This window comes from Tamandua tetradactyla, chromosome 23, assembly GCF_023851605.1.
Source record: "Tamandua tetradactyla isolate mTamTet1 chromosome 23, mTamTet1.pri, whole genome shotgun sequence".
NCBI lineage: Eukaryota > Metazoa > Chordata > Mammalia > Pilosa > Myrmecophagidae > Tamandua > Tamandua tetradactyla.
In genome coordinates, this window is record NC_135349.1 from 55587466 (window position 1) to 55657186 (window position 69721).

Sequence of the window (69721 nt, forward strand, 5' to 3'; positions counted from 1 at the left end):
TTCTGTTATGTGCCTCTAAAATATTCCAAGGCAGTTCCATGGTTAAGTACAAACCAGTTTCACGAAATTGTTACCAAAATGGAGGAAATGAGTTCTTTATGTCACAAATGAGTCCTGGTTTCATTACGACCAAAAACAATTCCACTCTTTGGGGCTTCTCTAATGTGTCTCAAAAGCTCAAGTCTTATGAAAAGCCTGCTGTGTTCCAATGAGGCTTGTCTAGTCTTTTGTAGCTTTCAGCAAAAATTAACTCATTAAAATGTGAAACGTCCATTACAATTCAAAATATTCCCCCACTGACGCTTAACCGAAAGAAAACGAAAATTATTTTTAAACCACTTTCCCCCCGCTTTAAAATAGACTTACAAGCCAGTTTATTCTGTTGGAAAGATAAAGATATGTTCTTTTAAAGACAAAGACTGGAAAGGAATACGGAAATATGGAAAAATATGGAAAATTTTTAATACTTCCATTCAATTTTAAATGGCAGGAAGGTGGGTCTTTTATTTCCACTTTCTTTTGGGGAATAAAAAATTACAAGTGAGGGGAAAAAAGACTCCGTTTTGCTATAATAAAATTCGTCTCTGATAAAGGTTTCCTTCTTTTCTTTCTAAGGGTGAGGCTGCAAAATCCAACGTGCCGCACGGGCCGTACTCCAGCCGCTGGCCCGGATCTACCCTGATTAGTGCCTGAGGAAGGAAGGCGATGGCGAAGCATCGAGGCTAAAACCATCTCCAACAGCCACGCCGCGGGCGTCCCGCTTCCTCCGGTGCACTTTTCTTTGTTAAAGGGGGGTCACTCGGTGGAAAGAAGTAATGCACGGAGACCCCACGCTCCGCCGACGTTCCCGGACCCGGGCCCTCCACGCTGGGCTGGGAGACCCGGCAGGTTTCGGGTCTGGGCCTGGGATGGGGCGTGGCGGGGCCGGGGCCGGAGGGCGGGGCCGGGGCCGGAGGGCGGGGCCGGGATGGTGCTTTGTGGGGGAGGGGTCGAGAGCGGCGGGGGCTGGGCCGGAGGGGGCGGGGCATGGGTTGGGGCGTGGCATGAGAGGAGTCGAGCGCGACGGGGGCGGGGCCAGAAGGGCGGGCCTGGGTTGGAGCGCGGCGGGGGCGGGGCCTGGGCTGGCCCTAACGGCCGGCGCGTCGTGTGTGAGGAGCGTGCTGAGGCGGTGGCGTCGCGGGCGCGAGGCGCGGTCCGGGCTGCCTGCGCTGAGGTGAGGCCGGCCTCGCGCTGTGCCGGGGCGCCCCTCGGCCCCGGCTGACGGGGAGTGTGTTCGCACCGTGTGGTGACCGGCTGTAAGCCGGCGGAAGGGGTTGCCTTTCAGAGGCGCCCGTTAGGAGGCAGACCCGGAGCGGAGGGGGCGCGTCTCCTCCGGTTTAAGGCGCGGGACCGGGGGTCGAGGAGGGCCGGCGGGCGGGCCTTTGGTCCGGGCCTCGCGGGGCGGGCCTGCGCCTTTCCCTCCTCCGCCGGCCGCGGGCCCGCCAGGCAGCGGGAGTCGCCCCCCGCGCCGAGCTGGGTTTACGAGGATGACGAAGCTCACCCGACCCTGAGAGAAAACGACCCAGTTTGCAGTTTGTCCCCCAAGTGGGAGGCTCGCCGCGGCCTTGGTGGCCCACCTGCGCGGGAGGGCTAGTCCCACGTGGGAGGGCTGGTCCCGCGCGGGGTGGTCTGGTCCCGTGTGGGGTGGGTGGTCCCGCGTGGGAGGCCTGGTCCCGCGTGTGGAGGGTGGTCCCGCGTGTGGAGGGTGGTCCCGCACAGGGAGGGCTGGTCCCGCGTGTGGAGGGTGGTCCCGCGTGTGGAGGGTGGTCCCGCGCGGGGAGGGCTGGTCCCGCGTGTGGAGGGTGGTCCTGCGTGTGGAGGGTGGTCCCGTGTGGGGTGGGCTGGTCCCGCGTGGGGAGGCCTGGTCCCGCGTGTGGAGGGTGGTCCCGCGTGTGGAGGGCTGGTCCCGCGTGTGGAGAGTGGTCCCGCGCGGGGAGGGCTGGTCCCGCGCGGGGAGGGCTGGTCCCGCGTGTGGAGGGCTGGTCCCGCGTGTGGAAGGTGGTCCCGCGTGGGGAGGCCTGGTCCCTCGCGGGGAGGGCTGGTTCCGCGTGTGGAGGGTGGTCCCGGGAAGCCGGGCTCCGGGCCAGGGCGGGAAGTCCCGGGAGGGCCGGGTGCACCTCGGAGGCACTGAGGCTCAGGTACGCTGAGCTAAAAACCACACTTGTTCCTATGACTAGGTGCTTGATAAAAGTGTAGCATTAGATGTTAACTAAAATTCTGTTTATCCGGCAAGCTAATGGTAGCTAGACTCAGCCTTAGTCAACAGGCCACGTGGCAGCCACTCCCTGGGGAGGAGGCTCTCCAAGGCCCTGGGGGACACTAAGGGCCACTCAAGGCATGTCCCTGAAGGAGACAGAGGGCACAGGACAGGGTGGTAGGGAGGACCTGGAGAACACAGCAGAGCCCGGAAGGTGGCAGGGTGGGCTGGGGAGGGTGCTGGTGGATGAGGGAACCACACCTGCAAAGTGAGGAAACAGGAGCCCGGCTTGCTTAGAATGGTGTGAAATGAGGAAGAGAGGGCAGAGAGCGCCTCCCTGGCCGTTAGGGGCTGTGGTGTGAAGTTTGTTTTTTTCCTTGAGTGCAATAGAAGGGAGTAATAACTTCAGTTTTTTAAAGGTTACCCTGGCACATGGATGAGATGGAGGGAAAAAGATGGGATTAATGGTCATGGAGCTGGGAAAAGCAATCAGATTCAAGATATAATTTAGGAGGTATAATTTAGCAGGACTCCTTGGATTGCTTTGGGCTGGGGCAGTGAAGGAGAAGAGTGTCAGGCAGGACGATGGTAATGGGACTTTCCGAGATGGGAACATGGGAAAATCGCAGGGAGCTCTGGGGCACCAGCATAGCACCTGGCACCTGGGTCTTGCACTGATGAGTAATTGTGCTGACAAGAATGGACAGCATGCGTGGAGGCACAAGCCCATACCCCTAGACCTGGCCCTGGGAGGTACAGAGAAGCAACAAAGTTTGTGGCTCTGGTCACCATTCCTCTATTCCAGGCCCAGGCCCCAACAGGCCAACTGGGCTGCTCAGAATTTGAGGCAATGACCTCTATTATAGAAAGTCAGTGGGGGGTGCCTTAAGGGTCCTACTGACCCCCTTAGCTGACCTTCTCAGAGCCAGAGCCCAGCAGTGTTCCTTCCTAATCTCAGTCTGCAGGCATACCTATTGTGACAGAGCCCCAGGGTGAGTAAGGGCCAGGCAATGCCGTTTTCTCCTTGGAGGAGAGCTCCAGCAAGAGCAGCACACGTGGCTCTGGCACTGCCACCCCCTCATGAAACTGAAAGCAACGGACCAGGAAGGTCTTGGGAATTCCTGGAGCCCTGAAATGGGAAGCTGTCAGAGGATTTTGGGGTGTATCCAGTGTCTGTAATGGAGGGCCTGTATGGTAGCAGGTGCTCTATAGCTGTGACCTGTGAGGTCACTACTAGGGCTACCTTAGCCTGCACTATTTCCACCACCACCACCTCTTTTCCTCCCACCCTCATTTAGGATCTAACCAGTGGTCTCCAGGCCCTATGTGCCTTGTCACAAGTCTCTTCTTCTGTTTTCATTGCTCCTCTCTGAGGCTCCTGAGTGGGTGCAGTGAAAGGTACTAGAGGTCAGCCCCCAATTCTACTCCCCGTTCTGCCCCAGGGCATGACACATATCAGACATTAATCTATGCATAATGAATAAATGAAGTAGGGATGACCTAGGGTATTGTAGTTCTCCAGGAGAGGAACGACTGAAACATGGGCTGAGGAGGTGGCATTGAGGATGGAGAAAGGAGCCATATTTGAAATATATTTTGAAAGTAAAAGAGACAATGATAGCTGGTGAATGATGTAATTTTTGTGCTACCATATTGAGCTCTTTAATTTATGTTAATTTGTATTTCTCACAAGGTCCAGGGAGAGAAGTGCATCGTTTTTTTGTGTGGGCGGATGCTAGAGAATGTCTCTGTCCACACTGACTAATAGTAGCAACTGAGGGAATTTCATAGAGATAGATATCATGTAAGTGAATGCACAAACCACCAAGAGATGTTAAGGAGTAAAAATTTGGAGAACTCACGTAATATGTAGTTGGCTTGTGTTTTTACACAAAATCCAGCTTCTGATTAATTCAGCCTCACCTATCACAAGTAGGTGGTAAGCGCTCAATAAATATTTGTCGAATGGAGATCAATAGGTGAATCAGTCACAGTTTGACAAGTATTTCAGAGAGTGGAATTGCATACAGAATGAGCCAAAACACACCAGGCCAAAAGAATGAGTAGGAAACTTAACATGCTTACTTCCCAAGTGTTTCTTCTGGCACCAACAGGTCTTTGGGAAAAAAAGAAAACTACATTGAATAATAATAAAAGCTGCACTATCAATTATTAAAAGCCTGTCAATATCTAGGCACTTTGTGTACATAATTTCTAATTCTCAGAACAGTGCTGCAAGGTAGGAGTATCCATATTTTGCGGATAAGGAAATTGTGGCTTAGTAGTGTCAAAGTGCTCAATTACAAGCTACGGTCTTGATATTCAAAACAATGTTTGACTGATTCTACAGACCCCTCTGAAACTCTGAAGACCTGGTTCATATCCTGAAACCAGAGCCTCTTGGTGAGGCATTCACAGAGCTTTAGAAAAGGAAATTGCTAGTTTGGTGTAGCTTACAATTTCTACTACAGTAAAATCTTTTATAATGATGATATTGAGGGACAAGCTGCTGCTTTATTCATCTGATATCTGTTGAATGCTTTCTGTGTGCAAGGTAGCATTGGAATACATTAAAATTTGGAAGATGCCACCTCTGCCCAGTGTGGTGTGTACCATCTGGAGGTGTGGTTAAAGTCAGTAATTGAAGCATTACTCTACACGCAGTGTAACCAAAAGCAGGATCTGAGGGGTTAAATAGAATTTTCTTAAGTCTTTTTAAAGTAGACTTTATGCTAATATTTAAGTTTTCAAATGTCCCACTGAATCATCTCTTATCTAAAACTCTAAATTCATATGAGACTCAAAAATTGCTAAATTATACATGTTTTTAGAAAGTGAGAGTTAAAGTTGAAAACTATTATTTAAAGTATAAATGGACATTTTTAAAAGTAGGTTTAGAGAAAAATCTTGCAGAAAATAGAATTCCCATATATCCACTCCCATTATTAAGACCTTGCATTAGTGTAGTACTTTTGTTACTATTGATAAAAGAATATTATTATAGTGGTATTATTAGCCATAGTCCATAGTTTACATATAAAAGGACAGGTACATGTTTTCTATGGGTTAAATCTGCATTAATTTACATTTCGTTGTTACAATGATACAATAAGTAAAATAACTAGAATGCTTTCCTAAAGAAATTACTTTTTTTAATCCTGGAATTCTTCATGGATTATTTCAGTTATTTAATTTATACACCTAAATTGTGTTTTCTAAAATGCAGATTAAAGAATGGCAAACTCCGTTGCATCGAAGACCTTCACTGCACTTTCAGATCTGCGTCCAAATATGGCTTATCTGGTAGATTTCAATAATTTTGTGGTTTGGTTGTTCACTGGTGAAGCTTTGTGTGTAATACTACCTATGTCAGCATTATTGATTCATTCGACATCTGCTTGTATAGCTGACATCTGCTTGTATAGCTGCTTGTATACAGAGACTCATTGCATTTATACAGTTGTTAGATATTAAGTACCCCTAAGGTTCTTTGTATTTATGCCAGCAAGATGAAAATTAATCTTTCTTTTGTCTGTAGGGTAAGATATATGATTGTAGATCTGATTAGCAGTTGTTCAAGATTATTAAAAATTTATGTTTCATTTTAATTATATTGAATATCTGCTCAAATTAATCAAGTTATGGACTTAAATGCTTGCCATTGCTGCTGCTTTTATGACACAAAGGTAATGGAAAGTTTATTTCTGAAATGATAATGTGAAAATTTGGGGGGAGGGATTATGAGAGAATTCAGTGATTTCAAATATTCCAAGACTTTATTTATTTAAAAGAAATCTGGGTAGAATTGTGTTATAAGGTGAAGGACCTAGTTAGTGTAAAGCAATTCCTGTACCACCCTTCCTTCCCTGCGCCTAAGCGGTGTACTAGGTACCCTGGCTTTTATTGCAACCCTGATTTCTTTAAAATATAAATTTATATGTACCTTTAGTAATTTGCAACTCAGAGTCTATTAAAAAAGAAGTTATTGTTGGGGGGTGCACGGGTAGTTCAGTGGTAGAATTCTCGCTTGCCATGCCGGAGACCCAGGTTCGATTCCGGGCCCATGTACTTCCCAAACAAGCAAAGAAACAGGAAAAACCAACCAAACAACAATTCAACAAATGGTGTTGCAATAAGGGGATACTTACATGGAAAAAGGACGAAGTGTGACCCCCACCATACAGCATACCAAAAAAAATAAAGTAGTTATTGTTGTTATAGTTTTCCTTGAAAAGTAAAACCATTTCTTTAACTGCCTCTTTAATTGGAAAATTTATTCGATATTTCATTAGCTTTGTTTTTCCAACAACATTCGGTGAGATCTGCATGTTATGGAATTAAATAAATCATCTCAGTGTGTCTAAATGCAGTAAAAAGCTAAAGGTTCAGCTAGGATGTGGTAGTCAGTTGTCAAAGCTCAACTGTATTTGATGTGTAACAGATGATTGCAAGATTGAAATTGGTTGCTATAGAATAAGTATTATAAGTTTAGAGTTATCCTTTCAGAAAAGGCTATTTTATTTTTTAACACACTTAAAAAATTTATTTATTAATTAAAAAAATTAAGAACAAACAAAAACATTAACGTATAATTCTGTTTAACACACTTTTTAATATTTAATTTTTCTTGAGTAGGCACTAAGAGAATATTCACATTTGGAGTTGATGTTACTATCTCTGAGGTTTCAGATCTAGGACCTTAGAACTGATTATATAACAATTTATCAGCTGCAGTATGTAAGTTGTGTTGCAATCTAATTTATATTACTATCCAGCATGTTTGGGTCAAGAAGCTAAGCAATTTTATATGGATTATTCCAAAACCCCATGTAAAAGAAAGCTTTGAAGACCATGACAAACTGAATTGCATTATACACGTGCTTTGAATGGACTCAGTAAGGATTGAAAGTTTAGTGCGGTTACTGTGCTCCACCTAGTGGTTGAAAGTAAAGTAGGAGCACACTGGAGTAAAGGAGTATATTTGAGATTGCAGGTAGCTGTCCTGTTATTTTGTACTATTCCTTATGGAATTGATCATTTATGAAGTTCTTTTAGATGTTCTGGAATAAATATATTTAAATGGTTCCCAGTAAAAAATGTTTGGTAGAGCCAGTAAAATATAACAGGTCCATGAAATTAAATTTACCATCTACATCTGTGTCTAATGTTGGTCTTCTGTAACCTTGTTTGTTTTGCAGAAAATAATCGGGATAGTTATTGGGAAAACAGATGTCAAAGGTTTTCCAGACAGAAAAAGCTGAGTTCTATTTAACTTTTTGCTTCATTTTTTTCATAAACTGTGACTTATGAGTAGAACAAAGTATATTTTAGTGATTAAATTTTGAATGCTTGTTTAACTCTTTAAAAACAATGGCTGGGTTCTCCAGGATGAGGTAAAGTACTCAATTCAAGGCCATGTATATGAGGACATTAAAATAATGCCTAATGATTTTATTTGATGTTTCCAAACGTAATTTTAATGTCTTGGTCTGAACAATGCCAAAATAACTAGTTGAATTGGTCTAGTCATTGACTTGTCTCAGTGTGAAGGCCTGTGGATTGGAGGGTAAACAAGAGAGAAACTGGTCTTATCTTCAGCTCTCACAGTGCCTGAGGTGGAGACTCTGGAGCTCCACTGGGCTCACTTCTTCACTGAGAGATCTAAACTCAGCCTCTCCAGACCTGGCTTGTTTCCATCTGTGAAAGGTGGATAAATAGAACTGACGTGAAAGTTACATGAACTCATATGTGTAAGGTGAGCCTCACACGTGGCCCGGAGAAAGAACCCCGAGCTGACTCCTGCTTACAGCCTGGAAGGAGACAGTACACATATCAGTCCCAAATAAGAAAGTGAGAAGGGAAAGGCTTTTGAACAGGAAGGTGTCATGGTGGAATAGTTTGAGGGAAATAATAGTGGGACAGTAGTGTCTGTGTATTTACTCAAATAACCAGATAATCCAGTGAAAAAAATCGCCCTTCAGTTGGGGAAAATACAAAGCCAGTACTTTGGCTTTAGTGCTTCTTACTGCATTGCTTGAACCATGCAAGAGTTTGAGAGACTATGGAAACATAATCCAAGGCTGAAATTGGATTTTTAAAATCAACTCACCTTAAAAATAAATAAATAATAGGGGGAACAAATGTTAAAATTAAAAAATATATATATTGGGTAGATGGAAATACTAGTGATCAATGAGAGGGAGGGATAAGGGGTATGGTATGCATGAGTTTTTTTTCTTTTTATTTCTTTTTCTGGAGTGATGCAAGTGTTCTAAAAAATTATCATGGTGATGAATATACAACTATGTGATGATATCGTGAGCCACTTATTGTACACCATGTATGGAATGTTTGTTAAGAATGTATGTACTTGTATGTTGTGTTATCAATAAAAATTTTTTTTAATAAATTTTTTTTTAAAAAATCAACTCACCTTTAAAATTTTGTAGCCTGCATGCAAAGATGCAATATCGAACGCCAAAACTGGCAGTTCACTACTACTAACTTTAAAAGTGTTAATGCCTTTTTATTAAAGGTTACAGTGTGTTTCCATATAGCATAAGTAAATCAGAGCCAGCCAATAATTGTAGTAGAAGGAAACGTGAATTTTGCTTGAATCACTGAGTAATTAATCATTACATAGGAGTCACAGGTAAGGGATAGATATCTCCATTTTAATTTTATTTCATATTCAGTTTTAATTTTTGAGATGGATACAAGGGTGTCATCTCCCGCAACATACTCTGTGTCTGTGCTTTACTTCAACATCATTAATTAGATCAGAATTACCATTTTAGTCATTTGAGGAAGTCTGTAGACCTTCCCGTTTTCTAATCTCTAAAAGCTACAATGTAAATTAGGATAATTTTGAATTTTGAATTGAATTAGGAAAAGGTAATAATTAAAATATTTGCTAAAACAATGAAATACAATTTTTACCCGTCAGATTATGTGGGAAGAGAAACATTTTTCTTTCCTTTTGACTTCTTTTTAAGATAATGTGCACAGTGTACCTTTTTGTGAGAAGATATGCTTACTGACTTAAAATATATTACACATTATAACATATTAGTATGTTTTCCATTAAAAATTCAGAACGGTACAGAAGGTCATAGAGTTGAAAAGTGAAATTCCCTTTTCCATCTCCCATGTTTCCATCCTGCTACCTAACCCAAAGGTAAACATTAATTCCTATAATTTCATATGTGTGCTATATGGTATAACTTTTTTAATTAGCAAAGAACAATAAAGAAATTTCCATTTTGAAAAAAAACACATAGTGGTGTTCATTTAATAGCAAACAGTTTGACTTGAAATAATTTAGATCTGAATTATGTCTGAAATTAAAACAATAATAGAAAGAAATGGAGACTCAAAGCTAGTGTCTGCATGGTTCAAACTTACATATAATTTTCCCCCAAATATACAGATAGGCAGGCAACAGTGGGGTCAATAGCAATGTGTTATCTATATGGGTAGCTGTTACTGCTTCAGTTTGAAATTCATAGAAGCATAACATTATAGGGTTTCTATCTGAAATCATGTTTTATAGCCTGTGTTTGAGTATTTTTATATCATCATAATAATTATGTTTGTTAAAAGTTGGAATAAGACTTTTTCATTTGAAAAATAAAATTTTGTTTTTTTCCCTTAGATATTGGATCAGAAAGATACACTTTCAGTTTTACCATTCGAGATTCACCAACCCATTTTGTAAATGCAGCATCCTGGGGAAATGAGAATTATATCAAATCGCTTTCTAACAGCTTTAGGGTTGGCGAGTGTGGTAAGTTGGCATTGATTCTTAAAGTGTTTGTATTATATGTTGAGGGAATCAAAATGGAGTAAGACACAGTTCATAACTCTTAAGAACCTTATCAGAAAAACAGTCAAGTGTAATTGTGTAATGCAAGGACTTCGGTATCATTACTTGAAACATACACAAAATGATAGGCATATATTTTTACTGGGTTTTATGATCTTTGACTTATTTCATATTTCAATTTGCATCAACCCCTATTTTTACCAAAATAATTTATCTAGTTATGGGTGTTTTCTCTCTTTTGTTACAAGCAAGAAAGTTAATTTGCAGTTGTGAAATTATTATGGGACTAAAATTGTACAGAGTTTCTCTGGAGTAATGAAGAAGTTTTGGTAGTGGATGGTGGTGATGATTGCACAACAATGTGAGTGCAACTAATGGTACCAAATTGTTTATCTGAATGTGGTTAAAAGGGGAAATTTTAGCTTGTATGTTTGTGACTAGAATAAATTTAAAAAAAGTCATGTCTATGTAGCACAAACAGTGAATCCTAATGTAAACCTTGGACTATAGGAAATAGTACAATTATAATAATATCTTTCATCAATTATAACAAATGTATCACACTAATAATGCAAGGTGTTAAAAATGGGGGTGGGGTATTAATATGGCAACTCTGTATTTTCTGCATGATTTTTCTGTAGACATAAACTTCTCCAAATAAAGAAAAAAAAAGGGGTAATGCAGATAATTAAACCATGCCTCTCTGGTTCTGGAGTATCAAGCAACCAGTTACCCGTACTGGTTATTTAGTACCTAATCATATATTGCCTGTATTATTAATTGTTAATTGTTTGTTCAGGGTTATGTGCAGTGTCTCTCTGAATAATAATGTCATTGGACATGGGGTCTATAAATGCAGCGAACCTTGCAAACTTCACAGAGCCAGTATAGGTAAAAAACATTCCTAGAATGAATCTCAGAATATTAGTGGTATGGAGAGATAAAGATAATATTTCAGTATTAAAATATGTTATATGGGTATGTTTTTTAAGATAAATGAGATAAGAGGTTTTATAAAAGCGTAAAGTTGATGGTGATTATAAATTTAAATAAGATATTGTGTGGTAAAGTGAACAAAAATTACAGATTTTTTCATCAGAACAATATGACTTCAAATTTTTAGCCCTACTGCTTACAAGATACATAATGTCAAGAAACTCTGTGAACTTCAGTTTCTTCAGTTGTAAAATAGGGATAATTATGGGACGGTTGGTGAGGAATTAATAAAATAGAGCACAAAAAGGTCTGACATGCCACAAAGAAATTGGAACCCTACAATGCTAAGTTCACAGAGCTGGTGAGTGTGGAGCCAGAAATTTGCACTGCTCTTTCTGCTTGGCACTCTTGTTCCAGATGGCACCTGTTCATTTGATGGAGAGTGATTACAGTGTTTGTTTCATAGAAGACATATTGTAACCAAATCACATGTTCAGTATAACTAATCAACAAAGGAAAGAAATGTCTAAATCTGAGATAAATTTAATTGACATACCCCAGAAATCCATTTCTCATTTCTAGTGTCATGAAAAAATTATTGTGGAGCATATATAACACCAACTCAGAAGGTCAGAAACACCGTTAGTATCTTCACTTGTTTTTGACTGTTATGATTTATCCTGTTACTATTTTGTAATCGTAGCATAAATTTCCCTCTGTTTTAGTGATAATTGAAAATCCCCTGGTCCAAAGAAAGGATATAGAAAGAGAAGAAAAATTCAGCCCTGCAACTCCTAGGTAAATATCTTTCTAGTGCAGCAGCAACAGTCTTTGTGTTAGAATGATCATTACTGGTGATTTTGTGAGTCACATTATTAGAGAGCTTACTCTAAGGTGCCTGTACTTCAACATTAAAATCCAGAGTTTAATTCTCCTAAAATTTGTCATTGATTATGAATCCTCAGAGTTATTACCCCACTGCGGGAAGGGTGTTTTTTTTTTTTAATTCTATGAGTTTTTAAAAAATTTTTATTTATGATACATAACCACGTACAAATACAAACATTCTTACCATATGATCATTCCGTTCTTGTTGTATAATCATGACATAGTTGTATATTCATCATCATGATCATTTCTTAGAACATTTGCATCAATTCAGAAAAAGAAATAAAAAGAAAACAGAAAAAAAACATACATACCATACTCCTTACCCTTCCCTCTTATTGATCACCAGCATTTCAAACTACAAATTTATTTTAACATTTGTTCCCCCTATTATTTATTTATTTTCAATCCACATGTTTTACTCATCTATTGATAAGGTAGATAAAAGGAGCATCAGACACAAGATTTTCACAATCACACAGTCACATTGTGAAAGCTTTATCATTATATAATCATCTTCAGGATACATGGCTATTGGAGCACAGCTCTACATTTTCAGGCAGTTCCCTCCAGCCTCTCCATTACACCTTAACTAAACAGGTGATATCTATATAATGCGTAAGAATAACCTCCAGGATAATCTCTCAACTCAAGAATCTCTCAGCCATTGACACTTTATTTTGTCTCATTTCTCTATTCCCCCTTTTGGTCAAGAAGGTTTTCTCAATCCCTTGATGCTGAGTCCCAGCTCATTCTAGGATATCTGTCCCACGTTGCCAGGAAGGTCCACACCCCTGGGAATCATGTCTCATGTAGAGAGGGGGAGGGCAGTGAGTTTGCTTGTCATGTTGGCTGAGAGAGAGAGGCCACATTTGAGCAACAAAAGAGGTTCTCTTGGACGGGGAGAAATTCAACTTCCCCAAGTTGAATTCTTGATATTATCACAAGCAGTGTGGACAACCAAAGCTATAGGCTGAGCCCCCAGTCTTGGGGTTTGTTCATATGAAACTTAACCCCACAAAGAATAGGTCAAGTCTACTTAAAATTTAGGCCTAAGAGTCACCCCCAAGAGAGCCTCTTTTGTTGCTCAGATGTGGCCTCTCTCTCCAGCCAACACAACAAGCAGACTCACCACCCTCCCCCTGTCTATGTGGGACATGATTCCTAGGGGTGTGGACCTTCCTGGCAACGTGGGACAGAAATCCTAGAATGAGCTGAGACTCAGCATCAAGGGATTGAGAAAAACCCTAGAATGAGCTGAGACTCAGCGTCAAGGGATTGAGAAAACCTTCTTGACCAAAAGGGGGAAAAGTGAAATGAGACAAAGTGGCAATGGCTGAGAGATTCCAAACAGAGTCAAGAGGTTATCCTGGAGGTTATTCTTACGCATTAAATAGATATCACCTTGTTATTCAAGATGTAATGGAGAGGCTGGAGGGAACTGCCTGAAAATGTTGAGCTGTGTTCCAGTAGCCATGTCTCTTGAGGATGATTGAATAATGATATAGCTTTCACAATGTGACTGTGTGATTGTGAAAACCTTGTATCTGATGCTCCTTTTATCTACCTTGTCAACAGATGAATAAAACATATGGAATAAAAATAAATAATAGGGGGAACAAATGTTAAAATAAATTTAGTTTGAAATGCTAATGAAAGTGAGGGGTAAAGGGTATGGTATGTATAATCTTTTTTTTTTCTGTTTTATTTCTTTTTCCGTTGTCGTTTTATTTCTTTTTCTGAATGGATGCAAATGTTTTAAGAAATGATGAATATGCAACTAAGTGATGATATTGTGAATTACTGATTATATATGTTAATGTTTTAGTTTGTTTGTATAATTTTTTAAATTAATAAATAAATTTTTAAAAAAAGAGGTTCTGTTGGGAGCGACTCTTAGGCCTAATTTTAAGTAGGCTTAGCCTGTCCTTTGCGGGGTTGTTTCATATGAACAAACCCCAAGATTAGGGCTTAGCCTATTGCTTTGGTTGTCTGCACTGCTTGTAAGAATATCAAGAATTCTACACTTAGTTGAATTTTCCCCCTTTCTCAGCATTCCCCAAGGGGACTTGCAAATGCTTTTTATTCACTTTCAAATCCCTCTGGGATTTATTGGGGCATCACTCTGGACAAACCTACAAAATCTTATGCCCTACTCAAGGTTCCATGGACTCATGATGTTCAACTAAGCTGTCCATATAGGTTATACTAGGAACTGCACTAGTCAAAATACAAATTTTGTACCAAATAAACATTTTTTGCTTTAGTCTCACATATAAGTTAAAAATTTTAAATATTAATTACCATCTGTTTTCAACACTGTGTAGTATTGACATTCCTTTGTTCTTCCTTATGCAAGAACATTTTTTAGATTTGTACATTTAGTCACTATCATTATACACTCTAGGCATTCCTAGATTATACCATCTCAATCTTTATTGTTTATCTTTCTTCCTGATTTCATTTGTGCCTCAACCCTCCTCCCTCTATCATTCTCACATTCAGCTTCATTCAGTGTTCTAACATTATTGTATTGTATTGTATTACAATTAGGTAGTATTGTGCTATCCATTTCTGAATTTTTGCAATCAGTTCTGTTGCATAATCTGTATCCCTTCAGCTCCAATTACCGAACATTTTACCCTATTTCTATCTCCTGATGGCCTCTTTACCAAATGAAATTCTCCAAGTAATGTCTGTTCATATCAGTGAGACCATACAGTATTTGTCCTTTTGTTTTTGGCTAATCTCACTCAACATAATGTCCTTAAAGTCCACGCATGTTGTTACGTACTTCATAACTTTATTCTGTCTTACAGCTGCATAATATTCCATCGTATGTATATACTACAACTTTTTAGCCACTTGTCTGTTGATGGACATTTGGACTGTTTCCATCTCTTCGCAATTGTAAATAATGATGCTATACACATTGGTGTGCAAATGTCCATTTGTGTCCTTGCCCTCATGTCCTCTGAGTAGATACCTAGCAATGGTATTGCCGGATCATTTGACAATTCTATGCTTAGCTTCCTGAGGAACTGCCAAACTGCTTTCCACAGTGGTTGTACCATTTGACATTCCCACCAACAGTGGATAAGTGTGCCTCTTTCTCTACATCGTCTCCAGCACTTGTCGTTTTCTGTTTTATTGATAATGGCCATTCTGGTGGGTGTGAAATGATATCTCATTGTGGTTTTGATTTGCATTTCCCTAATAGCCAGGGAGGTTGAGCATCTTTTCATGTGCCTTTTGGCCATTTGTATTTCCTCTTCTGAGAAGTGTCTGTTCAAGTCTTTTACCCATTTTGTAATTGGGTTGTCTGTCTTTTTTGTTGTTGAGTTGAACAATCTCTTTATATATTCTGGATACTGAACTTTTACCTGATATATCGTTTCCAGATATTGTCTCCCATTGTGTAGGCTTTTTACTTTCTTGATGAAGTTCTTTGATGCACAAAAGTATTTAATTTTGAGGAGTTCTCATTTCTTTCTTTCTTCAAAGCTCGTGCTTTCGGTGTAAAGTCTAGAAAACTGCCTCTATGAGGTTTTTTAAATGCAGTTTTATTGAGATATTTTCACATGTCATATAATCATCCAAGTGTATAATCGGTAGTTCTCAGCCTTATCATATAGCTATGTATTCATTACCATAATCGATTTTTGAATATTTTATTACTCAAAAAAAATAAAAGTAAGAATTAAAATAAAAATAAAAAAGGACACCCAAACATCCTATACCCCACCAGCTGTCAGGTTTTCACAATCACATGGTCACACTGTAAAAGCTATAGTGTTATATAATTGTTTTCAAGAATCAAGATTACTCCATTACAGTTAACAGTTTTAGTATTTCTTTCTAGCTATTCTAATATACTATAAACTAAAGAGGGGTAGCTATATAATGCATAAAAATAACCTCCAGAGTAACTTCTTGACTCTAATTGAAATCTCTCAGCTACTGAAACTTTATTTTGTTTGATTTCTCTTCCCCCGTTTGATCAAGAAGGCTTTCTCAATCCCACGATGCTGAGTTCAGGCTCATCCCTGGGAGTCATGTCCCCCATTGCCAGGGAGATTTATACCCCTCAGAGTCATGTCCCATGTAGTGGGGAAAGCAATGAGTTTACCTGCTGAGTTGGCTTAGAGAGCAAGAGGCCACATTTGAACAATAAAAGAGGTTTTCTAGGGGTGACTCTGAGGCATAATAGTAAGTAGGCTTAGCTTCTCCTTTGCAGGAATAAATTTTATAAAGGCAAGCCCCAAGATTGAGGGCTTGGCCTATTGAATTGGTAGTCCCCAATGCTTGCAAGAATATTTCCCCAGTCCCTCACAGGATTTCACAAATTTTTTTTATTCTCTGCCCAAATTGCTCTGGGATGTGTCAGTGTATCACATTAACGGCTACAGAACAACAAGGTCTCACTTCCTATTCATGGTTCCATGTAGTTATGGTGTTCATATAAACTGACCATACAAGTTAAATTGGTATGCTACAGAAAATGTAAGTTTTGTCCCAAATAAACATCTCTTCCTTTGGTCTCACACAGAATTTGAAGTTTTAAAACACAGTATCATCCTTTAGCCTATATTCTGATTTACCTTAGTCCTAACAGGATAAGCTTCATTCATATGTCTAATGAAATCTGATCACTTTTCAGTATTTTTAACAGTTGCTGTGTGGGGTAATGCTGACTTTCACAGCTGTAGAAGAGGGTTTTTTTTTTTTAATTATTTATTAATTAAAAAAATTAACAAATGAAATAAAAATTAACATAGATAATTAGTAATTCACAATATCATCACTTAGTTGCATATTCATCATTTCTTAGAACATTTGCATTCATTCAGAAAAAGAAATAAAAAGATAATAGAAAAAGAAATAAAACGGAAACAGAAAAAAAAAGATTATACCTACCATACCCCTTACCCCTCACTTTCGCTGATCACTAGCATTTCAAACTAAATTTATTTTAACATTTGTTCCCCCTATTATTTATTTTTATTCCATATATTCTACTAGTCCGTTGACAAGGTAGATAAAAGGAGCATCAGACACAAGGTTTTCACAATCACACAGTCACATTGTGAAAGCTATATCATTGTTCAATCATCATCAAGAAACATGGCTACTGGAACACAGCTCTACATTTTCAGGCAGTTCCCTCCAGCCTCTCCACTACATCTTGAACAACAAGGTGATATCTACTTAATGCATAAGAATAACCTCCAGGATAACCTCTCAACTCTGTTTGGAATCTCTTAGCCATTGCCACTTTGTTTCATTTCACTCTTCCCCCTTTTGGTCCAGAAGGTTTTCTTGATGCTCAGTTTCAGCTCATTCTAGAGTTTTTCTCAATCCCTTGATGCTGAGTCTCAGCTCATTCTAGGATTTCTGTTCCATGTTGCCAGGAAGGTCCACAGCCCTGGGAGTCATGTTCCATGTAGACAGGGGGAGGTTGGTGAGTTTGCTTGTTGTGTTGGCTGGAGAGAGAGGCCACATCTGAGCAACAAAAGAGGCTCTCTCGGGGGTGACTCTTAGGCCTAAATTTTAAGTAGACTTGACCTATCCTTTTGGGGGTAGAGGGTGGGTTTTGTATCCTGTACTAGTCATTGGCTAATTTGCCTCTCTGCATATGAGGGACACAACTTTGAAGGCATTTCTGGCCCAGGACAATTCACCAGAGAAGAGTCAGGTGTAACCTTATAGCAGCCTGATAAAGGTGCCAGAGCTTTGCCTGCCTTAACACGTTCATTCTTGGTATGTGGCATGCAGGGTTTGCTACCTGGGAAACACCTGATAAAGGTGCCAGCCGGGGCCCAAAGTCTCCATCACACTTGCGTCTGTATCCATTCAGACCCATGAAATTTCTGACTTTGTGATACGTCGTACTCATCTCTGCAGCCACACTGGCCTTTTTCCATTTCATGGACACCCTAGGCTCATTCTGCACGCAGAGCTTTTGCACTTCCCATTTATTCTGCATAGTTCTAATGTCTCCCCACTTTCTCATTACTGAAGTCTTAGCTTGAATGTCACTCCCTTGCACCTTCCCTTCTGCTCTGTCTATAGCAGCACTTTGAGTAATTTACTAGGCTTTCGTCCTGTGCCGTTTCATCATTGCCCAGGTCACTATTTAAAATTATTTGTTCCTCATATGTGGGAGTGCCATAGCATCACAAGTCTCAGTTGTCTTGTTCACCACTCTACCCTGGGGCCCAGAATAGGGTCTGATACATGACAAGTTCTTAGTAAATGTTTCTGGAATCAATGGATGGATGGAGGAAGGGAAGAACATTCTCGGCAGACAGAACAAATGTAAAACCTTGTTTACCTAAAAAAAAGTTCTGTTCTAAGCTAATAGTTTGAAGTTTCTATGCTAGAGGGTGAGGGCAGGGGGGCAGCAGAAGGAGAAACATAAGAGAGAAGCAGAGACATTTCATGGAGAGCTCCACCTACCTTACCAAGTTCATTCTTATTTTGTGGCCACGCAGGCAGGGTCTGTGACCTGGGAAATAGTGTAATCATATTTGTGATTTAGGAAGCACACTTTGGCTGCATGCAGAGGGTAGGCTGTAGGGGGGTGCTTGGTTAGGAAACCAAGGTGATCGTTTGGGTGAGAGGTGTGGGGTGGAGGGGGTCTTGCTGGGTGGGGGCATCCAGCACCCCAGTTCGAGTTCAGTGATGGGTTTTCTGCACCTACTTGCTGCGATGTCCTGCCGAGGACTGTGGGGGTACAGAGGCATCCCGAGAATACGAAATGGCTCGGCCTTCGGTTTTCTTAGACTCTAGTGCATTAGAATGCTTTTATGTCTCTATTTTACCGAGAAGGAAGCTGAAACCCAGAGTTTGTCTTGGCCAACGTCAGACAACTTGTATGCTTTGAGCTGGGACACAAACATTGATCCTCAAAACATTTTCTTAAAGTACATGTTGAACAAAAAAATTTTGTAACATTTTTCAATGTTTCTGAAAGTAAAACATGTATATTTCTTCATATAGCCTAAATTACAACCCAAAATAGTAATTTAATTGTGAATATGGAAGTAGTTTTCTGTGAAAAAATTATGTGATATTAACTTTTTTGTTTTTGAAATTTAGCAACTGTAAACTATTGCTCAGTGAGAATCACTCAGTGGTAAAAGTTTGCCCCAGCTATGAAGTGGACACCAACTTACTTTCTTTGAGACAGTTGCCTGTTAAAGAATCTCATGATTATTACTCATTGGGTGACATTGTTGCCAATGGACAAAATCTCGATGGGAAGATTATTAATGTGCTTGCAGCTGTGAGGTCGGTGAGTTAAAACCCAACAAAACCAAATGCGATTTAGGGTTGGGGGGAACTCGGGACTTAATTTTTGTTTCAAAAGTAGTGATCATGACCAGCTGGGGGAGTTTCATCTCTGTATTTTGAACAGTAGTCCATTTAATTAATTAAAGAAGGTGGTAACACTTAAAGATAAAGTGGCATTCTGTTTGTGAATGAGTAGCAAAATAAAACAGAATTGGAATGCTGAGTGCAGCATATCACTTCTTCACCGGGAAACCCACTGCCATGTGAGAGCACATCATGTTTGGATCACATACAGGTGTAGGTAGAGAAGGTACAGCTCATTGATGCAAGGATCTCTGATGGCCCCTGAAGGCGTGTGAACTGGAATCATACCACGCCAGTGTTCCCAGGGCTGCCCTGGGAAGGTAGCTGCTGGAGAGAAGGAAGGCCAAGGCCCAATGGGGCGCTATGGCAGGGGCTCTTCTGCCTGTCACACCAGCATCGGTCTCCCTCTCCTTCAGCTGTTGCAGCAAGTTCTGGGCTCTGTGGTTTGACAGACTCAAATAACTTGTCAAGGAATCAGTTGTAGATCTCAGAAGTAAAGTTCTACAAAAGAAAATAAATGAAGAAAATAAAAGGGGCAGAAGGGAGAGAGTAGTCTCTCATTATATGAGGGATGATGGCCAAAAGACAAGAAAGGTTATGTTCTTTTGGTTTAACTGAGTAATACGAATTGCTCTTCAGCATTAGATGACTGATGGAGAGAAAGGGCATCAGTGGTCCCGCACGACAGGCTGTGGTGGCAGAGGCCATATCTGCCTCACTTGCCACCTAACCCCTCCCTCCTCCCACCCTAGCCCCACCCTAGCCCAACACCTGCCACCTCGTGAGTGGTCTATACAATTTAGAAGAGAGAATAAATACCCTTTGTGATGATCTTGAGAAACAGGAGGAATCATTTTCTGGACAGTTTTTTGGTTCACTCTTACCTGAAGGTAGAATATGACCTCACAATTTCTCTGCAGTTCTGTAAAATGCTGTGAGACTTATCAATGCAGTGAGAATTTTCTAAAATTCAGTATGATTATAAAAAACAGTTTTTCAATACACACACATGCACAAAGTGTTTGATCGTCTCTTGCATGGGGTATATTACTTCTTTTTTTATGCCTTTGTCTCCCATTTTGCTTCTAGCCCTCTTACATTTTCGTTTTTCCACATTTTTACTTTAGATTGCCTCATTTCCTTCTCCTTTCTACTGACTCTTCACTTTAAAACTTCTTTTAATGCAGTTTTCTATCTCCACAGTGATTTGCAGAGACCTCCCTCATAACTACGGCTAACCTTCCCTCGGACTCTCTTTCCCTAGAGCCTGTTCTCTTGGCACCTGCCAGTCCTTCTGCTCCTGCTGCAGTGCTCAGTCCTGGGTAGAGCACACAGATCCAGTGGGTGACAGATGGTAGCAACTCATTGGGAAATAGACAGAAGGTCCCTTTTCCCTTGACTTCCACCTTCACCTCTTTGATCCTCCTAGCACACCGTGTGGATAGCGCTGGAGGGCATGTCAGAGCACGTTCACATGCACCATCTCATCCGAGCCTCACCGCCAACCCTGTGAAGGAGGCAGAGGAGGCTTCGAGGTCCATGTTGAGGACCTGTACTAACGGATGAGCCAACTCAGTCACATGGCCCTGTGCCAAGCGAGGGGACACACGGGTTGATAAGCATTTACTCACAGGATGCTTGTCATGGGACATGTTGGCAGGTTGGAAGGACCTGATGTTCTTAGCTTAAAACTCAAATGTCTGTGTCTCTTTTCAATTAGAAGTGTGTGTAACCCACAACTTCAGCTAAACTGAGGTTTAGAGATGGAAGATGCTTTAAAATCATCAAGTACATATTAGTAGTTCTTGCTATTTTCATATCTCCAATTTGGTGTTTTAAAGGTAAACATTTAAACACTTCCATCAACAGATATTAAGTACCCATAGGTGAACTATGGGTGAATAATAATGCTTTCCTTCCATTTCTGAGGTTGGAGAGCCCAAATCCTTTACAACTTCAGATCGAAGAAAAGGCCAGAGGTGTGAAGTTAAGCTCTATGATGACACAGAGTCTTCTTTTGCAATGATATGGTAACCTCTCACACCTGTTCCAAACTGTAAATTATTGCTATTGTTACTGAGACAAAACATTTTAGTTTATCAAAAAGATGATGGGTTTTATATAAAGAGAGGAGTTACATGGGAGAGAAATGGTATTTGAAAGCATAAGCTTGGCCCCTGTATGTTCAGTTGTGATAGTTCATGCTGAAGGGCCACCTTGAAATGAAATCTTGAAGTGCAGCAGAGCTGCTCAGAAGGACTCTGTCATGGCCATTTCTAAATAGATTTTGTTTTATAACAAAGGCCATTTCCTTAAGGCTTACTGATAATGGGCAAGGCCGATTTTACTCCTAGTGAGTCCTTGCTGGGGTGTGAGAGGAGCAGGAGAGCGAGCACCTTCACAAGTGCTGTTCTCTGGGTGCCATTGGTGGGTGTCCTTGGTAGCCCTGCCTCTAGGCACTAGTTTTTGGTGAATAATGTGGTCACCACCATTTTTTTCTAATATTTCCATTTTAATCACTTCTTTTAAAAAAAATTCAGTTGGGACAATGAATCTATTCTACTTGCACAAAGCTGGATGCCACGAGAAACAGGTACCTTACCTCCATATTGTCTTCAATGTTTGTCATGTTTTCACCCTCCCCATGAAATAATTTTAAAATGACTTTTTTCCCCAAACAGTGATATTTGTCTCAGATGTGAGAATAAGTTTTGACAAGTTTCGAAACTGCATGACGGCAACTGTAATCTCAAAAACCATTATCACAACTAACCCAGGTAAAAAAGGTTTTAAAAATGTTCATCCCTTTTGAAATGACCATATCACATACTCCAACATCTGGGCAGCATATTTAAGATGAAAATGCAGTTTGGGTTTAGTTTGAATTAAAAGTGAAAAGTTGCTTAAATAGCATTTTTATAAACTTGCGGTAATTATATCTTTGGTGTCTTTCCTAAAGGGCTGTGAGGAACAAATGTTTAGAGGCTCATCCACTGTGATCATTCCTGAGAGATCAGTGTTATTGATCAGATAACCTACATTATTGACTATTTAACAAATAAATTGTTTTACCTATGTTTGAATTGTTTCTACTGCTTGAGCACTGCAAACACATGTAGGGTATCGTTAGTTGATAACTGTCAATTAAGTGCCCCAAGGGTAACTGCTGTGGGACTGCCTGACACCCTTGTGCTCACCCCATACCCTGGGTTGAGGCAACCACTCAGCACTTGGAGGGGTCAGGTTTAGGGGGCTCCTTCCTCAGAAGTGGGTATGATTTACTCTAGCATGAAACCCGGGGAGCATGGCATGCAGAGCTTGGGGCTGATGCTGTAGCAGAGTGCTCTGTGGTACAGACTTAGGTCACCAGCCCAACACCGCAGAAGAGTACAGTTACCAGAAATGGAACAGTGTACCACAGTCTCAATAAGATAAGAATGTAGTAGTGTGTCACTTTAAAATTAAACTTGCTCTTCCTTCCTTCCTTCCCTCCTTCCCTCCCTCCCTCCCGCCTCCCTCCTTTCTTCTGCAGAAAAAAAAATTAAGCTTGCTATACTGGTCAATAATAAAGCACCAACCATGGCTGAGAATTATAAATCAATTTTGTGTCTTTAATCAAACTGTTACCAGAATATTTAAAAGGTAGAGTAGGACTATGAGATGTGATATAAAATGTTTTGAGTGTAAGTATATTGAACTTTACACATCTGTCATGTGAATGTTATCTCCTTGAAAGCAGTAGTGTGGGGGTTGTGGGACACATGTTGACTTGTTCTACGCTGAACCCTGCTGAGCAGGGCCATGTGCTGGGTGCTCGCAGTTCTGGGGCCTAATGACTAAGTGGACAAATATCTCCACCCTCATGGAGCTCACATTCTAGCAGGAGAGAGGCAGAGAATAGCAATAAAGGTAAAATATTTGTGAATTATGAAATATTTGAGAAGAAGTGGAGCTGGGTCAAGAGAATGCAGAGTGCCAGTGTGTGTGTGTGTGTAGGGGCAGTTTGCAGGTTTAAATAGGCGGTTAGGTAGGCCACTGGGGTAAGGGGACACTTGAACAGTGGTGAGGACATGGGGGATTAGCCAAGGGAAAGAGGTTCTGTGCAGAGGGAAGCCAGTGCAAAGGCCCTGAGGCAGCCTGACTGAGCCGATGGTGCTGGGGGCAGATGAGCAGGAGTTGGGGCAGAAGAGTAAGGCCTTCCAGGCTTCGCTCAGGACTCTGGCTTTTCCTCTGGGTGAGACGGAGAAGGACAGGGTTTTGAGGAGAGCAGGGACCTGGCTGATCAGGTTCTAAAAGGGTCACTCTGACTGCTTTGTGGTGTATTGGTGGAGACTAAGCTATAGGCTATTGTTAACACACATTACGATAGTGCCCTCTTCACAGCCTTTTTGGAAAGGAAGGGGTTGTGGTAGAGGATATGGTTTATTATTTATCATAACATCAATGATAGAAAATCTCCATCCTTTAAGGGTGAATTTAGTTCTGGGGAATTTCTAAAAGATAATTGGATTTGTCTGGTCAAAGAGTTAAAAAAAATACTAAGTTGAGACAGATATTCTAGGATGATTTGGCTCTGAAAACAGATTCAAAAGAAAAATTGTCATCGTTAGAATAAAGTAGATGCTTTCATTCTCAAGGAGCCATATTCAAAGGAGAGTCCTCGTATGGATGTGTGAACTTCAGTACGCTTCTTTAAAACAGTTGTCTTTCTACTTTTCCTGGGCTGTGCTTGCCACGTGGAAATTAAGAACCTTTAAGGGATTAAGCTTTCACCTGGAATCTCTAGGCTTCCTGTGGCTTACGTTTTTCCTGCCCTCCCTGCAGAATTCTAGAATAGCCTTCTCATCAATAGGGTGTCTTCACAGCAGTGCCCATCCAGCCCCCCTTTTGTTGGTTTGATTTCTGTGGCTTCCTTTTAGCTGCTGCTCCTTTTAGCTGCAGATACATAGCATTCTGGCATTGTTTCAAGACCATTAATCCATTCACTTATTAATTTTTAAATGCTGATTGAAATCCGTATATTTTCCAAATACTGAGGCAACTTAAATCATTGCCGACACAAGGCAGGAGGTGATTGGATGATGGTTGGAGGGATGGGAGGGGGGTTGCCATGCTGGATACTGGAGATTCAAGGAACAAAATGCAGAACCCTGCCCACGAGGAGCACAGGGTCTGGTTCTGAGAGCCAGCGGCCACAGCACTCATGGGAGTATGGAGGGAGAAACACTAGCATCTGCTGCGGGAGTTAGGGGTCCAGGCAGAGGTGCTGAGGCCTGCAGTAGCCTCTTGAGACAGCAGTGCTGGGCAGTCTCTCTTCCTGTTGTTGGGACAGTGTGTGGACTGTTGAGAGTCGGGCCTTACAGATAACTCAACCTTGGAGCTTAGAGCCCTTTCTCAAAATCACAATCTTGCCTTTGGGCTCACCATCAACTGCTCCTGAGAACACTCACATCCCAATTTGAAGAGCAAGTCTTTTGACTGGGAAAGAGACACATAAAATCCAGAATATACATGAAAACATAAAAAGGAAAACAAAGACTCCTTGTAAATGTCATATTTTTCTCTAGATGTTCTTTTCTGGTGATTTGGTGTTCATAGGCATTTATATGTAGATTTTTTAATCAGGAAAAGGGTTACTGTACTCTACAGTTTTGTAGGCTGTTCTTTTCATTAACAATATATGGTGGACATTTCTGCGTGTTAATAAGTAGAGCGCCATGTCACCATTTTTAGGGGCTATATCAGACTGTATTCTTCTGTGTCTTCACTTTTTAATCTTCAAAATAATTTTGGATCATTCACAGTGATTTAAAGAGTAATCAGTTGCTTTTTTTTGCTTGTTATGTATTTTTAATTTAAGATACACAAGAAGCTAACATCCTATTGAGTTTTATAAGAGAAAATATAGAAGCAAATGCTCTGGGCGATGAAACTGACAGTTACTTGAAAGAATCTGTAAATTGTGAGTGAAATTTTAAATGTTATTTGAACTTGTAAAATGTCAAAATTTGGACCTGTGAAGTTTTGTTTCATATAGTAAAAGATCACATATTCTTATTCTGTTAACTGTTTATTTCCAGTTTTAAATAGGCAGTTTTAAACTTTGGGGGCTTATATAACCTTTGGTCAGTCTGATGAAAGCTCAGGATCCTCTCCCTAGAGAAGTTGCTGCACACACACATGGAGTTTTGCATAAAATATCTTTTGTTTATGAAGCCCTGGTTAAGAGGCTCTATTTTAAAAGGGATGCTGTTTGCTGCCATCTGTGGCCTGTGGGAGACACACAGGAGGAACAGGGTGAGGTCTTAGCTCACCGCCTCGTGGTATTTTCTACAACTTAGTCTCCAGAGAGCAAATGTTTCATCATCCTGGATGACACTAAATTCACCTCAGGAAAGCACAATTGAATTAACCATGAAATAAAGTATTCTACAAGTTCACCACTTACCTTAAGTTCTGTGAAAGTAAGAACTTGACTGCTTTTGTGGAGGATGTTTATCACATTTTCTTTCAGTTGCAGTCACTTGCAGAAAAGAATACTACTGAATCAAAATTTAACTATCTCCTTTTTGTCTGCAAGCAGTACTAGCTTTGAGCCACATTTTTACCAGAACTAAAATAAAGTAGTTGTTGTTTTGGAAGTATATATTTTAAATGTTGGGTCATTTGTGAGTAATGCCATTTCAGGAAACTTCTGTAAAGCACAGAAGAATTTGCGGAGCTATAAGGTGAATTTGCTACTAACTTATTTCAGTCCCTGACCAGTTATTCAACCAATAGGCCAAGAAAACAGTGGCCATAACCTACCTTTGGTTTGACTCAAGGGATGGTATTTTTCTTTTAAACTTTTTAAAATGTAAAATCTAACAAATATACACAGCAAAGAAAGAAAGAAAAGCAATAATTTTCAAAGTACACTTCAACAAGTAGTTATAGAACAGATACCAGAGTTTGTCGTGGGCTTCCATCCCACCATCTCAGATTTTTCCTTTTAGCTGTTCCAAAACACTGGAGGCTAGAAGGAATATTAATTCAGCAGCCATAGTCATTTGTTAGATCCCATTTTCTCTGTTACATCTCCTCTTCCTTTAATCCTTCTCCCAATCTATAGGGATCTTTGGGCAATGCCTGATCTGGCATTTTCATGTTGAGAAGCGGTGTTCACACTAAAGGAGAGGGAGATGAAATTGACTGATAATCTTGGAGAGGCTGACCCCTCTGAATTTCAGGATTTAGCTAGGTACCCTATGGGAATTAAATGTTTCAGGAAGGCAAACCTAGTGCATGAAGCCTTTAAAGAGTCTCAGTTCGAGCCCTGTAAAGAGTCTCAGTTTGAGCCCTAGGTGTTCTTAAGAGTCAACAAGAGTGATGTTGATTGGGGTTTAACAAACCATGGCAATTAGCACTGTTTAACTGAAGCTTGCATAAGAGCAGCCTCCAGAATAGCCTTTTGACTCCATTTGATCTCTCTTGGCAACTGATGCCTTATTTTATTATACTTCTTTCCCCCTTTTTGGTTAGGAAGGCATTGTTGACTCTGTGGTGGCAGGGCCAGACTCAAGGGGTATCATATTTGTATGAAAAAATTTTTTCTTGTTCAGGGGTCATACCGAAGTGGTCACAAAAGTGGTAGTCAGGGGCCCCTCTCTTCTACTTGACTGTGGAAACTTTTATAATTAAGTTTACTCAGAGGCAACAATGACTTGCTGTTTCTAATGTTTTATTTTTGGGTGAAATGTACATAAAATAAAATTAACCTGTTTTTAAAAATATTTTTATTGATAAAACAACATATAAACATACAAACATTCTTAACATACAAACATTCCATATGTGGTATACAATAAATGGCTCACAATATCATCATGTAGTTGTGTATTCATCACCGAGATCGGTTTTTGAACATTTTCATCACTCCAGAAAAAGAAAGAAAAAAGAAAAAACTCATATATACCATACCTCTTGCCCCTTCCTCTTATTGACCACTAGTATTTTCCATCTACCTAATTTATTTTAACCTCTGTCCCCACTCTTATTTGTTTATTTTCATCTGTCCATACCCTAAATAAAAGAGCAGCAGACACAATGTTTTCACAATCACACAGTCACATTGTAAAAGCTGTATCATACAATCATCTTTAATAAACAAGGCCACTGGAACACAGCTCAGCAGTTTCAGGTACTTCCCTCTAGTCACGCCAATACACCATAAACTAAAATGGGTATATCTATATTATGCTGAATAATAACCTCCAGGATAACCTCTCGATTCTGTTTGAAATTTTTCAGCCACTGACATTTAATGTTTTTCTCATTTCTTTCTTCTCGCATTGGTCAAGAAAGTTTTTCCAATCCCTTGATGCCGTGTCCTGTCTCATCCTGGGATTTCTGTCCCACATTGCCAGGGAGATGTACATCCTGGGAGTCATGTCCTACATAGAGGGGAAATTAACCTGTTTTAAAGTGAACAATTTGGTGGCAAGTAGTACATTCACAAGGTTGTGCTATCCAGATCTACTTCTGAAACATTTTCATTGCTCCAAAATAAAACCCTGTACCCATTATGCAGCCCCCGGTAACCACCAATCTGCTTTCTGTCTGTACAGATTTGCCTATTCTGAACATTTCATAGAAATGAAATTGTCCAGTATGTGTCCCGTTGTGTCTGGCTTCCTTCACTAAACATTATGTTTTCAAGGTTCATCCATGTTGCAATATGCTTCCCCATTTACAAATTGGGTCTGTCTTTTTAATTGATTTTTAAAAGTTCTTTAGATATTGTGAAAAGAGTCCTTTGTCTTGTTATAAATTGTTAACATCTCCCACTCCGTGGCTTGCCTTTATATTCTTTTACTGGTATATTTAAATTTTTTTTTATTTGAAAAATAACATATATACAAGAAAACCAACAAATTTCAGAGCACATACTGGTATCTTTTGATGGTCAGAAACTATTTTATTTTATTTTTAAAAATTTTTACATGGGCAGGCACCGGGAATCGAACCTGGGTCCTCTGACATCGCAGGCAAGCATTCCTGCCTGCTGAGCCACCATGGCCCACCCAGAAACTATTTTAATGAAGACTAATTTCACATTCTTTTCCTTTTTGGCTAGTGATTTTGCATTCATTTCTTTACCTTTTAATATCATGCTCCTATAAAAGTTATGTTTTCCTTTAAACTTTTTACCTAGAACTTTAATAACTTCTTCTTTTTAGTGAATACAATAGTTGATGTCTATACAGTTGAACAATTAAAGGTAAAAGCTTTGAAGAATGAAGGAAAAGCTGGTCCTTTCTATGGTATCCTTTATGGTTACCTTTCAACGTTGGACATTGATGATGATACTGCAAAAGTGGTTCGAAATAAATGGTAAGTGGCCAGATTTCTTTCTGCAAATTTTCATAAGAAAAGAAAAACAATTATTGTTCATAAATGTTAAGGTCAATGAATGATAAAGACATTCTTTGACAAAGTAGTGTTTATGAGGGTGTTTATGATAGGAAAGTAGTCCACACTGAAAAGTCCCTGTGGCCAACCACTGAGATTCAAAGTATATAGTTGCCTCTTAAAAAGTAAAAATAATTTACTGTTTTTCTGTTATCCTAGGAAATAAATATATAATATTGAAAGAAACTTTTAACTCAGATGACAAAATGTGGTTTTATACCTCAGTAGAAAGTTATTTTATTCATCATTTCCTATAGGAGTGCTGCAACACCATTTAAAAAGAAATTGTTTTCAGCTGCATGATGACTGTTTTCCAACATCTCCTAGGTAGATAAAGTAGCTAACCTCATAGAAAAGGAAACTCTAGTAGGTTTAATAATCTTACCCAAAAGATACCTGATGAGAAATGTCTAAAATGTTATTGTGAAAATCTTCTCATATATATATATATATTTTTTTTTATTAATTAATGGGAAAAAAAAGAAATTAACCCAACATTTAGAAATCATACCATTCTACATATCCAATCAGTAATTCTTTTTTTTTTTTTATTAATTAACGGAAAAAAAAAGAAATTAACCCAACATTTAGAAATCATACCATTCTACATATGCAATCAGTAATTCTTAACATCACATAGATGCATGATCATCATTTCTTAGTACATTTGCATCGGTTTAGAAGAACTAGCGACACACCAGACAAAGATATAGAATGTTAATATAGAGAAAAGAAATAAAAGTAATAATAATAGAAAAAACAAAAAACAAAAACAAACAAACAAACAAAACCTATAGCTCAGATGCAGCTTCATTCAGTGTTTTAACATGATTACTTTACAATTAGGTATTGTTGTGCTGTCCATTTTTGAGTTTTTGTATCTAGTCCTGTTGCACAGTCTGTATCCCTTCAGCTCCAATTACCCATTATCTTACCCTGTTTCTAACTCCTGCTGGACTCTGTTACCAATGACAAGAATTTCAAGTTTATTCTCGAATGTCCGTTCACATCATTGGGACCATACAGTATTTGTCCTTTAGTTTTTGGCTGGACTCACTCAGCATAATGTTCTCTAGGTCCATCCATGTTATTACATGCTTCATAAGTTTATCTTGTCTTAAAGCTGCATAATATTCCATCGTATGTATATACCACAGTTTGTTTAGCCATTCTTCTGTTGATGGACATTTTGGCTGTTTACATCTCTTTGCAATTGTAAGTAACGCTGCTATAAACATTGGTGTTCAAATGTCCGTCTGTGTCTTTGCCCTTAATTCCTTTGAGTAGATACCCAGCAATGGTATTGCTCGGTCGTATGGCAATTCTATATTCAGCTTTTTGAGGAACTGCCAAACTGCCTTCCACAGTGGTTGCACCATTTGACATTCCCACCAACAGTGGATAAGTGTGCCTCTTTCACCGCATCCTCGCCAGCACTTGTCATTTTCTGTTTTGTTGATAATGGCCATTCTGGTGGGTGTGAGATGATATCTCATTGTGGTTTTGATTTGCATTTCTCTAATGGCCAGGGACATTGAGCATCTCTTCATGTGCCTCTTGGCCATCCGTATTTCTTCTTCTGGTAGGTGTCTGTTCAAGTCTTTTTCCCATTTTGTAATTGGGTTGGCTGTCTTTTTGTTGTTGTTGAGTTGAACAATCTCTTTATAAATTCTGGATACTAGACCTTTATCTGATATGTCGTTTCCAAATATTATCTCCCATTGTGTAGGCTGTCTTTCTACTTTCTTGGATGAAGTTCTTTGATGCACAAAAGTGTTTAATTTTGAGGAGCTCCCATTTATTTATTTCCTTCTTCAGTGCTCTTGCTTTAGGTTTAAGGTCCATAAAACCGCCTCCAATTGTAAGTTTCATAAGATATCTCCCTACATTTTCCTCTAACTGTTTTATGGTCTTAGACCTAATGTTTAGATCTTTGATCCATTTTGAGTTAACTTTTGTATAAGGTGTGAGATATGGGTCTTCTTTCATTCTTTTGCATATGGATATCCAGTTCTCTAAGCACCATTTATTGAAGAGACTGTTCTGTCCCAGGTGAGCTGGCTTGACTGCCTTTTCAAAGATCAAATGTCCATAGATGAGAGGGTCTATATCTCAGCACTCTATTCGATTCCATTGGTCGATATATCTATCTTTATGCCAATACCATGCTGTTTTGACCACTGTGGCTTCATACTATGCCTTAAAGTCCGGCATCGCGAGACCTCCAGCTTCGTTTTTTTTCCTCAAGATGTTTTTAGCAATTCGGGGCAACCTGCCCTTCCAGATAAATTTGCTTATTGGTTTTTCTATTTCTGAAAAATAAGTTGTTGGGATTTTGATTGGTATTGCATTGAATCTGTAGATCAATTTAGGTAGGATTGACATCTTAATTATATTTAGTCTTCCAATCCATGAACACGGTATGCCCTTCCATCTATTTAGGTCTTCTGTGATTTATTTTAGCAGTTTTTTGTAGTTTTCTTTATATAGGTTTTTTGTTTCTTTAGTTAAATTTATTCCTAGGTATTTTATTCTTTTAGTTGCGATTGTAAATGGGATTCGTTTCTTGATTTCCCCCTCAGCTTGTTCATTACTAGTGTATAGAAATGCTACAGATTTTTGAATGTTGATCTTGTAACCTGCTACTTTGCTGTACTCATTTATTAGCTCTAGTAGTTTTGTTGTGGATTTTTCCGGGTTTTCGACGTATAGTATCATATCGTCTGCAAACAGTGATAGTTTTACTTCTTCCTTTCCAATTTTGATGCCTTGTATTTCTTTTTCTTGTCTAATTGCTTTGGCTAGAACCTCCAACACAATGTTGAATAATAGTGGTGATAGTGGACATCCTTGTCTTGTTCCTGATCTTAGGGGGAAAGTTTTCAGTTTTTCCCCGTTGAGGATGATATTAGCTGTGGGTTTTTCATATATTCCCTCTATCATTTTAAGGAAGTTCCCTTGTATTCCTATCTTTTGAAGTGTTTGCAACAGGAAAGGATGTTGAATCTTGTCAAATGCCTTCTCTGCATCAATTGAGATGATCATGTGATTTTTCTGCTTTGATTTGTTGATATGGTGTATTACATTAATTGATTTTCTTATGTTGAACCATCCTTGCATACCTGGGATGAATCCTACTTGGTCATGATGTATAATTCTTTTAATGTGTTGTTGGATACGATTTGCTAGAATTTTATTGAGGATTTTTGCATCTATATTCATTAGAGAGATTGGCCTGTAGTTTTCTTTTTTTTGTAATATCTTTGCCTGGTTTTGGTATGAGGGTGATGTTGGCTTCATAGAATGAATTAGGTAGTTTTCCCTCCACTTTGATTTTTTTGAAGAGTTTGAGGAGAGTTGGTACTAATTCTTTCTGGAATGTTTGATAGAATTCACATGTGAAGCCGTCTGGTCCTGGACTTTTCTTTTTAGGAAGCTTTTGAATGACTAATTCAATTTCTTTACTTGTGATTGGTTTGTTGAGGTCATCTATGTCTTCTTGAGTCAAAGTTGGTTGTTCATGTCTTTCCAGGAACCCGTCCATTTCATCTAAATTGTTGTATTTATTAGCATAAAGTTGTTCATAGTATCCTGTTATTACCTCCTTTATTTCTGTGAGGTCAGTAGTTATGTCTCCTCTTCCATTTCTGATCTTATTTATTTGCATCCTCTCTCTTCTTCTTTTTGTCAATCTTGATAAGGGCCCATCAATCTTATTGATTTTCTCATAGAACCAACTTCTGGTCTTATTGATTTTCTCTGTTGTTTTCATGTTTTCAATTTCATTTATTTCTGCTCTAATCTTTGTTATTTCTTTCCTTTTGCTTACTTTGGGATTAGTTTGCTGTTCTTTCTCCAGTTCTTCCAAGTGGACAGTTAATTCCTGCATTTTTGCCTTTTCTTCTTTTCTGATATAGGCATTTAGGGCAATAAATTTCCCTCTTAGCATTGCCTTTGTTGCATCCCATAGGTTTTGAAATGTTGTGTTTTCATTTTCATTCGCCTCGAGGTATTTGCTAATTTCTCTAGCAATTTCTTCTTTGACCCAGTCATTGTTTAAGAGTGTGTTGTTGAGCCTCCACGTATTTGTGAATTTTCTGGCACTCTGCCTATTATTGATTTCCAACTTCATTCCTTTATGATCCGAGAAAGTGTTGTGTATGATTTCAATCTTTTTAAATTTGTTAAGACTTGCTTTGTGGCCAAGCATATGGTCTATCTTTGAGAATGATCCATGAGCACTTGAGAAAAAGGTGTATCCTGTTGATGTGGGATGTAATGTCCTATATATGTCTGTTAAGTCGAGCTCATTTATAGTAATATTCAGATTCTCTATTTCTTTATTGATCCTCTGTCTAGATGTTCTGTCCATTGATGAGAGTGGTGAATTGAAGTCTCCAACTATTATGGTTTATGAGTCTATTTCCCTTTTCAGTGTTTGCAGTGTATTCCTCACGTATTTAGGGGCATTCTGGTTCGGTGCATACATATTTATGATTGTTATGTCTTCTTGTTTAATTGTTCCTTTTATTAGTAGATAGTGTCCTTCTTTGTCTCTTTTAACTGTTTTACATTTGAAGTCTAATTTGTTGGATATTAGTATAGCTACTCCTGCTCTTTTCTGGTTGTTATTTGCATGAAATATCTTTTCCCAATCTTTCACTTTCAACCTATGTTTATCTTTGGGTCTAAGATGTGTTTCCTGTAGACAGCATATAGAAGGATCCTGTTTTTTAACCCATTCTGCCAGTCTATGTCTTTTGATTGGGGAATTCAGTCCATTAACATTTAGTGTTATTACTGTTTGGATAATATTTTTCTCTACCATTTTGTCTTTTGTATTATGTACATCATATCTGATTTTCCTTCTTTCTACACTCTTCTCCATACCTCTCTCTTCTGTCTTTTCGTATCTGACTCTAGTGCTCCCTTTAGTATTTCTTGCAGAGCTGGTCTTTTGGTCACAAATTCTCTCAGTGACTTTTTGTCTGAGAATGTTTTAATTTCTCCCTCATTTTTGAAGGATAATTTTGCTGGATATAGGAGTCTTGGTTGGCAGTTTTTCTCTTTTAGTATTTTAAATATATCATCCCACTGTCTTCTAGCTTCCATGGTTTCTGCTGAGAAATCTATACATAGTCTTATTGGGTTTCCCTTGTATGTGATGGATTGTTTTTCTCTTGCTGCTTTCAAGATCCTCTCTTTCTCTTTGACCTCTTACATTTTAACTAGTAAGTGTCTTGGAGAACGCCTGTTTGGGTCTAATCTCTTTGGGGTGTGCTGCACTTCTTGGATCTGTAATTTTAGGTCTTTCATAAGAGTTGGGAAATTTTCAGTGATAATTTCTTCCATTAGTTTTTCTCCTCCTTTTCCCTTCTCTTCTCCTTCTGGGACACCCACAACACGTATATTTGTGCGCTTCATATTGTCCTTGAGTTCCCTGATCCCCTGTTCAAATTTTTCCATTCTTTTCCCGATAGTTTCTGTTTCTTTTTGGAATTCAGATGTTCCATCCTCCAAATCACTAATTCTATCTTCTGTCTCTTTAAATCTATCATTGTAGGTATCCATTGTTTTTTCCATCTTTTCTACTTTATCCTTCACTTCCATAAGCTCTGTGATTTGTTTTTTCAGTTTTTCTATTTCTTCTTTTTGTTCAGCCCATGTCTTCTTCATGTCCTCCCTCAATTTATCGATTTCATTTTTGAAGAGGTTTTCCATTTCTGTTCATATATTCAGCATTAGTTGTTTCAGCTCCTGTATCTCATTTGAACTATTGGTTTGTTCCTTTGACTGGGCCATATTTTCAGTTTTCTGAGCGTGATCCGTTATCTTCTGCTGGCGTCTGGGCATTTAGTCAGATTTCCCTGGGTGTTTGGCCCAACAGGTTGAAAGATTTTTCTGTGAAATCTCTGGGTTCTGTTTTTCTTATCCTGCCCAGTAGGTGGCGCTCGTGGCACACGTTTGTCTGCGAGTTCCACCAGTAAAAGGTGCTGTGGGTCATTTAACTTTGGAAAAAGCTCGCCGTGGGGCAGGTTCGCCAGCCGAAGCTGCTTGGAAGAGTGCCATCCGGCCCAGGGGTCCGAACGCGGGGAGGGTCGCCGGCCGCCGCAGCCCGGGAGAGCGCCCGACCGAATTTCCTAGTCGGCCCGGGGCGCCAAGTGTGGCGGGAGGGCGCCAGCTGCCGCAGCCCGGGAGAGTGCACCGTTCCCAGCCGGACTGGGGAGTCACGTGTTTGGAAGGGACCCCCCCGGTCACCGTTCTCCGCGGTCTGGGGATTTCCGACCCAACTCTCTCAGTTGGTCCGGGGGGCCTCGCGTGGTGGGGGCGCCAGCCGCCGCGGCCCGAGGGGCCCGCCTGCCCAATTCTGCCAGCTGGCCTGGGAAGGAGGAAGGGAGGGACTCCAGCTGCTTGCCGTCCCGCCCGGGAATGCCCGCGGCCCTTGGCGATCTCACTGGAGCTGGTTCTCCCAGATAGTCAGCCATTCCAGCATGGGGTATGCCATTCCTTTGAACTCCGTCGTGGCTCCGGGAGCTGCTCTGTATCGTCTCTGCTCCCCCAGTAGCTGTTCTGGAGGAGGAAAGTTGAGGGTGGCAAGGCTGTCGAGGACGGTGGCGGAGGAGCTGGTGAAGGCGGAAGAGGGCACAGTGGTGGTTGGAGAGCCGCCGGAGCAGGAGGAAAAAGGGAAGGATAAGATGGCCAGTGGCGCGCCGCCGGAGCAGAAGGGGAAAGAGAAGGGCAAGATGGCGGCAGGAGCACCACCGGCGGAGAAGGAGGGAGAGAAGGGCTGGCTGGCTGGCGGTGGGAGCGCCGCTGGAGGAGAAAGAGGGAGAGGAGGGCTGGCTGGCTGGCGGCGGGAGCGCTGCCGGCGGAGAAAGAGCCATATATTTTTTAAGTGGAAAATTTCACTGATAATTATAGATTCATGTGCATTTGTAAGAAAATAGTGAGATTCCTTGCGCCCTTTGCCTGATTTCCCCCAAAAAGGAACATTTTGCAAAATTATGGTATAATAGTGCAGCTGGGATATTGACATTTATGCAGTCCACTGGTCTTTTTTCATGCTCCCCAGTTTTACTTGTACTCAATTTGTGTATCTTAAAGGAAAGTTGAGGGATTTTTTTTTAATGTTTTATAGAGGTGAGAGAGAGTACATGTAGAAATGTATAATTTCTGATAATGTTGAAAGGGTTGGGGGATACTGAAAAATGCAAAAACATTATGTTATAGTCCACACCATCCCACCATGCCTACATTCTTTCCTCCGTCTCCTCCACATAAGTCTCTGAGCCTGGGAACAGGAGGTTATAGGTTTAAAGCTCACACTGTTGAGAAATGAGAATACAGTAGCATTTGGGGAAGTATGCTCTGGCTCACTTAGAGCTGCTTTGCCCCCCTGTTCATTTATTTTGTCATACAATGATGTCCCAGTCACAGTTGAATGTGGACAGCCATCCTATGTGCTGGGGTGCAGCTGAATCAGGAGTTCTGGTGCCCAGGCTGCCACCTTTAGCAGTTATCCAGATTGTACTGCTCCAGACACGTCACAGCTGAGCAGGTCCTGTTTAGATGTACTCTTGCTTCTTTTAAAAGTCTCTTTTTGCTGAAGATGAATTTCTGATTTGTAGTTTACTGCGGGCAGTGGGAGATGTTGCTCTCCTGGGCTCTTTTGAAATCACTCCTGTCTTGCCAGAATATGTAACTGGTGCCCTACAGGCAATGGTCCAGCTGAGCCCTGATCCCAGTTTGATAGTCTCAAAACTAAAAGAATTTAGAGATGAGCGGGCCAATGTAAATAAGTAATAAATTCGCTAAAGAGAAGTCTATTAAAAAGAGAGAGTGCATATTAGAGAGTTAACAGAGGCATGCCCAACGGAAGGACACGCCAACCTGTGGGGTTTTTTTAAATCCTATCTTCTCTGTAATACTCCTATTTTTTTTTTTTTTATGAAAATAACATATATACCAAACAATAAATTTCCAAGTACATCACAACAATTAGTTGCAGAACAGGTTTCAGAGTTTGGGATACAATTCCAAATTCCAGGTTTTTACCTCTAGCTGCCTTAAGGTACTGGAGACAGAATATCAATATAATGCTTCAGCAATCGTACTCATTTGTTATACCCTACCTTCTCTGTATAACTCCACCATCATCTTTTATCTTTCTCCCACTCTTTAGAGGGTATTTTGGATATGCCCATTCTAAATTTTTCATGTTGGAAGGGGCTGTTGATAATATGGGGCAGGGGGATAAAATTAGTTGATGTTCTGGAGAGGCTGGCCCTTCTGCATTTCAGGACTTATCTGATCCAGGGACCCAACTGGAGGTTGTAGCGACTTATGGATTGTTAAAAATTTTATGATTAGTATTAAAGTTGGGAAAAAAATGAAAGTAGGTGCTGCTGTGTAAGACACATATGTAAAGTTTTAAAGGCTAACTACTTTTTGTGGTCTACATTTTTCCTACATCTTTAATTGTGATAACTGAGGAAAAGCATCCCAAATGTAATAGAATCTGATCCAGTGGCTAGGCAAGAAAGCATTCTCTTGAGAGTTTGAGAAATTGGGGTTAGTATATCTTTACAAATGGACTGAATAAAAGATTGCTTCAGAAATAGGGAGTAGCGTAAAATTATACCCAGAGAGAAGGGTGCTGCCTCCCCAACAGTACTGACAGCCGGTAGACCCCATGTGTGTCCAGCGGACGAAGCACAGTAGCCTCTGGTGAGTGTCATGGGCCCATGTTTAGAGGGATGGGACACCCGGGTTGGAGAGGTAAAACAGGCACCTGCAGTGACAAAGACTAGGCCAGAGAGAGCAGGAAGCAGTGCTGAAGGATAAATTCTGCAGGTGCTGGTTGAAGGGAAGGGGTGGGGAGTGGCGGGCCGAAAAGGACAAGCTGGGCCAGGCGAGGACTGGCTTGGCCGGGCTTCAGGTAAGTCAGTGGGCTGAGCAGGAAGCCCTGGGCCCTGCTCCCAGCTGCTGCGCATCTGGGCCTGTGTCTCAGGGCCCTGACGCCTGAGGGTCCCAAGGAGAATTCTTGGGCTAGAGAGCATTCTTGTTTCCAAAGGCCATCACATTTTATTATTTACTTTGTTGCTTTTCAGCTCAGGCTGTGGTTATATTGTTAATGAAGCATCCAACACTTGCACAACTTGCAATAAAGATTCTTTGGAGTTTAAACCTGGTTTTCCCAACTTTGATGTGCTAATTGACCTTACTGATCACACCGGCACCCTGCCCTCCTGCAAACTCACTGGAAGCGTTGCTGAGGAGACTTTGGGCTGCACTGTAAGTAGCCAAAAGGAAACAAATATGTAGACATATTTCTAAGCTGACTTTTCTTCCCAAAAGATAATAGGTTATTTTTTAGAATATTTGATAGAAATTAATTTGTTAATAAAGAAGTCTAGGAAAATTTTTTATTTAAACACACATTGCCTTACCTGAAAAAATAGGTATATATTGTATTTTTAAATTATAGATAAAACTATTATGAATGATGACTGGAATAATAAAAATAGTGGAAGAATAAACATGAAAAATTACATATCAAGTAACAATGGGTAAAATAGCATATCCGAGACTGAATCAATCATGCAGTGGCGTTTCCGATGGGAGGGTTTGGTGCTGTTTCATCTGCCCAGCCAGATAAAGTCTGTCACGAGTTTCTCCCTGATCTATGGCTGGACACCAAGCAGCAGATACTTAGTGGCTAGCAGGTGCATTTGATGACAGAACTTCCTTTTATTATTAAAACTGGCTCTTGGAATCTTTTTTCCTTGGCTCATGAAATTTACCAGCTTTTCTTGCCTTACTGCCTTTGTAAGGATAAGTGACCTAGTTTCACAGATAAAATTCCAGTTTGTGAGCAATTTACGTTTCTCATTGTTGTCAAGATGAGTTAACTATACTTCCACCAGAAATATTTGTTTGATCTTTATATTATTTTTTTTCAACTAGGTAAATGAGTTTCTTGCAATGACAGATGACCAGAGAACAGCATTAAAGTGGCAGTTTCTTTTGGAAAGAAGCAAAATTTATTTAAAGGTTAGTGCATTTTACAGTTCTGTATTATTCTGTATATTTAAAAAAATAAGACAATCCTAGGGTATGTACCTAATAAATCAGGAAATTATTTTAATAATACCCAATTCCTAGACTACCAGCAATACCAACAACAAGAAGAACCAGCCTTTTCCATGGAGCATTAAGGAGTTACAAATGACACCAAAGAAATAGCTTGAAAAGCAGAGACTCCATGAGCCTTAGCTGGAAGGCAGGGGTAGGCTTTGGAGCTGGGCTGGGCTCACTGTGTCCCTCTGGCCTGTGCCCTGACCTGTCCTCCAGCAAGCTGTGTATAATCACAGTCAGAGGCCCAAGTTCTGGGACCAGTAAGGTTCGGGCTTGGGTCTGAGGCCTCATTCCACCACTGTTTCGCCCTGTGGCCCTGGCAAATTAACCCTAAAGGACTGGAGGGTCCCCTGGGCACTAGCAGCACTACAGTGTTGAGGGATCATAGAATTTCTGCATGAAAGGGGTTAATCAGAAGGGGAGCAAGGCAAATTCTCCTTGTTTTGCAAATGAAGAGAATGAAGCCCACAAGTGTTGCCCCTTGCAGCACCCATCTCAGCTGAGGTAGGACTTCAGCTTACATTATTTCTCTCCTTCCCTGCTCTCAGGCATTTGAATTTCAGGACTCCTTTACACTCTTGAAAGTAATTGGGGTTTTGTTTGTGTGAGTTATATCTATTGATGTCTACTGTATTAAAAATTAAAATTGGGAAATTTCCAAATTTCCACGTGTGGTCAGATAAGGATGTTACGCCCCCAGATTACCTCTGGGAAACACCAACGTGTGCTCTGAGAGAGTGAGTGTAAAAAAGGCAGTTGGCGTCTTGGTTTTATCATGAAGACAGTTTTCATCTCATGGATTCCTGAAAGAGACTTTGAGCACTGCTGTGTCCACTCCATCCCTGCCCCATAAGCAGGTTTCCCCTTGCTAGTGGCTTCCTTCCCTTGCAGTCTCAAGCACATCAGAGTAGGTTGGGGATGTGGAGTGATAGCCTCACCACTATTTCTAGAACCTCCATTTGAGGCCTCTTCATTATTAGGCAGAAGGTGGGACAACTGCAACATCAGACTGCATTTCTTTCCCCATTAACATGGCCCACCTAAATATTCTGTATTCCCAAATGAGAATGTGCTGAGCTCCTTGACTCAGCTCTGTGCTTACCCTCCAACTGGACATTCCAGCTGTTGAGTGTGATCAATTTAATTAAAGTCATGGCAACTTAATTATAGTTTCCCAAACTATTCAAATACAACTTCAAGCTTCCCTCAAGTGAAGAGGCAATGTACCTTTCTAAAGAATATGCTAAAAAGATATTAAATAGGATTTAATAAAGGTTTTAAGCAGATATAAAATGATTAAATCACAAAATGTGATAAGGACATAAGAGTCAAATGCAATTTCAATTGTTATAATCAGTTAAAACAACATGTAAGTAAAAAATAAGAACTTACATTGCTTTGTTAATATGTTAAAACAGTATAATTATATACATTGAACATTTTATAATACTACACTTTCATTAAAAATAATAGCTATTTGATAATGTTAGAACACTGAATGAAGCTGAATGTGAGAATGATAGAGGGAGGAAGGCTGGGGGCACAAATGAAATCAGAAAGAAAGATAAATGATAAAGACTGAGATGGTATAATCTAGGAATGTCTAGAGTGTGTAATGATAGTGACTAAATGTACAAATTAAAAAAATGTTTTTGCATGAGGAAGAACAAAGGAATGTCAATATGGCAGGGTGTTGAAAATAGATGGTAATTAATATTTTAAAACTTTAACTTATGTGTGAGACTAAAGCAAAAAATGTTTATTTGGTACAAAATTTATATTTTGACTAGGGCATTTCCTAATATAACTTATGTGGACAGCTTAATTGAACACCATAAGTCCATGGAACCTTGAATGGGGCATGAGATTTTGTAGGTTTGTCCAGAGTGATGCCTTGATAAATCCCAGAAGGATTTGAACAGTGAATAAAAAAGTATTGGCAAAGTCCTCTTGGGGGAATGATGAGAAAGGGAGAAAATTCAGCTTCCCCAATTGCAGAATTCTTGGTATTCTCACAAGCAATGGGGACAACCAAAGCAATAGGCTGAGTCCCCAATCTTGGGGTTTGTTCATATGAATCTTCACCGCACAAAGGATAGGCTAAGCCTACTTAAAATTAGGCCTAAGAGTCACCCTCAGGAGAGCCTCTTTTGTTGCTCAGATGTGGCCTCTCTCTCTAGCCAACACAACAAGCAAACTCATCACCCTCCCCCTGACTACGTGGGACATGACTCCCAGGAGTGTGGACCTTCCTGGCAACGTGGGACAGAAACCCTAGAATGAGCTGGGACTCAGCACCAAGGGATTGAGAAAATCTTCTTGACCGAAAGGGGGGGAAAGAGAAATGAGACAAAATAAAGTGTCTGAGAGATTCCAAATGGAGTCGAGAAATTATCCTGGAGGTTATTCTTACGCATTAAATAGATACCACCTTTTTAGTTAAGGTGTAACAGAGAGGCTGGAGGGAACTGCCTGAAAATGTAGAGCTGTGTCCCAGTAGCCATGTTTCTTGAAGATGATTGTATGATACACCTTTCGCAATGTGACTGTGTGATTGTGAGAAAAAAAAAATAGCTATTTGAAATGGTTCAGTTGGAGGGATTTCAGAGAAATGTTCATTTTAATGTTTTAAAACATCTGGTGATATTATTATAAGCCTTTTAAATTTGATATTAGCAGTAAAGGAAAATTTCCAAAAGGTAAAAATCTTGGCTCTCATACAAAAATAAAATTAACACGTCAAATATGTAATTGAATTCATTGATCGAGCGAAACAGTAAGATGTAAAAGACATAGGCAGGCAATATGAAATGTTAAGTTGAGTTCGCTGATAGGTACAAGACCAGTCTTTTCTACTGGGCAGAATCTACTGTACCTTCACCCAAACAGGATTCATTTGCATTTCTGTGGGCAGGCATCATGTGCATTGCCCTCAGTTCTCTACGCTCTACAACCAGAAAGGTGCAGGCCCGGTGGGGCCCAAGAACTCAGAAGGTATCTGGCAGTGCCAGAGCTGGCCTGCTGCCCGAGGAAGCCTGAGGACCCTTGGTTATCTTTATCCTCACCAAACCTTACACAGTTTTTTTTGACCTGAGTATTTTCTTTCTCTATTAGTCTTTGGAATTAAAATGTCCTGCTGAGGTGTTCTTCCACTACATATTAAACAAAATCTTGGTGAAAATACTTTGTAAGATGTTTTAAAAAAAGGCTGCATTTATAGTTATTAATAATTGTGTTACCATATCCCTGTAATCTAACAGATTATGTCTCTGCTATAGGTTAATATCTACCACAAATTGAAACTTTGTACATACATTAAGCCCTTTTTAAAGTATCTTTGATTCATAATCCTAATTCTTCTATGTGACAGCTGTCATACAAAACATGGATTTTTACAAAATCACTGTCAGAGGCCAGACTTACAATTTCTCTATTTCACTTTGCCTGATATAAGGACTCTCTCCATTGTCTTACAACTTTTAATTGAAATTTATGTTAACATTTGAAAATCAAACTTTTCATTGAAGTTCTCTGTTCATAATCATTGGTTTTCAACCTTATTACAAGGTGATTTTTAACACTCACTGTCTCTCTCTTTCTCCCTACAGTTTGTTTCGTCACATAGAGCAAGGGGTGGAGTGAGAATCAGTGTGCTGTCATGTAGGCTTGCAGATCCTATTGAGGCCAGCAGGAACTTGTCCAGACAAGGAAATGTTTGAAACCATTTATCATTGCAAACTCTAGAAAAGAATGAGTTTTGACTTCCTTTGAAGTGGAATATTAGTTTAAAAATTATGGATCAAATTGTATTTTGTTTAAATATGGTAAAAGTATTTCTGTTATAGTTATGATGTTCTCTCTGGAATTATTTGGGGAAAAAATATGGCATCCCAGCTCACTGCATGTAAGGTCTTTGCTGCTGTCTTTGTCTTTTCTCTTCTTAAATTGGAAAATAGTCACATGAATTAATAAATAAGTTTAATGTTTCCCATAGATATGAATGTTTTCTTTTCTCAGGCCATTTTGCTCTGTCTTATTTTCTTGGAAAAAGTTCCTAGGCAATATCATGGGACTGCTCTGAACACCAAAGTGCTTTTCTCACCCCTTGCCTTCTTGCTGACAAGTTAAAGCTGCCCAGTGTTTTTGAAGGCTTGCTGACTCAGGGCTTACATTTATGAATCTGAATCAGTGGGGAGGAAACCAGCTTCAAAAGCTGGCAAGCCGTCCCCTCATCTTAGTTCCTTTGAAGGGCAGGGGCCTCATGAGGATACTGGGGCAGGAGCTCCCTCTTAGCTCAGTTTTCTTTACAGCAGCCCAGGGGTCCTGCTCAGCTGTGCCTCGTTCCTTGTTACATGCTTAGGCCATAGACTGCCATCTGGGAAGACCCACCTCTGTGAAGACCACCACGGCCTGCGAGGTGTTACCAGCGTATTCTAGGCCTTGGTGCTTCTGAAGGTACACGTCCTCCATCAGAGGCGCGGGGCGGGGTGGGGAGGAAAAACTAAGCGTCAACTCTGTTATAACCTAGTGCTGGAGACAAGCTTAACTCAGTTGTCAGTAGTGGTTTCTCTGTCTTTTAGCATGCGCAGCCTTTGTGTGTGTGGTGGGGGTGGGTAGCAGGAGCCGGGTTACAGGTTTTCTCCTGGCTGTCCAAGTCCTGGTAATAAACAAGGTAATGACGGACTCACCTAGTTGTGCAAACAGAAAATTGGTCCAATGAAGAGGAGGAGTGGGTTTGTTAACCAAGGTGAATTGGGAGGGTGGGCGTGGGGGAAAGGACAGAAGAGTGATGGAGGGGGAGAGGTTAGGCAGGGGAGGGGAGAGAAGGGAACGTATCCTGGCAGTCTGATTGCACACACACCCTTGGCTGGGTGTGCCCTCCCCTGGCTGTGCCAGGCTCTCTGATGCCCCATCCTCACAAGGCCCTGTTTGTCAAGTAAGGTTCAAAGCACGGAGGCTTGGACCAGGAGTATTGGGAACAGCTGCTTGGGCTCAGAGCACCATGGGCTTCCGTGGCGCAGGTGGCCTCCCCCCAGGCTTCACCTGCACGCATAGGCATGATGGGAGTTCTCCCTGCAGGGTGATAACCAGCAGCTGCTGCCTGGCCAGCCCAGGTCTGTGGAGCTAGCATGGCCAGCAGAGGGCCCCTGCTTCTCAGTCTGCTGGCAAATCACTGGGAATCTTCACCCCCTTTTACTAAAGGGACCCTAAGGCCATATGAATCTACAGGGCTAGGTATCAGGCCAAGCTGAGGCCAAGGTCCCCCACAGAGTTTCACTTGCACATTTATGACATAAAGATTGCAAATTGGTCGACATCTACAATTTGGCTGTAGATTAGGCAGTCACTGAAAGAAGTAAAAGAAATGAGCCTTCCAGCTACATACCATAAACAACCAGCCTGCATGCCTTGGAATCACCAGGGGCTTTTCTGTTCCTGGTGTTATCAGCTTTTGACCTAACCATTTTATGTTGTTTTATATACATAGATTGGTGACTATGATTTTTTCTACTCTATTAGTGGCTCATTTCAATAAGATGTTTCTCTCCTAACTCTGCTTTGGGAAATTCATAGGGCGCTTGGCAAAAGCACAGTATATATTTGTCCAATATTACTCATCTTGGGGAACCCTGGTGATGTTTTTTCTTTTTAAACATTTTTTCTTATTATAAATTTATACATGTTTACTGTAAGAAAATTAGAAAATAATAAGTAATGGAAAAGGAAACCCCATAATCCCCATCCCACATTTTTTATCTTTCTTCACTGTCTATCAACCCATGTTAAACCATATGTAATTTATAAATACAAGTTACACTATAATTTGCTTTTACATTTAATAACTTATATGAACATTTCCTTGTCATTCAGTATTCTGTATAATCTCAATGGCCGTGTATTGTTCCAGCACATGGGTATATAGGATGAACAATCCTATGCCTTCAGACTCGGCATGCTTTGCTTTTTCCCTATTGTAAACAACAGCTGTGGCTAAATCTTTGTCCATATTCTTAATTATTCCCTGGAATATATTTCTAGACAGTAAGTTGCTACAATAACATTAATAGCTAACATTAGAGTTTAAGTGACAGTCATTGTATAAAAAGCACATCTCATTCCCTTATACAGATACTACTGCATTGCCCATTTTATAGATTAAGAATCTGAAGCACAATGTTTATGCCAAAAGTCATACAGCTAATTGGGGGTGGGTGCAAGACTTGAATCCAGTCAGTCAGTCTATTTTCAGAGCCTGTCTTTGCTCTGTCAAAGTATGAACATTCATGAGATTTTTGGTAATTGAAAAACTGCCTCCAGAAAGATTTTTTCAAAATCGATTTACACCCAACTAATATGTATTAGAGTTTCCAGTTTCTTGAAATGTGGCCAACACTTCACCCTGGAGTTATAGAATGGTTTACTTCTGTTTTACTCAGTTTGCCATCTGAATGTAATCTGAGGTCTGATGCAGTGCATACTCTTTTCTACTCCATTCCCGTCTTCACTCATCATTCCTTTCAAAGATAAATTTCATTTAAAATTTATTCTCTATCAAAATCTTCATGTGAATTTCCAGGGAAAAACATTCATCCTACTTACCTTTTCCCTGGGAGATGTCAAGGGACAAAGGGAAAAAGAGTGAAGAGAGATGTAGATCTTGGTCACAGACGTTGAGCAATTTCTGAGTTCTCAGCCTCATATAAGATTTAGAAGTGCAGAAAGAGAAAGGGGAGAGGGGAGGGAAGGAGGTAGAATATGGCAAGTGTTAACAATTGCTGAATTTGGTGAAGAGTATACAGGATTCTTTGAACTAATCTTTCAACTTTTTAAAAATAAAAAGTTGGGAAAAAATATTTTCTAGATGATAGAATTACTGGCAATTTTAGCAATGGTATTGTGGGGATTGAGTCTTAGTTTTTGATGCTTGCAGCCAAGGACTTTGTGTGCTGCACCTGCAGTGCTGATGTCAGGTGTTTGTGGCAGTATAAACACTGCCCTGGAGAAAGGTGGTGCCACCGCTATGGTGGCCATTGGCCCTGGGGGCAATGTCACACTTCATGCTCTGTGCGCAGGTTCCTGCTTCCCAAGGCAGGCAGGGGCATGTGAACCTTGCTCCTGCCTTCCACCCTTAGCTTGCTTTAATACACCAACCTGCTAGGTTTATCTTGACTGAACTGTGCACCTGCTCATGTAGACAAGTACACTGCCACATGAGGAGGCCCAGAGAGGAAATAACTGGAAATGTGTTGATTCTGCCAGCAAGGAGGAACATCTCATGTCCAAAGGGGAGGACTGAGCACAGAATCCTATGCAATCACTGAAAAGAACACAGAATAATAAAACAGAAATGTGTTGAATGACATTCACGATACACAGTGAAAAAAGGTTAGGAAACAGAATGTGTGTTATGAGTAAAATCTGTTAAAAAAAATCACAGCCATGCCTATGGATTTGGAAGGATGAATACAAAATGGTTAACTTTGGCTGCCTCTGGGCGGATGAAATTTGGGGACTTTTGTTCTTTTTTCTTTTCTTTTTTTTCTTTCTGACTTCTGAAATGAACGTATATTATTTATTAGAAGACAAAAGAGATTAAAATAGTATGACAATAAATTCACTTAAGACACTTCCTCATGAGTTACAATTTAAATGTGGGGCTACATATCTAAACGTTTGCATCTTCTTATATATTTACTTATGAGATGTAACCTGCATTGCGTTCAAGACTTTAGGTTCTGGTCTCGAGATACAGCTGGTTACATCTTTCATCTTGGCTCTGCCACCGTGACCTCAGGCTGCTTAACTTCTAAACCTGCGTTCTCATTTGTAAAATGGTAGTGACAATACCAACCTCTATAGCTTTCCTGACGGTTAAATAAGCAGAAAGCTCTTGGCAGCATCTAGGGCACTAAATTAGATGTGCTCACTTTCTCCCAAGGGCAGTAGGTGACTTGTGTTTACACTGAGGACAGGAGCCCCTTGCATAAGCCTACAATGACTCCACCAACCCCTCTGATAGCTGGGCTGTACACCTGCCCTAGCTTTTCACCAGTAACAGCACTCCTGGGCTGTTCACCTTCCCTTGAAGTCTCCTTGTCTGGCTGGGAGCCAGAGGCCAGAGACCAAGGTCTGCGGTCCCACAAGGAGGCAGAGTCCTCCTCACACTAGTCAGGGAAAAAAGTAAAACACTCTAAGGTCACACAAAGGATAGCACATTTATTTGGAAAACAACATTTCAAAATTATCTTCCAAGCTCTGATCTGTGGGCCAGGATAGATACTCTGAATAAATGGGTCTTTATCAATTGTTCACTTATTAAATACAATTTTAAATTAACTAGTTCTCTGGAATAGTGTTTTTCCAAATTTCCCTGGAATCATTTGGAGTGCAGTTTCCTTGGCCATTGCCATGATTATTTGATTAAGTGGGTCTAGGATGAGCCAGTAATATGCTAAATTTCATATTAAGAAATAACTCCAGATAATTATCATCAAGGTAAGTTTGAGAAATACAGATTTGTAACAAGATTTTTTCAGGTTCCTTTGCAGATTTCAAATCCTGACCTGTCGAAATTCCAGACATTAAAAAGTCTAATCCAGTTGGACTTTAGGAACCGAAACTACCAGCAGTTCTGTGGAACATTTGGTTTAATAATTTATCTTCTTCAGAGTCATCAATCCTTTATTCTGGTTGTCTCCTAGAAGACACTATTTCTTGGTTCCACTATTAGCCCAGCTGTTCTACATCAGGTCTTTTCTGAAGGGTCCAAATTTCCTTGAGTTGAGGTACAGTAATCTGATTAAAGCATCTTTTGACCTCTCACGAAAGACTTGCAATATTTAATAATCTTTTGCTTGCTTCTGTCTTGCTCCCTTCCTCCAGAAGGGCGCTTTTTATACACTCAACACTGCGGCCTTTCCACTTTAAACGTCATACTGATAACCCCGTGTATGCCAGCTTGGATCTCATCGTTTTCTTTAACCGGACCGACTCCCTTCGGCGTCCCGGTCAAGATCGTATCTCCTTCTTCCAAGATCATTACCCTAGAAACGTAACTGATAATGTAAGGGATAGAAAAAATCATGGAGGATGTGTCACCCTCCTGCCGGAGCTCGCCGTTGACCATGAGCCAAAGCTTCAGGTTGTGAGGGTCAGGGACCTTCTCTTTGGGCACGAACGCGCTCACGGGGCAGGAAGTCGTGAAGCCCTTGGCCAGAGTCCAGGGAAGTCCCTTCTTCTTGCATTCGTCCTGCACGTCTCGGGCGGTCATGTCCAGGCATAGGGCATAGCCGGCCACGTAGTCGAAGGCAGCGGCCTCGGGGACGGCGCGGCAGCGCGCACCCATCACCACTCCCAGCTCCAGCTCGTGGTGCACGCAGCGGCTGTAGGGGGGCAGGAGGACCGGCGTGCCCTCGGGGGCGTAGGCGGTGGACGGCTTCAGGAAGAGCACGGGCTCGCTCGGAAGCGCGCTCCGCATCTCCTCCACGTGCTCCGCATAGTTCCTTCCCACGCACACGATATTCTTCCCCCACTCCCAGAAGCGGGACAGTTGCCTGGGAGCCGCCATGACGCTCGCGGGACTCTGGGGTCGGAGCCCTGGGGTCACATGGGTCTTGCCGGACGCCGGGTGCCTACGGCGACTCTGGGAAGACAAACTACCTCGAACGCGGTCCAGTCCGTGACGGCCCGTTCCGCTTGGCGTTCGGCCGGGTGCGGGGGGAGGGCCGCGGGTCGGCGCGAACGCGCTGATTGGCTGGGGGCAGCGCGGGGCGGCTTCCGATTGGCCCCGCCGCGCACCGCCGGCGTCCTGGGCCCGCGCCGCCGCCAGACCCGCCGCCCGACCCGCCGCCGGACCCATCGCCGGGTCATGGTGCTGGGCTGCGGGCAGCTCGGCCGCCGCAGCCTCGCCGTCCTGGGAGCCACCTGCGCCCGGGGTAGGCGAGCTCGGGCGCTGGAGCGCGGGGCGCGGGGCCGAGCCGCTGCCGAGCCGGGCCCTCTGCTCGCGGCCCCGGAGAACCGGCGGGCCGAGGAACCGCCTCGGTGCTCGGGAGCCGGGGTCCCTGAGGCGCGCGGCCGGGCGGCGGCGGCGCGGAGCCGCGGGTTGAGGCTGTTTTTCGTTGGCACAGGTGTCTAACCGCCCGCCGACGCCGGTAGGCGAGCCCGGGACAGCCCCGCAGCAGTGGGGCAGACCCTTGACAGGGGAAGAAGACAGAGTGGGGGCACTTGTCAGCTGGGTAAGGACCCCGGCCTGGGGCGCCGCCGCCCGGCCCCGCGGGCCGCACCCCCGGATCCCGGAGCCTACAAGGCGCCCTGAGGCGCGGTGGCTGCGCCTCACTCCGCAGAACACGCCAGCTTCCCGTAGGAGCGCCACCCGCCAGGGAGCGCTGGTGGCCGGAGCGAGAGTGGGGATGAGGCAGGCCCCGGCAGCGAGTCCCCGACCTCGGGGCCTCCTTCCCTGGATCTGTCTCTATCGTGTCTCTTGAAAATAAGAGGCTCTGGACGCGCTGGCCTCCAGGGATACGCTCTTTGAGCTTTAAAATTCGGGTTTTCACCGTGCTGCCTCTTTGCTTTGTTGAAGTATTTTGACCTTGATGTTTGAAATCTCCCTTTCTTTATTACTTGATTTCTTATCTAGCTGATGTAGCAATAGGGGACTTGGTTAACTTGCTGCCTTTGGGAGCTGGTCAGCAGTTAGCTGAGTAGCGGGGGATGTCACAGGCAGTGGAGCCACCCTTGGCCGTTTTCAAGTTTTGCTGAGGTTCTGGAGTTGGAGTTGACTGAGGAATGTGCGTGTTTTCTGAGGACCTCTGAGCTACAACCTTTCTTCTATTTAAGAGCATCTATCGAGGTGTCAGGTGTAAGCGTTTTTGCATCAGGAGCTAGGCAGGTGGCTGCCGTGTTTAATGGAAGCCTCCCCCGTGCTTGACCACAGCCAGTTGCTGCCATGCAGAAGTACAGGCCCAGTTTGAGATAAACAGAGATCTACAGAACGTCTTGAGTTTTAAAATGTTTGGTGGGCCAAACAAAACATGTCTCTGGGCTAGGTGGCAGGTCTGTGACCTCTACTCTGTAGAATATCACAATTGCAAATCAGTGAGCTGGAGGCATTTTCCAGGCAGTGTGGAGTCCGGTGATACTTATGGAAAAGGAACCCCAATGAATTATTTCCTTAGAAATAAATTTGACTTTCCCAGGTTGCCAGCTTCTTCCTAAGGCTCTTCTAGTACCTAGAGGAGGCTGAGGTGAAGTTGTAAATAAGATTTCCTTCCTCTGGGTATCCCTCCCCCCAACAGGTGCGCACATAGACATATATGTGCATAGACGCACGTAACTGCACCCACATGTGTGAATACGTGCACACATAGGTGCACACACAGACATGTGCACAGACGCACATACACAGCTGCACACAGGCATGGATACATGCACACAGGTGCACACACTGACAAGCACAGATGCACATACACAGCTGCACACGCATGTATAAATGCACACCCAGGTGATTACACAGACATACACAGCTGTACACACATGCATGTATACGTGTACACACAGGTGCATATACAAGCATATATGTGCATAGATGCACGTGCACATATGCAGGTGCACACACATGCATGTATACATGCCCACACAAGTGCAGACATGCACACAGGCATGTATGCATGTAGACACATGCACACATGAATATACGTATACATGCATACACACACACACACTTCCACAGCCCTGCTTGGGTTTGGGTAGAATAGGGGCTTAGGAGAAGTAGAAGGTCATAGAAACTTGAGCATACAAAGTGTTTACTTTGCTGTGCCTGAGGAGAAGGGTCTGGAAAATGCCCAGCTGACTGTCAGAGAAAAGAAGTTAGATATCTTTTGTGTGGTGGTTAAAGCTACAATTTGGGCAGATTCCCTGTCCATGACAGAGGTTGAGTTCTGCAGTTAAAGGGCCCCTGGAGCCATCCTTCTGTCTGTCGGTGCTACCTGCTCCCAGACCCCTGTTTGGGAGAAGCCCCCAGCATCTGCCTGGGACCCCATGGCTGTCTTCTGCCACTTCCTGCAGTTCTCCCTTTCAAACTCAGATCTGAAGTGTTGCCAGGGCCCTCCTGCCTTTTGGGTTTGGTAGGGCTTTCACTGGGAGAACCCTGGCATCTGCCTCCTGAGCGGTGCTACTTTGTCCCCAGGCACACACCTCTCCCTCTTCCAGCCCCTGGACAGGCCCCGGACTTGGTGGAGGGTGACTCTGTCCCCATGCTCTCTGCTCCTCGGGAACTGGTGCTCGTGTGCATTATCTGCACCCTGACTCTGCCATTGCAGAGCTCATGTTACCTCCCTGGCAGCCAGGATCAGAGCAGGGCATGCACAGCCCTCGTGGCCTGGGCTCTCTCGGGCGCTGGTGGGCACTGAGGACAGGGCCTGGCCGTGGTGCATAGGCTGCCTTTCTTTTTGTTCTTTCCCTGAGTCAGGGGCATGAGTGACCCAGAACTGGTAGTGGTCAGTTCAACCTCGGTTTGAACCTTGCCCGGAGCTGGCAGTTCTGTTCCTTTTAGAACCCTTGATAAAGAGCATGAGCAGTTTGAGTCTGAAACCACTGCTCCTGCAGTTGTGACCCCCCGTGCCGCTGCCATTCCCCAGCTGTGGTTCAGTGAGGACTTATCCATCCGAGGAGCTGCGTGGCTGTCCAGGGCGCTTGGACTGTGGCTTGGGGCCTGTTCCCGCGTCCCTGTGGGGCATGGCCTCGGTGGGCACTGAGCTGAGCCGCCTGTGTCTGTAGGCCCCGCGCTGCTGAGAGTCCCTTCCCAGCACAGCGCCACGAGGAGGGGCCTGCACATGGAGCAGGGCGCCATGAAGGTGGAGCTGCTGCCTGCACTGACCGACAACTACATGTACCTGATCACCGACCAGGACACCAGGGAGGCGGCCGTCGTGGACCCTGTGCAGCCCCAGAAGGTGTGTGCCCGGGCCCTGCTGGGCCCTGCCACCCGACAGCACAGCCTCAGTCCCTGAGGACTTTATAACTGCCCTTTATAAGTATCCTTGCAACTTTTGCAGTCATTTTGAAAAATAATTAAGCCTCACGTGGTTAACTGGGTGAGGGCTGGGGAGAGGGCAGGGGAGACCAGAGGCTCACAGAGAGAAGGGCTCTGTCTGAAGCCCTCAGGCAGGTGATTTCTGGTCCTCGAGGCCCTTTGCCCTGTGGTGCTGACTCAGGGGCTGCGGCCTCGGAGCTGGCAGGGTGGGAGGTGGCGTGTGGGGTCAGTGGCCACCAGGTTGGTCAGGAGAGGTGGGTGCCCTCTTGGAGTCGGGGTGAGTCAGGAGGCCCGCCCCTGGTCATAGCCCCTAGCCCAGCCCCTCTGGGCACATCCTGGGCCGCCCTGTGCAGGGATGGGGGTGCGACCGGGTCCTTGTCCTGTCTCCCTTTGGTGGCAGGTTCTAGAGGTGGTGAAGAAGCACGGCGTGCGGCTGACCACAGTGCTGACCACCCATCACCACTGGTGAGTGCTGCCCTAAAGGCTGTTTCCCGCACAACCTGCCTGGGCAGGGGTGAGGGGGGCAGGCTGTTGCCCCTGGTGTCATGGGCAACAGCAGCACACGGGAGTCTGGGACACTTGCTGCCCTCAGGGGAGCTCAGAGCCCCCTGAGCCATTCTCGCTGGGGGCTTGGCATCCTGCAGCACTGCAGGAGGGCCCCTCAGGACTGCAGCCCCTCCTCCCCCTCGCCCTGTGCAAAGGGCTGGGTGACAGCCCCACTGTGGGCAGGGCCAGGGCTGGGGAGGGGCCTCTGCCGTTGGGGGAGAAATCTACCCAGGCGCTGGCGTTTCTGGGCAGGCAGCCACATTCAGAGAGGTTGGCTTTTTGTGTTTTTTTTTTTTTTTTTTTTTTTTTTTTTAATAATTGAAAGCTTTAGAATGGAAAAAGACAACCTGTTTGGGTTTTAGGGCCAGAGTTGCCTGCCCAAGGCCCTTCTTTTGATTTTTAAAGCTTTCATTTGAGACTCTTTTAAACTAGAAGTGAAAAGGTTTATTTGGCCCTGGATTTTATTTTCCAAATAATTGCCTGAGTGCAACCTTGAGCCTCGGCTGTGACCTCCCAGCCTGTAGTTGTGCCCCTTCCCCTGCTGGCAGCATGAGGTCTTCTGTCCTCTCCCATGGGAGTGGGTTGCGGGTGTGGCAGGCCAGTCTGCTGAGTGGTTGCTGTGGCCGTCACAGCGCGCTGGAGTCTTGGGGGGGTCTGTGCCGTCGTGGGTGGACCCCTGCCTCCGGGAGGTGTAGTGCGTGGGCTCCCTGGGGCATCTCGGAGCCATCTGACCCTCCACCTGTGCCTGTGCTGACCATGTGGCCTACACCTCCCCCAGGACCCCCGCTTCTCTCACCCCTCCTTGGCAGCCCCCACTGTAGATGTCCAGATGCCTCACCCCACTCTATCTTAAGGCTTTTGGGGCTTTCTCAGCACCCTCTCAGGTTTGTGCTAAACTTAAACCTTAAACCGCATCCTAAAGTGAGTTCTTGGGTATGGGCTCTGCCTCATGCTGTGGGAAAGTCATCCCAGCTGGTTCCTTGGTGGCAGCAGTTAAGGAGAACGCACTTGGGTACATGGGGCGTCTGCCTGGTCCCTGCGGGGTGCCGGCCAGCCTCTATGTGGACGGCCCACCTGCAGCTGGTCCCTGGCCCCCTGCCACTGCCTTGCACCCATTATTGTAGGGCCCTGCCGTGTGGAGGGTCAGGGGGCCCCGGGGCTCATGAAGGGGCACCTGAGGGCCGGGGCAGAGGGGCCGCTAACATGCGGAGTGAAGCAAAGCCTATACCCAGTGCTAGGACGTGCGCCCTATGGCAGGTTCACAGCTGCGGTGGGCTTCATGCCCCAGGAAGGCCACGACCTCGATCTTTCTGCTGCCACCACAACAAAGCACCAAAACAGAGTGCCTTAACAGAATTTATCCACTGCTCTGCAGGCTCTAAGTCTGAAATCTGCAGGGCACAGCGTCTTACGCTTCCCCCAGCCTCTGGTGGCTAGCAGGCGGTCCTGGGCCTCGAGGCTTGCCGCGTCACGCCTGGCCTCCCTGTGGCCTGTGACTGGGCCCAGGTTCCCCCCCTCAAGAGGACATTGGTCTCACTGGACAAAGGCCCGCCCTGCTCCAGGATGACCTCCTTTTAAGGTACCCCATTCCAACTAATAGCCCAGTTTCCCAGTACGGTCACTTCGTAGGGTCCTGGGGGTTAGGGCGCCACATATCTACCCATGGCACTGCCACTAGCCCCTTTTCTGAAGTACAGGGTGGGTGGCCTCTCTGGTCACAGTTTTGGGTGCACCAGGGTGACCGGCCCGGGAGGTCCCACTAGGTGTGCTTCAGCATCTCCCGGGAGTGACGGCACTGGGGGCAGTTAGGGCATTGCTGGCCTGGCCTAGTGGTCTCCATAGGTCTCCCTCGGGGGATTGTGAGACTCCCTGCACCCTGTCCCATTAAATCAGATTGTCCAGCTGGGCCCAGGGCTGCAGTGGTTGGTGAGGGTCCCCAGCTGATCCCACTGTGACCCAAAGCTGGAGGGGATCCACTGTCTGTGATTTCGTCTGCTCCAAAGAGCTCTGTGGCGACGGTGTCTGAGAACATCCCTTAAGGGGGCTGAAGGGCAGGTGAGGAGTCAGCATAGTGGGCCGGAGGGTGCGCGTGTCTGCTCCAAGGACTGTGACTGGGCAAAAGAGCCGAGTAGGCATCAGCCATCGAGCAGCTCTGCCAGCCATCAGCCTTTGCCCCCCATGTCGGCCTCCAGGGACCATGCTGGTGGCAACGAGAAGCTGGTCAAGCTGCTCCCAGGGTTGAAGGTGTATGGGGGCGATGACCGCATCGGGGCCTTGACGCACAAGGTCACACACCTGTCCACGCTGCAGGTAAGCTGACGGCGGGTGAGGTCCCAGCCCGGGGGCCATGGGGCCAGCTCGGTCTCTGAATGATGGATGAGGCCTCTCGGGGCTCTGCCTGGGCAGGCTGTCTGGACAGTGTTCCCTGCAGAGGCGGACAAGCAGATGAGGGCGTAGAACAGGAGTGGGTGTGGAGAAAAGCTTTAAAAGAAGGGCAGTTGTGAGGCAGTTGGGGAAAGTTAAACACAGACTGTGAGAGAATGTCAGCATGTCAGTGCCAAGTGGTTTGGCTGTGATAATGAGCTTATGGGGGGTGTGTCCTTTACTTAGGCGATGTGGCTGCCATGTTAGGGGTGCTTTGTCAGGATGTCGGCACTGCACCTCCAGCTGGCTCAGCAAAAAGGCACATGCAGGGCACGGATGGTTCCGCGGTAGGGTCCACGCCTGCCATGCAGGAGACCCAGGTTCGAGTTCCAGACCATGCACCGCATCCCCGCCCCCAAAAAGGCATGTGCAGTATGAAGAAAGCACCATGCAGACGTGGCAGGATGCGGGCACTTGGTGAATCCCGCTAGAAGGGGTCTGGTTGTTACTTTTTCAAGTTTTTGGTAGATTTGCACATTTTTGAAATAGTTAGATGGGCTGGGATGGAGAAAAAGAAAAGAGTAGGGAAAAAATCAAGCATTAGGATGGAAAGTTGTCTTTTTTAGCAGTTTGTCTAGTTTGGATTTGACATGATTTTGGGGAAGAAAACAGAAGAAGCCCCTTTCTGCTTTCTGCTTTGCATGCCAGCATGCATGCGTGTTCCAGAGTGTTCCCTGCCACGCAGCAGGCCCAGGATTGGCTCCCATGGGGCCTGGACATGGCGCCCTCACCTTCTAGGCCGCCCCACTGGTGGCTGGCCCTGAGGCCAGGCGCAGGGTCTGGCGGCCCCCGAAGTGGGGATGGGGGGTTCTGAGAAGACCTGCATGTGCTGGGCATCTGTGCGTGTAGGGGGGAGCTGTGGTTGAGTGTGACCGCACATTTGCCCTCCTGGGGAAGGCTACCCCCTGTTATTTGGGGTGCATAGGTCACTGCTTGCTTTATTTGCAGGTGGGGTCTCTCATCGTCAAATGCCTGTCGACGCCGTGCCACACTTCGGGACACATCTGCTACTTTGTGAACAAGCCCGGCAGCTCAGAGGCTCCTGCTGTGTTCACAGGTGGGCGTGGGGGTCCTTGGACCTCTGGGGAGAAGAGCAGAGTGCTGCCTGCCAGGCTGGCTGCACAGGACAGCCTTTCCATGGTTGTTTTAAATCCATGTGAAGGGGGGCCGTGGCCCTCAGGGCAGGCCGGGCCCCTCCCTATGCATTCTGGGCCAGGCAGGCAGCTGTGGAAGTGAGGGGGGTGCTGGGGTTCCCCCCACTGAGACCCTCCCAGTGCTGGCTGCTTCAGGGGTCTTGGGGGACGGCTCTGTGCCCATACCTCCCCTTGGTATGTGCCCTGTGCCCGAGGAAGTCCTTGCATGGGAGTCAGCCAGACAGGACAGCCAACGTGCCCAGGGCAGCCTGTGCGTGGCCCTTGGGTCCTCCAGGGTGTCCTGGGTGGGAATTTGACAGAAACAGTCCTCCAGAGTGACCTGTGTGAAGCCAGGGCTCCATCCGAGGCCCCTGTACAAAGTGCAGCGGGGTGCTGGGCTTTGGGGGGCGGCTGCTCTGTGAATCTAGGATCACAGACCAAAGGCAGGCCTACTTGACCTCCAGCAGCTGCACGTTTGTTTTTGGCTCCAGAGCGACTGCGGGCTCTGGTCCCTTTTCTCCTTTGAGAAGCAGAGGGAAAAGGCGCCACCTGCATGGCTTGTAGTGCAGAATAATTGAGCTGACGCGTTTGTGGTGAACATCTGCTCTGGGAGGAATTCTAGGTGAAATTCCCTGCACCTCAGTTGCTGCTTTGTGAGACGGTGGCCTGTGCCAGGGAGGGAGTGAGGGCGTTGGTAAGGGCTCCCTGAGAAGTAAGGCCCTGGTGTGGGGAAGGGGCCAGAGTGTGGAGACCTGGGGAAGGGTCTCTAGCAAGGGGGGCTAGCCAGCCTGCGAGGGCTGAGGCAGGAAGGGGCATGTTTGGGGGCAGGCAGGCTGGGTCGGAGCAGCGCTGGGTCTTGTCACGGGGCCTCTGTGGGCTGTGGGAGCTGCCGCAGCAGGGGCCGGCGCTATCTTGTGGATTATGGCTCTGGGGCCCGAGGAGGCAGGGAGAGCTGCCTGGCAGGTGGGCAGAGGGGCTGGTTTGCTAGGGGTTTGGTGTGTCGGCTATCAGGACTGGCAATGGACTGGGTGTGGGGTGGTGAAGGGAGGGATGGGGGTTTGGCTCTTGGTTTGAGCAGTACTGGGTGGCTAGTGGTGCCCATTATCCAGGCGAGAGGGAAGAAAAGGTTTGGGGAGGGTGGGGCCCGAGAGGCCTGGGACGTGTTTGGGTATCTTGGTGGGGTAATGGCTGGTGGTGGCGGCCCAGGTCTGGGTGTCTGGTCCATCAGCTGTGTAGCCTCTTGTCCCCAGTTGGCCAGTGCAGGCAAAGGTGCCCCAGGGTGTCCTGACGCCATGTTTTCCAGGAGACACTCTGTTTGTGGCCGGCTGCGGGAAGTTCTACGAGGGCACAGCAGACGAGATGCACAAGGCCCTGCTGGAGATCCTGGGCCGCCTGCCTCCAGACACGGTACGCAGCACCCACCCCCCCCGGAGAAACGGCCCACCCCAGTCCTGTGAGGCTGGGAAGATGGCGTGCATTTCCTTTGCAGGGTGGGTTTTCCTTTTCAATGCACATATTACTGGTGTTGAGCATGGGTGCCGAGAAGTAGCACGCCAGCGCCCAGGGCAGGTGGAGGGAGGGACCTGGACCGGGAGCCCCTCCTGGCCCCCGGGGAGTGGTCTGAAGGTGGGCTAGCCTGGCTTTTCAGAGCTGCCGTGCTCGGCTTTTCCTCAGAAAGTGTACTGTGGCCACGAGTACACCATCAACAACCTCAAGTTCGCGCGCCACGTGGAGCCCAACAACGTCGCCATCCAGGAGAAGCTGGCCTGGGCCAAGGTCAGTGGGGCGGGGCTGTGGGCGGGCTCTGAGCCTGGCGAGCTTGCTGGGGTGGAGAGGGGTCCCATGAGGCGACTCTCTGAGGAGGTCCTCGCCAGGCAGGGAGGGTACCCAGGTGGCTGCAGTGCGTGCCTTTCTCCAGAGCTGGCGGGGCCACATTGCTGAGCCCGCCAGGAAAGGGGCCTGTCTGTGTTCTCGTGCTTTAGACCCGCATGTGCTTACCTCCAACTGTGTAGCTGGTCCCCTGGGGTCTCAGGAAGAGGCAGCACCCACCCAAGGGCCTGCGATAGCTAGAGATTGTGCAGTTTCAGTGGGTGTCTGAGCAGGGCTGGAGCTGCAGGCCGTGGCCCCATTTCCCATGGCGGAGTGGCGACTGGCGGTGGAACTGGCCTCACCCTGTTTGGGAAACTGCTTCTCCTGTCCCCTCGGCCTGGCGAGTCTAAATGGGCATTAACTTCGTTGACCTCTTCAAATGCGCCTTCGCGGACCCAGCTCCGCCCCGAGCCAGCGAGCCAGTACCCAGGTTTGGCTGTGTTGGCTGGGAGGGTGGTGCAGGGGGCTGGGGCAAGTGCGCGGGCTTCTCCTGGATGCCAGCATTGGCCTGTCCCTTTCGCTCCCTGGAAGCTGGCGTCAGCCAGAAGCACACGGCCTCAGGTCTCAAGAGTGCACTCTCTTCTAAGCTCAGAAGCTGATGCAGCCTCAGGTGCTTTGCTTTTTTAAAATGTCACTGATTTTGTTTTTTGTCTTTTTTTCTTTTTTCTAAGGCAAAGGCTTTTATTGCATATTTTCCCCTTAAGATTGGTTTACTTTAAAAGTTAGACCAATTGGACTGAGGTACCTGACTGTATGATAATGGAGCACCTGGAATTGAGCCACAGGAATTGATTCAGATGGCTCTGCCCCCACCAGCAGGACCAGGCGCCCATCGCACCACTGTGCTTCTTCCTGTGCCCCGTTTTTGTGCAGCGTCGTCTTCACCTTGTTTCTTTCTTCTGCTTTTAGCCGACAAAATAGTACTTGGTCGTACAGATTTCAGTACTATCTTCGTCAGTTAGGAATATTCATCCCAGTTTTTCCTGCTATATCCATATACCAGCAATGTTCTTGCTATGAAAGGCTCAGACTGTATATTCTGCATCCTATTTTCTGAACTACTTTTCACTTGACGACGTGCTTGGTGCTCTTTCTATATCAGTTCATATACTTTGAACTCGTTCTTTTCACACTTATCTCAACGTCAATAAGGACAATTTACATGCAGTAAGGTTTTCCTGACTTGAGTGAACCGCTACAGTTTGGTAAGCTTTGAGTGAATACGTCATGCCGCCCTCACCACAAATCAAGACACAGGACACTTCCGCTGCCCCAGAAGATTGCCTTGCCCCTGCCTACTGGGTGCCCCTCCGGCTGGCCGTTCATCTTCTCATCTGCCACCACTCTTTCCTAGGGTTTCACATAAATGGAATCACATGATACTACTCTATTGTATCTAGCTTTTCCCAGGCAGCATTATGTTTGGAGACTCACCCTGTTGCTCCTTTTGACCTGCAAGTAGTACCCCACTGTACGGACGGACCAGTGTGTTTACCCATTCACTTCTTGGTAGGTCTGCTGTTTCCAGTTTTTTACTATTACAAATAAAGTTGGTGTGAACATTCGTGTACAAGTCTTTTTGCAGACGTGCTTTTATTATTTTGGGGTCCATATCTAAGAGTGTAACTGTTGAACTTTATGGTAAGTGTGTGTTCCACCTCTAAGAAACTGCCAAGCCGTTCCCTAAGTGTCTCTACGGTTGCGTTCCCAGTGTGCTGAGTTCCAGGTGCTCTACACTTGTCAACACTTGGTATTGTCAGTCTTCTTAGCTTTGGCCACTCCACATGCTTGCATTGAGATCATGCAGGTTTGGAATTTACATTTCCCTGTTACTTATGAAGTTAGGCAGCTTTTCACGTGCTTGTCATTTTCTTTTGTGAAGTTTGTGTTAAAGTTTCTTATCCATTTTAAAAATTGGCTTATCATTTTACTGAATTGTAAGAGTCCCTTATGTAATCTGGATACGAGTCTTTGTAAGATGTATGTTCACAGTATCTTCTTGGTTTGTGGCTTGAGGAAACAGTCTTATTTTTAACCTTTTCCTGTTTTCTCCTGGAAGTTCCATAGTCTTAACTTTTATACTAAGGTTGCTGATTTCTTCTGAGTTAGTGTTGTATGGGGTGTAAGGTAAGAGAAGGGGCTCCCTGTTTTGCATCTGGTTAGCAGGGTGTCCCAGCACTGTGTTTTGCGAGGACCCTCTCATCGAGTTCCCCAGGCTCCTTGTTGCAGACTGGGCACGTGCGTGAGCCTACTTTGAGGCTCTGTGGAGCTGCTGGTCTTAGCCTCGCACATGTCTTTGTCACCGAAGCTTTGTGATATGTCCTGAAATCAGGGAGTATGAATGGTCTTACTTCACTCTTTTTCAAAATTATTTTGACTCTTCTGGGTCCTTGGCATCTCCCTTTATATTTCAGGATCAGGCTTTTCATTTCTACAAAAAAGCCAGCTTGACTTTGCATTGAGATTGCATTATAACAGCAGATTTGGAGGAAACGAATCTCAACACTATTGAATCTTGCTGTGAGCTCAATGTTGTTTTCCGTCCAATGAGGTCTTTAGTTTTTCTCAGCAGTGTTTGTAATTGTCAGTGTCACATGTCACGTGTTAAATGTGGCCCTAGTCATGTCATGCTTCTGTCTTACTGTAAATGGTTATTTGTTGACAGTGTTTAGAAATAAAATGGAGTTTTCTATTTTGAACTTGTGGTATCTTTTGCATAAATTCCTTAGTACACAGTCGTGGTGTCTGCTGGTAGAGACAGCTCTGTTCCTCCTCCCCAATCTGTTTGTCTTTTATTTACTCTTCCCTGGCCAGGCTCTTCAGTGCCGTGTTCAGCAGCAGTGGTGAGAAGGGGCCTCCTTGCCTCACTCCCAGTCCTCGGAGGAGAGCACTCAGTCTTCCGTGTGATGTGAGCTATGGGGTTTGCCTCGATCCTCTTTACCAGGTGGAGGAAGTCCACTTCTGTTCTTATTTTTCAGAGTATTTTTATCATGAGTGAGTGTGGGATTTTGTCAAATTATTATATAACCATATGTTGATGTTTCCTTTACTCTGTTATTATGTTGAATTACACTGAACAGTTTCCAAATGTTAAGCCAGCCTTGCTCTCCTGGGTAAACCTATCTTAACCATGGTGTATTACCCTTTTTCTGTATTTCTGGGTTCTCTGTGTCTGTGTTCATGCAATGTCTTTATCTGGTTTTAGCCTCAGGGTAATGCTGGCCTTGTGAAATGAATTGGAAAATGTTTCCTTCTCCTATTCTCTGAAGGAGCTGTTGTTTTTTCCTTAGGTGTTTGTTAGAATTCACCAGTGAAGTTGTCTGGCCCCGGAGTTGTTTTTGTGGAAAGATTCTTAAATATGAGTTCAATGTGTTTAATTTATATAGGACTATTCAATTTCTGTTTCTTCTTGAGTCAGTTTTGGTAATTTATATCTTTCAGAGAATTTATTGGCATAGAGTTTTCATAACATCCCTGCTTTTGATATTACCGTTGAGGTTTTGATATCAGCTTTGGGGGTTAATTTACACTTAATAAACTGTGCTAGTTGAAAGTGAGCAGTTTGGTGTGTTTTGAGAGATGCTTATGCGCTGAAGGCTGTAATTCAGACAGATGACAGCCACCTGCTTCCACCTGGCCAGTGCCTGTCAGCCGTTTGTCTGTCGCATGTCACAAGACTTCATGTGCATTTTCTAGAATTTTGTATAGGGGACCTGTACGGTATGCACTCTGGGCATCTTTGTTTTTCCACTTGGCATGACGACTTTGAGGTTCCTGTTGCCACGGGAACCATTAGCCCATCGCTTGGTACTGCTGGGTAGCATTGCATTCCCTGGATATACCACTCCCCTGTTGATGGCTATTTGTGTTTTCAGTTGTCGGCTGTTGTGAATAAAGCTGTACATTTTTGTGCAGGCCTTTGTGTGACGTGTTTGCATTTCTCTTGGATAAGTATCTACGAGTGGTTGGCTGGGTGGTATAATTGGTGTGTGCTTGCCCACTTCATCGCATTATTTTGTAGCAGAGTGTGAGAGTCCAGTTGTTCTGTATCCCTGGCAGCACTGGGTATGGTCAGTCCTTCTGCTTTTAGTCATTTCAGTGCTTGTGTCATGATATTTCACTGTGGTTTCAATTTGCATTTCAAACCTTTTGCCCATTTAGGAAACTGGGCTGCTTGTCTTCTTACTGAGAACGAGGAGTTGTTCAAGTAACCTAGGTCCGGTCCCTCGGCAGATTTATGTGTTGTGGCTAGCTTTTTGATTCTGTGGCTTGCCTTTTTGTTTCCTTAACATTGTCTTTTGAAGAGTGAAAGTGTTTAATTTTCGTGAAGTCAATTTATGAGTTTTCCTTTTATGATTCATTTTGTTTATATCTTATGTAAGAAATCTTTGCCTAGCTCTCTCTGTAGGCCCCACAGTTTTCTCCTGTTTTTTTTGGGGGGGAAAGATTCATTGTTTGTGCTTGTAAATTCTCCCCTCCCCCATCTGCTGCACTTCATTCTTGATATCGATTTTTGTTGAACTTTCAAAAAAGCCAACTTTAGTTTTCTGTTTGTTTTTCTGCTCTTAATGTTTGTTGGTATCAGCCTTCCCCACACCACCCTTTGTTGATAGGTTCTTAAGGCTAGATCTCGGCTTCTTTTCTCTTCTCCTGGAAGCGCTGACCTGAGGACGTGCTCCTGGCATTGTTGGGTATCACCCCACTCTTCCTGTGTGTGTTCTCATTGTCTTCTATTTGAAATACTTGAAAAATACCCCTCCTAAGTTCGACACATGGTGTATGTGGAATTGTGTAAAAAATTTTTTTGCCTTTTCAACACTGTTATGTAACTTCTCAAACATATAGAACAGTTTAAAGAATTTCACAGTGAGCACACATACCCATCACTTGAGGGGATGGATGTTTTACTGCACTCGTTCCGTCCCGCATCCATCTGTCCACCGATCTAACGCTCACGTAAAGCACTCTGCCCATCCCCTTGTGTGGGTATCACCCGTGCACAGTTTCACCAGTCCTGCTAGGAGGGGCGGCTGAGGTTTTCACCTCCAGGTTCTGAGGGACCGAGCTGCAGCGGAGACGGAATCCGTGGGCCTCCGCGTGCTCCCGCGGGCTGGTGCCGCAGACCAGCGTGCACAGTGTCTGTTAGGTGCCCGGGGGCTGGCAGCGGGCCTCCCAGTGGTGCCCACAGGAACCTGAGGGCAGCCTGAGAAGGCGAACTTGCTCTGTCCCTCACACGACGTGGGGAAGAGTCCTTAGGAGCATGGATCAGAGGACGCATGAGGACATGCTGTAAACGTAACACGAGGATCGGACATTGCGGCCATGTGTGTGCTGTGCTCTGACCCCCGCCAGCCCCACCCTGCACGGCCCCTGTGTGCAGCCCGGGTGGATGGGTGCCCACGGCTCTGAGGGCCCTGTGGTCAGAGGACAAGGCCCTTGCAGTGGCAGCCGCGTCCACAGGCTGAGTCAGCCCTGCCTTGTCACCTCTCCTCCCGGGCCTGGCAGCAGGGATGGGGGCCACGTGGTGGGTGGGCGGCCTGAGCCGTTGTCCCCATCCTTTCCTGGCCGCGTTCCTGTGGCCTCTGAGAGCTGGCCTGGTGTCCCAGGTTGTGTCCTGTCCCCCTGCCTGGCCAGTGTTGACCCTGCCTGGGGGTGGCGAGCCCCTGCCTGGGCTTCTCCCTGGGGGTGTGAGGGCTGGGGCGGTCCTGGGCCTTTCCCTTCTGTGTGTTTTGAGATTTGCCAGTTGCTACTTTTGTCATGTGGAAAAATTAACTTAGTATTGAGAAGCAAGCTCAGGCTCTGTCCTCCCCATCCAAGACGGCGGGGGCGGGGGGCTGCTGGGCTTGTCACCTGCAATGCCCTCGCCTCCTGGGCTGGCCGTGCCTGCGCTGGGAGTGCTGAGGCACCAGCCTTCAGGTTGGTGGTAAAGTGGCGGCTTCTTTTGCAGGAGAAGTATGGCATTGGGGAGCCCACGGTGCCATCCACCATCGCGGAGGAGTTCACCTATAACCCCTTCATGCGTGTCAGGTGAGGCCTTGACCCGTGGCACTCAGTCCCCTGGAGCTCAGGTCCCTGAGACTCGCCCTGGAGACCCCATGGGTCTAGGAGATGGAGCCAAAGAGCTGGACGTTTTTTCTGAGACGTTAGGGCCCAGTAGCTGCGGCGGTGGGCACGTCTCCTGGGGAGAGGGAAGGGTGCAGGGGCGGTGGGGGGGCTGCCTGCAGCCTGGCGCTTGGCTCCCGGCAGAGAGAAGACTGTGCAGCAGCACGCGGGCGAGACGGATCCCGTGACCACCATGCGGGCCATCCGCAAGGAGAAGGACCAGTTCAAGGTGCCCCGGGACTGAGGCCCGTGGCCGGCTCAGGGACCCCAGGCCCCCCAGCCCCCAGGCCCCCAGGCCTCCAGCCTCCAGGCTCCCCAGCCCCCAGGCCCGCAGCCCCCAGGCCTCCAGCCCCCAGTCTCCCCAGCCCCCAGGCCCGCAGCCCCCAGGCCTCCAGCCCCCAGTCTCCCCAGCCCCCAGGCCCGCAGCCCCCAGGCCTCCAGGCCTCCAGCCTCCAGGTTCCCCAGCCCCCAGGCCCCCAGGCCTCCAGCCTCCAGGCTCCCCAGCCCCCAGGCCCGCAGCCCCCAGGCCCGTAGCCCCCAGGCCTCCAGCCTCCAGGCTCCCCAGCCCCCAGGCCTCCAGCCTCCAGTCTCCCCAGCCCCCAGGCCTCCAGCCCCCAGTCTCCCCAGCCCCTAGGCTACCCAGCCCCCAGGCCTCCAGCCCCCAGGCTACCCAGCCCCCAGGCCTCCAGCCCCCAGGCTCCCCAGCCCCCGGGCTCCCCAGGCCTCCAGCTCCCAGGCCTCTAGCTCCCAGCCCCCAGCCCCCAGGCCCCTGCTGCCCTCGCACATGGGTACAGCCATGTTTTAGGTCTTTCCCTTTCCTGCAAGCATTGCAGGAGATTCAGTCCTGGTTTAATTTTAAATTAATTTCAGAGCTCTTTGCTTATGTTATGAAATGTTCTGAAGCATATTTATAAGAGAAATTTTAAAAAGTATTTATTCCTGTAACTGCTGCCTGCAGACTGCACATTCCCTGTGGCCCTTGTGTTGGAGCCTCCTCAGGCCCGCAGCCTCCATGGGGCCCTGCACACGCTCCCACCCTGGCCCTGTGCCTTCCCCTGGCGCTGCCCCAGGCCCTCCCTCCACAGCACCCTCCACCCTGACCCCGAAACCTGTGCATTATCTCTCACCGTCTTTTCAGTGCTGATGCAGGAGGGGTTCCCTCCAGCCCTGCGAAGAGCCAAGCGCCCCAACCGGGTGGCCAAGGAAGACCAGCGTGGGACCTGCCCAGGCTGGGCGGGAGTGGCGAAGAGCACAGCACACGGCCGTCTGAAGCAGACGCGCGGTGCTGGGGGCCGACCGTGGTCCGGGGCCTGCAGGCCAGGCAGGGTGGGAAGGGCTGGCCCATCCTGGCCTGGCCACTGTGGCCGCGTGCCTGCCCTCATGGTGGTGTCGCCAGCGGTGTGGCCTGGGGGTGACAGGGGCTGAAGAAGCTAGTGGCCTTGGCAGGAGACCAGTGCGCTGGCCTCTCTGAGCCCTGGCAGCACCTCCACTGCAGCCAGCAGGGCTCTGAGCCCATCTGCAAGGGAGGGTGGGCACTCGCTGCCAGCCTGCCCCGTGGAAGTTTCCAGAACGTGTCATCCGGTCTCTTGCAGGCAGAGGCAGGAGGCCGATGCTGGGATGCCGGTCTGCAGTGGCCTGTGGGGTCTCCTTGCTTCTCGTTGTCAGGGCCTTTTGTGCCCTTGCATTGACTCTGCTGTGCGCCAGCCCCCACCGCTCCCTGGGTCCCCAGGGTCTTCCCTGCGACTGGCCTGTGGGGAGCGTTGGGCAGGCGCTGTACCCTTCGCCTGCAGGCAGGGCTGGGGTTGGGGTGAGGTGGCGTGGGGGAGAGCGGGCAGAGGCAGCCCTGGAGAAGCCCCCGTGGCCCGTGTGGGAGGAGGGGTGGCTGTTCCCACAAGCACCCCTCATCCCGGGGCTTCCCCCGCCCAGTGGGTGTTGCTGGCCTTGGGCTGTGGCAGGAGTGGCGCCAAACCCCTCGGGCCACGCAAGGCCGCCCATCCCGCCCTGGCTGGGGTCGGCTGTTGGGGCACTCCCTGTGGCACCGTGACGGCCTCTGATGACTGCTTCTCTGTCCAGCTGAGGGGCTGCATCTGCGGGCGCCTCCGCCTTGAGTCCTGGTCCCAGCGGATCCGGTGACACGTGGGACCCACCGGCCGGTGGTCCCTGCTCACACCCCTCCCAGCTGCCTGCGGAGCCCCGTTTGGGTCCAGAATCCGAACGTTTTAGAATTGCGGGAGAATTAACATGAGTTCGGTGTCATTACAGGTCACACACCAGTGTGGCTGCCTGCCGCTCTGCCCGCAGCCCCTTCCCGCCTCTGGGAGACTGGCCCCTGCCACGAGCAGCGTCCCAGGCATGGCCGCCCGGGCAGACGTCAGGGCTCCTGCTGAACGCTGTGCGCTGGGCCCCCAGGGGCGCTGAGCCCACTGCATGGAGGCCGCTGGGCCCTGTCAGGACGATGGCTGCCTTCAAAGGGACATTTCCAGTTGCAGGGTTCCCAGCAGTGTGTCGTGGCTCCCGCTGTCCCGGTTACTTGCTGGGGAGCACGTTCAGGTCACTGCAGGCGGACGGTGGGGAGCATACAGAGTGTGACGGAAACGTGCCCTCCCAGCCCACACAGCCACGATTCCAAAGGCGTGGGGCCTGCTGTGGTCTGGGCCCCGCATGCACAGGCTTCCAGGTGTCGCCATGCAGGAGGGCACAGCTTTGGCGCATCCCCTGCGCCCCGCTGCATGTGGGTCAGGAGTCGCTGGGCCCCAAGGACGCGCACGCTGCACTTGGGAAAGCCTTCTGGTGGCTCGAGGGACAATTTATGTTCTACCAGGTGTATTAAATGGGCTGCAGGTGCTCCCTGTCCCTGCTGAAGGTGGACACTGACCCTGTTTGTGTGTGCATCTGGGGCTCTGAAAGGGGCACTTTGGAGGTTCTGATGCATACTGGTCTGTTGGGGGGGTCACACGCCTTCTTCATTTGCTTACTGGCCGTTTGGATCCCTCGCCTATGAACTGCCTCTTCAGGTTTCTGCCCTGGTTCTCTACTAGGTTGTTTCTTATTGATCAGTGGGAGTTCTTTCCGTCTTCTCTTTTATGCCTTCATAGTTTATAGCTTATGTGTTCTTTGGTTGTGTATGTTTATAGAGTCCAGTTTGTTGTTGGTTTCCAATCGTGATGTCTTTTAAACAGACGTTCTTAATTTGATGCATTCAAATATATCTTTTTCCCTTTACGGAAAGGGCTTCTGTGTCTGAGAACTCTTTCCCTACCCTGATACCCTCCTGTGTGATCTCTTCAGCTTTGTTTTGCTTTCTGCATTCAGGTTTAGCACCCATCTGAACGTTGCTTCCCTCCTGGCATCTGAGTCCATGTCTGGCGCGGGGTTGAAGGGAGGCAGCTCCTCCTGCCCACCCTGCACCCTGGCCCCCCATGTGCATGCGCTTCCAGGTGTGCAGACCTGGTGCGTCCCTCACGCCCTGTGGGTGCCTGTCGGTCCCGTGCCCACATTCTCCGGCGGCTGTGGCTTGTGGTGTTTCTGGGAAGGGACACCGGCCCCACTGTGCCTTCCGGAGGGCTCTGGGAGTCGTGACCCGTGCTCTTGTGCCTGGTAGTCGAGTCAGCTTGTGGGTCTGCGAGGAGACTGCTGGGTTTGGAGCCGAGTAACATGAATTCACAGGTTGGGAAGAAGTGGCTGTTACATGATAGGGTATCTCACGGACATGCTCTTGTCCATCTGTTTAGATTCCTTCAGTGTCTTTCGGTTTCATCTTTCCATGAAAGTCACTTCTCTTGTAAGATTTGGTCCCTAGGTACTTTATGGTTTTTGATGCTACTGTAAATCTTATCTTCCCTTAAACCATTGCCGGTGGTTAGAGAATGTGGAGAGATGCAGGTGAGCCTCCCAGTCCTGGGAGCCCTGTGTCTTTGTTTCCTAGCTGCTGAAATGTGCCGTACAAAGGGCATGTACGGCTCGCGGTTTCAGAGGCTGGAGGCCGGCTTCCCACCAGCGTGGGCACCTTGTGGCTGCCCGACAGTCTTTGGGGCTCTTGGCTCTTCCATCCTGCGGCCTGGCACATTCCCATGACTGCTGGCCTCTGGTTGCTCCCTGGAGCTCCTCTGTGTCCACGTCCTTTGCTTCTCAGGACTTCAGGCCTGTTGGATTCAGGCTGCCCTCCTCCAGTACGGGCACACCCCGGCCAGTAACACCTCCACAGGCCCTGCGACAGATGGGCTCACACCTGGTGGGCCTTTTGTGGGTACATGATTCGATCCCCAACTCCCTGCACACCTTGCCAACTCTGATAATATAGCTTTAACTCTTTGTTTCTGCTGCAGTCTGTTCTGCGTCCTTTCCATTGCTGTGACTTTTATTGTCCTCATCTTCCAGTGTTGATGGAAAGGCAGGCAAGTGGCCCCATGGCCTAAGTTATTCCTTGATGGTTTAGCATCAGTGGCGCTGATGATGTGCCAGGCACGGAGAAGCTCTGGGGACTCAGTGGTGAAGAGAGACAACACCCCTGTCCTGGCACCGACGCCCCAGTGGAGACGATTCAGCTGCCAGGGAGGTCGGGTGGGGAAAGTGCTCTGGAGACGATGAAGCAGGAAGGGTGTGCTGGCTTTCGTTGTGTCCTCTAAGAGATCTGTTACCCCAGGACCTCGGCGTGGGCCTGAAACCCAGTGGCTCACGTGTGTGTGTATGAGAGAGAGAGAGACAGGAAAGGAGGGGCACAGCGGTGGCGGGGAGGTCGTGAACGTGGAGGTGGAGGCTGGGTGGTGAGCATACAGGCCTGGGGGCACCAGGGCCCCCGAGGCTTGGAGAGAGGCTTGGGACGGGCTCCTCCTCACGGGTCTGCAGGGGTGCCGCGCCGCTGACACCTCCATTTCAGACCTGGGGCTTCAGGGACGGGGAGAGAAGGACCTCCTGTTGTTTTAAGCCCCCCAGTTGGTGGTGTTTTGTACAGCGGCCCTTCAGGCAGATTTTCATCCTGGGAAGAGGGGTGCTGCGGTGACGAATATCTGAAAATGAAGTGGTTTTGGAGGTGTGAGTGTGCAGAGGCTGGAAAAATGTTGAGACAGATGACAGAAAAAGCCTGACTGCCTAGAGGAGACAGCTGGCAGAGACAGGGAGGCTAAAGGACTTCAGGTGGGGCCTGGGCAGTGTGGGCAGCGCGTATTGGTGGGGAGAGGGAGGGGGAGGGGGAACGGGGGAGGGGGGACGGGGGAGGGAGGGAGGGGGAGGGAGGGCCGCCCTTGGAAGGGCTCGTGGAGCCTGGCCGGGCGGGGAGCAGTCAGTGCTGCTCCTGGTCATTCTGCCAGGAGCTGTCTAAGCCAGGTGTGGACGCTGCCGCCTGCAGGAGAATGCAGGAGGGTCAGCTGCCGCCAGCACCTGGGGGTTCTAGAGCTGCAGCAGGGACCCAGCCCCTGAGGGAGTGAGACCCACGTCCAGGGGCCTTGAAAGGCCAGGGAGCCCAGGAGGCACCGGCCAGACCGGTGGGAAGCAGAGGAGGCTGTGCATTGGGGGGCAATGAAGTAAGTGTTTCTGGGCGCCTGGGGGCCTCTGGGGGTTGCTGGGTGGCAGCCCGCTGCCTGCCCTTGCGGGACGCATGCTGCCTTTCCTTCCCGGTTGCTAGGAGTTGCAGATGGGAATTGAGTGTTGTCACATATTCACCTGGTTAGTTATATGGATAGATTCTCCAGTAGTAAGTCATGTTCTTGGGCTAAATCTAACACTACACTGATGTCAGCTGCTGGATTTGGCTTGCTGCTTCCCTCCCT

At 45.5% G+C, this 69721-nt stretch overlaps 3 protein-coding genes across 9 annotated transcripts; 2 read left to right on the forward strand and 1 right to left on the reverse strand.

Moving 5' to 3' along the window:
* The first annotated feature begins 1137 nt into the window (after positions 1–1137).
* On the forward strand, positions 1138–42837 carry MEIOB (meiosis specific with OB-fold). 3 transcript variants are annotated; one of them, XM_077142215.1, is made up of 15 exons: positions 1139–1213; positions 3930–4040; positions 5463–5539; positions 7435–7492; positions 9891–10022; positions 11723–11795; positions 18987–19182; positions 21195–21295; positions 21806–21858; positions 21947–22042; positions 25126–25227; positions 28484–28637; positions 37826–38009; positions 38682–38768; positions 42461–42837. In XM_077142215.1, exons 3-15 carry the CDS (start codon positions 5471–5473, stop codon positions 42569–42571), a joined length of 1416 nt encoding a protein of 471 aa, XP_076998330.1. In that variant the 5' UTR covers positions 1139–1213; positions 3930–4040; positions 5463–5470; the 3' UTR covers positions 42572–42837. The 3 variants fall into 3 exon arrangements, with proteins under 3 accessions (XP_076998332.1, XP_076998330.1, XP_076998331.1); XM_077142216.1 differs by lacking the exon at positions 1139–1213 and adding an exon at positions 2123–2750; XM_077142217.1 differs by lacking the exon at positions 3930–4040 and having other exon boundaries at positions 1138–1213.
* A 4216-nt stretch (positions 42838–47053) lies between these two features.
* On the reverse strand, positions 47054–48506 carry FAHD1 (fumarylacetoacetate hydrolase domain containing 1). The gene has a single exon (XM_077142218.1). It carries the CDS (start codon positions 48418–48420, stop codon positions 47755–47757), a length of 666 nt encoding a protein of 221 aa, XP_076998333.1. The 5' UTR covers positions 48421–48506; the 3' UTR covers positions 47054–47754.
* A 176-nt stretch (positions 48507–48682) lies between these two features.
* Positions 48683–69126, forward strand: HAGH (hydroxyacylglutathione hydrolase). Of its 5 annotated transcripts, XM_077142220.1 has the most exons (10): positions 48683–48787; positions 51627–51802; positions 52283–52347; positions 54621–54738; positions 55801–55909; positions 57289–57392; positions 57660–57761; positions 63802–63881; positions 64101–64185; positions 65095–69126. In XM_077142220.1, the coding sequence occupies exons 1-10, from the start codon at positions 48721–48723 to the stop codon at positions 65098–65100; spliced, it is 912 nt and encodes a 303-aa protein (XP_076998335.1). In that variant the 5' UTR covers positions 48683–48720; the 3' UTR covers positions 65101–69126. The 5 variants fall into 5 exon arrangements, with proteins under 5 accessions (XP_076998335.1, XP_076998334.1, XP_076998338.1 ...); XM_077142219.1 differs by lacking the exon at positions 65095–69126 and having other exon boundaries at positions 64101–65083; XM_077142222.1 differs by lacking the exons at positions 48683–48787; positions 65095–69126 and adding an exon at positions 48943–49003 and having other exon boundaries at positions 64101–65083.
* Positions 69127–69721: the final 595 nt, after the last annotated feature.

What these genes read in the sequence shown, in the direction of transcription:
- MEIOB (XM_077142217.1), top strand. Translation starts at nt 5,471, where the DNA reads ATGGCAAACTCCGTTGCATCGAAGACCTTCACTGCACTTTCAGATCTG. An exon ending in TGCTTGCAGCTGTGAGGTCG is followed by an intron (nt 19,183 to 21,194) that starts GTGAGTTAAAAC and finishes TCCATTTCTGAG; the next exon opens with GTTGGAGAGCCCAAATCCTT. An exon ending in TCTTCTTTTGCAATGATATG is followed by an intron (nt 21,296 to 21,805) that starts GTAACCTCTCAC and finishes AAAAAAATTCAG; the next exon opens with TTGGGACAATGAATCTATTC.
- FAHD1 (XM_077142218.1), bottom strand. Translation starts at nt 48,420, where the DNA reads ATGGCGGCTCCCAGGCAACTGTCCCGCTTCTGGGAGTGGGGGAAGAAT.
- HAGH (XM_077142219.1), top strand. Translation starts at nt 48,721, where the DNA reads ATGGTGCTGGGCTGCGGGCAGCTCGGCCGCCGCAGCCTCGCCGTCCTG. An exon ending in CACACCTGTCCACGCTGCAG is followed by an intron (nt 54,739 to 55,800) that starts GTAAGCTGACGG and finishes CTTTATTTGCAG; the next exon opens with GTGGGGTCTCTCATCGTCAA. An exon ending in GCCGCCTGCCTCCAGACACG is followed by an intron (nt 57,393 to 57,659) that starts GTACGCAGCACC and finishes GCTTTTCCTCAG; the next exon opens with AAAGTGTACTGTGGCCACGA.